At 36.9% G+C, this 72,089-nt stretch overlaps 1 protein-coding gene across 2 annotated transcripts; it reads left to right on the plus strand.

The window, feature by feature from the left end:
- Positions 1-31,916: 31,916 nt before the first annotated feature.
- Positions 31,917-56,565, plus strand: C1D (C1D nuclear receptor corepressor). 2 transcript variants are annotated; one of them, XM_027865300.1, is made up of 6 exons: positions 31,934-31,985; positions 46,129-46,290; positions 50,988-51,133; positions 51,845-51,911; positions 52,288-52,343; positions 54,924-56,565. In XM_027865300.1, exons 3-6 carry the CDS (start codon positions 50,993-50,995, stop codon positions 55,086-55,088), a joined length of 429 nt encoding a protein of 142 aa, XP_027721101.1. In that variant the 5' UTR covers positions 31,934-31,985; positions 46,129-46,290; positions 50,988-50,992; the 3' UTR covers positions 55,089-56,565. The 2 variants fall into 2 exon arrangements, with proteins under 2 accessions (XP_027721100.1, XP_027721101.1); XM_027865299.1 differs by lacking the exon at positions 46,129-46,290 and having other exon boundaries at positions 31,917-31,985.
- The last annotated feature ends 15,524 nt before the right edge of the window (positions 56,566-72,089 follow it).

The following is a 72,089-nucleotide window of genomic DNA, read 5'->3' on the forward strand; positions in this document are numbered from 1 at the left end:
GTATCCAAGATCTACAAGAACTGATTGAGGTTCATAAGACTAAGGACCACATCCAAATAGATAAATGGTCAGGCACAAACACGCAGTTTTCAAAGGAAGAAAGCCAAGTCATCGACAATCATATTTTTAGAATGCTCTAAATAACTAATATCTTAGAAAAATACAATTAGAGTAACTTTTAGGTTCTACCTTACACCTATCAGACAAAATGAGGAAGATGACAAGTGTTGGAGGATAACAGCAGGAATACAGACACTGAAATGCCCTGTTGGTGGAGCTGTGAATTGGTTGAGCCATTTTGGAAAGCCATTTGGAACTTAGTCCCAAGAAGTTACCAAACTGTGTATACCTTTTGACCCAGCTGTACCACTACCAGGCCTATAGCCACAATGAAATCAAGAAAAAGGAAAAAGATCAATATTTACAAAAATATTTAGAGTAGCTCTTTTCATGGTAGCCAAAAAGTGTAAACTAAGGGCATGTCCAATTGAGGAATGGTGAAAAAACTGAGGTATATGAATGTAATGGAATATCATTATGCCAGAGCACAAGAAATTATGAAATTAACTGTTTTTAGAGGAAATTCAGAAGACTTTATGACCTGAGAGAAGTGAGCAGAATAAGAAGGACAATTTGCTTAATAATATGGCATGAATAGAATTCAACAAAGGTAGACTGAGGCACGTTCTCTCTGAACAATTTAACAGTTCATTAAAAGTGTGTGAACCTATTAATAAAGGGGTCAATGGCTTGCCTCAATTTATGCTGAAGACCTTTAGATGAGGATAATTCATTTTTATAAGGTTAGAACAAAGAATTGAACAGGCTAGGTGACATCATGGGGTCAAGGACAACATGATTGGTTACATAGTTGAAGTGTGGGAGACAATATGATTGGTTAGAAGCTAGCAATGAGGGCTAGCAACAGTCTGCATCCTTTCCTCCTCTTCATAGCTTGAGTATAACTGCAAAGTTAAAAGATCATGGGCCAAACTCCTTTGGCTAGCAAACCAAATATCCTAGAAGGATAGCTTAGTGTTATAAAGATTCTAGAATAGGCTCCCCAATAATAGCATTCCCCCATAATAGCAGACTTCTTGAGGCAAGAATAGAGCAGTGATTAATAAGAGAACTGGATTTAACTAAATTAATCTAAATGTAACTCACTGCAGGCCAGCTGAATTTCTGAACTAAGTTCAGACATAAAGAACCAAGACTTAGGCAGTTACAAGAAAAAATCAAGTTAATAGTAAATGGGATCAATAAAAATGATACAGAATCAATTTTATCTTCTCAGATAACATCATAGAGAAAAAAGACTTCTAGTTTTTCTTTCCCTATATAGGAAAAAATTTTTCTGTGTAAGAAAGAATTTAGAACTCTGATCAATATTTTGAACAATAGTTCAAAAGAATGAAAATGAAACATACCACTCACTACCTTAGAAAGAGGTGATCAACTTAAAATGCACAAGGTGGCATACGTGTTCAGACTTGGCTAACAGGGAGATCTATTTTCCCAGATTATGCATCTATTCGTTGAAGATTTTACTTGGAGGAGGGTGGTGGTTTTTATTTGTTCGTGGTAGGGGGGTCATGGGAGGGACAGATTAATTTTTAAAATGCTTATTAATGAAAAAGTAGCATATGCTTTTAAAAAATTGTAAGATATTTTGTGGATGGTGAAAAGTTACCTTTGTAGGTAACTTTGATTAAGAGAGGCAGCATAATCTAGGGGAAAGAGTGTTGAGTGAGGGGATAGAGACTTGTTTTATACATCTGCTTTGTTAGGAAAGGAGTGGAATGAGTAAACTCTAGGTCAGTGAGGCTTGATTTAAATTCCTGTCAAGAGAGAAGTGGGGAGGCGAGAGAAGGGAGGGCAGATTAGGGGAAGGGAGAATGCATGCCATCTTGGGGTAGGAAGAGGGGTGAGATGGGGAGAAATTTAGAACTCAAAATCTTGTGGAAGTGAATGTTGAAAACTAAAAAGAAATTAATTAACTTATTTTAAATAAATAAATAAAGGTTATAATTAAATTTTAAAAAAAAGATTCCTGCCAACATTCTAAATGTATTGTTAAAGGGACAATTATGGGGTACCTAGGTGGTGCAGTGAATATAAGCACCAGCCCTGGAGTCAGGAGGACCTGAGTTCAAATCTGACCTCAGACACTCACCAGCTATGTGACCCGGGGCAAGTCACTTAACCCCAATTGCCAAAAAAAAAAGACAATTAGTATACTTCTCAAAAAGGAAGTAGTGATCACAGCCAACATTTCACCAAGAACAGATCACATCAAACTAACTTTAATTTTTTTTTATAAGATTATTAGACTAATGTCAGTGGAGATATACACACACATACATAAAATTTATCTACATTTCAGCAAAGTATTTAACAAATTCATTCTACTCTTGTAGACAAAATAAAGATATGGGGACCAGATGATTGTATAGTTAGATTCAGAATTGGATGAATGACTAAACCAAAGAGTAGTCATTAGTAATTGGACTACCAGCTTGGAAGAAGGTCTCTAGGCAGAGATGTTATGAGGCTCAAATGGGATGATGGATGTAACGCACTTTGCAAACCTTAAAGCACTATACAAATGTCAATTATTGTTATTATTATTATTAGCCTGCAGTCAACAGGCCTCCAGTCTAGTGATGACTTCATTTTCTGAGCCTTCTGTTGCTCTCCTGCTGAGCTCAAGCAATGTTGCTAAAGCAATACAGAGGTGTGCTGGGATTTGTTTAACAACTACGCTCTCTGGGGGCAAAAATGTATGAACACACATTAAAGTTTAATCTGTTTTACTAACATTTTCTTAAGTCTAGAAAATCAACAAAACACTAAATTAAACCAGAATTTATAGTAGATTTCTGAGGTATAAATGCTCACACTGTAAACTTAACAATTGACTCCTACAAACTGGTTAGACCTTGCTCTATCACACACCTGTCTCTAAATGAATGCAGGCCCCAGGGATTTGTCCTTTTTACTGTTCTGTTTAACATGTTTTTCAGTGACTTAGACGAAGGCATAGATAATACCTTTATTAAATTTGTAGATGGCCGTGTGGAATAATATAAAACATGGTGGATGTGTCACAATCTAAATCCAAAAATGTCTCAGCAGGTTAAAATGTTGTGCTATATTTAATAACGTGAAATTTAATAGGGATAAATGTGAGGTCTTATGCAGAGGTTCAAAACTCAGCTTCACAAGTATAAAATGAGGAAGATGTGGATTTTTGTCTGAAAAAGATCTGGGGGTTTGAGTGTACTGCAAGTTTATGAAGAGTCAACAATATGATTACAGCAATCAAGAAAGTTAATGTAACCTTAGGCTATATTGAGAAGACTAGGAAATCGAGAGTAATTTTGTACTCTGCCCTTGTCAGACCATATCTATAGTATTGTATTCATCACATTATAGGAAGGAAATGGAGGCACTAGAGAGCTTCCTACAAAGAAGGCAGCTAGGATACCCAAGAGCCTTGGGAGCCTTGCTTGAATGACCTAGGGTGTTTAGTAGGAAGGAGAGAAGATTTCATGGGAACGTAATCACTGTCTGCAAGTATTGGTAGGGAGGTCTTGTTGGAAAAGGGATTAGATTTGTCCTGCTTGGCCCCAGAAACTAGATTTGGGAACAATGGGGAAAAGCTGAAAAGCACCAGACTTAGGCTCAATGCACGAATTTTTTTTTTCTAACAAATAGAAATAGACAAAAGTGGAATGGAGCTACAGCCAGCTAGATGACTCAGTGGATAAAGCATTGGGTCTGGAGTCAGGAAGACTTGAGTTCAAATCTGACCTCAGACACTTATTAGCTGTGTGATCTTGGGCAAGTCACTTAATCTGTGTTTGCCTTAATTCACTAGAGAAGAAAATGGAAAACCACCCCTGTTTCTTTGCCAAGAAAACCCCATGGACATTATGGTTCATGGGGTCACAAACAGTCAGACATGACTGAACAACAACAAAAAGTGGAATGGGCTGGTTCAGAAGGTAATGGATCCCTCTTCCCTCTTCTCATTCCCCATTACAGTAAGGTGAATGATCATTTGTTTCAGATGCTATAGAAGGAATTCTTGGTTAGAATAGGCTCAGGCTAGAATAGATGACTTCTGTGTTCATTTCCCCTTCTCAGATTGTGTTATTCTCTGAAAATAAAACCCAGCCACAAATAAGAGAGGAAGAGGGAAGAGAATAAGTATTTATCAAATGCCTACTATGTGCTAGGCACTCTGCTAAGTGCTTTACAACTTCTCTGACTGAAGAAACTCAAAGCACCCTGAGACCAAGCCCAGACAGGATTTGAGAGGGGAAAGGAGGATACTAGTTAAAAATAACGGCCAAAAAGGGCAACTCTTGTAACAACAATAATAATAATAGTAACTCACATTTGTATAGCACCTTAAGGGCTATGTAGCAACCCTGGTTGTTAGTGTAATTATGCTTATCCCCTTTTTACAGATAAGCTATTCCAGGATCAGGAAAACTAAATGATTTGCCAATAGTCACATAGCTAGTTTCTGAGTTGGGATTTGACTTCTGACTCCAAGTCTAGCACCCTTCTCACGATGCTATGCTGCCTCAAAGTGCACCACAAAAAAAGCCCACGAGATCCCAGAAAAACCTTCTCTGAAGAGAATGAGTACATTAGCCAAAGGCCACGATGTGCTATGAATCTACCTGAACCTGGCTTGATTCCTAAATGCCTACGCTTTTACCTCCCGCTCACCTCCCTATGGGATGGCCTCAGCCTTAGTGAATTCACTTTGATGGTAATAAAATTCTAATTCTCACTAGGTGGAAATTCTCCTCTCCTAGTTTCTTATAACATGGAATTAGTATTTTTCCCATGTCTTGCCTCTATTTCAGTGACCTCACTGTTCCCATTCAATATGACTGTGTACATAAAACATAATTTCATGGTATAGACACAATTAGATAAGGGCAGAAGGGATATTATCACAAGTGGCAACAATAACAGCAACAAAATAGAAAAACCCACCGCCGCATTCCCACTGAGCATCCTAGTCACTTCAGCTGGCAAAACTACCCAGAGCCACACAGAGAACCTACTGTGCTTAACTCTGAGTTCGCTCGGTCTTGCTGTTTATAACAAATTACCTTAAGCATTCTATCATATTTCTAACATTTGATCTACAGTATTTAGCAAGTCCTACAAAAGAAAAATATTTGGAAGCATTTGAACAAGGAGAGTGGGTGTAGGGATAGTAAAAGCAAAAAAAGAAAAAAAAAGGAATGGGGAAAATGAAAGAAAAACACGAAGAGGGAAAAAGAATTGGGGAATAGAGAACATAATTTTCTACATCTTAGGCCTCAATAATTCTACTTATTTCAAAAACTCTTTTTGCTCATACAACTAAGTAGCTCAGGAGCACTTCATTCAGACAAAGGACAGACTGGTGGTTAGGACAACATTCTAGATCACAGAGGTCTTATTTCTATAGAGCCACCAGTTGTACTGACCCAAGTCTGTCTCAGTAGTACACTGATTTTCAAGCCTTTCAGGGCTTCAAAAATACCAACAGACAGAAAAGTGCTTCTCCTTAGATTTATCTCAGATCTTTCTATATTTTGAGAAGTAGCGAGTGGTAGATAGAATGAATGAATGGATGAATGAATGAATGAATGAATGGATGGATGGATGAATGAATGAATGAATGAATGGATGGATGAATGAATGAATGAATGGAAAAAAGCATTTATTAAACATTTCATATATGCAAAGCACTGTGCTAGCCTTTATACAACAAGGAAAACAAAACAATCAAGAGATAGAAAGAAAAACTCCTTTTAAAATAACTGTAGACAATGTAAAATACTTGGGAGCCGACCTGCCAAGACAAACCTAGGAACTATATGAACACAAATATAAAATACTTTTCACACAAATAAAGTCAGATCTAAACAACTGGAAAAATATCAATTGCTCATGAGTAGGTCAAGTTAATATAATAAAAATGGCAATTCTACTTAAATTAGCTTACTTATTCAGTGCCATGCCAATCAAACTAACAAAAAATCATTTTATAAAAGCTGTAAAAAATAATTATAAAATTCATCTGGAAGAATAGAAGTTCAAGAATATGAAGGGATTTAATGAAAAAAAAAAAGCAAAGGAAGATGACCTAATCATACCAGATCTAAACTATACTATAAAGTGGGAATCATCAAAATTACTTGGTACTGGCTAAGAAATAGAGTGGTAGTTGGTGGAATAGATTAGGTACATAAGACACAGCAGTAAATGACTATATTAATCTGTTTGATAAACCCAAAGACTCCACCTTCTGGCATAAGAACTCACTATTTGACAAAAACTGCTGGGAAAACTGGAAAGCAGTTTGGCAGAAACTAGGTATAGACTAACATCTCACACCGTATACTAAGATAAGGTCAAAATGAGTACATGATTTAGACATAAAGGGTGATACCATAAGCAAATTAGGAGAGCAAGGAATAGTTTACCTGTCAGATCTATGGAGGAGAGATAGAGAGCATTATGAGATGCAAAATGTATAATTTTGATTATATTAAATTTAAAAGTTTTTGCACAAATAAAACCAATGCAACCAAGATTAGAAGGAGAGCAGAAAGATGGGGAACCATTTTTACAGCAAATGTCTCTGATAAAGACTTTATTTCTCAAATATGCAAAGAACTAAGTCATATTTATAAGAATACAAGTCATTCCTCAACTGATAAATGGTCAAAGGATATGAATAGGCATTTTTCAGAAGAATAAATCAAAGCTACCTATAGTCAAATGAAAAAATGCTTTAAATCATATTGATTAGAGAAATGTGAATTAAAATAACTGTGAGGTACCACCTCCTATCTATCAGATTGGTTAATATGACAGAAAAGGACAATGATAAATGTTGGAGGGGATGTGGGAAAATTGGGACACTAATACACTTCTGGTAGAGTTGCTAACTGATCTAACAATTCTGGAGAACAATTTGGAACTATGCCTAAAGGGCAGTCAAACTGTACATACCCTTTGATCCAGCAATACCATTACTAGGTCTGTATCCCAAAGAGATCATTAAAAAAAGGGAAAAGGACCTACATATTACAAAAATATTTATAGCAACTCTATGAGACATTCTTCCAGCCCAACACAACAGAAGATGTTGGAAAGAGAAATCTGTGACATGGGGAAGGATGCTGTCCTCTTCAGTAAATGGTGGTAAGAACAGTACCTGTCTCAAGAGGGCTATCATGTGCATCAAATGAGTTAATTTATAGAAAGTACTTTGAAAACCTTAAAGAATGATATAAAATGTGAGTTATCATTACTACTTAAGAATATCCAGAAGAGATTGGATGTACATACTGAGACCAAATAGGAGTGAGAATAAACAAACTTTAGAACTGTTAAAATATGATTAGACAAGTTAAAAATCATTTTAATTTATTTCATTAAATATATCCCAATTACATGCAAAAATAATTAATAATAATTTTTTTAAACTTTTGAATTCCAAATTCACCCTCTCCCTCCCACTCCTCCCCCCTTTTTGAGAAGGCAAGGATTTTGATTTTAATTGCACATGTGAAGTCATGCAAGACACATTTCCATAGTAGCCATGTTGTAAAAGAAAACATGAATGAAATAAAATGATAAAAATAAAGTAAAAAAAAAGTATGCTTCAATTTGCATTCTGAGTTCATCAGTCTTTGGAGATGGATAATATTTTTCATCAATCCTTTAGAATTGTCTTGGATCACTGTCTTGATTAGAATAGCTAAGTCTTTCAAAGTTGATCATCCTTATAATATTGCTGTTACTGTGTACAATGTTCTCGTAGTTGTGCTCACTTCACTTTGCACAAGTTCATATAATTCTTCCCAGGTTTTTCTGAAACCATTTTGCTTTATATTTCATATACCACAATAATATTTCATCATAATCATATACCAGAATTTCTTCAGACATTCCTCAATTGATGGGCACACCCATAATTTTCAATTCTTTGCCACCACAAAAAAAGAGCTGCTATAAATATTTTTGTACAAATAGGTATTTCCCTTTTTTCTTTGATTTCTTTGGCATACAGACCTAGTAGTGGTATTGCTCAGTCAAAGAGTATGAAAAGTTAGCTTTTTGGGCATACTTTCAAATTGTTCTCAGATTGGTTGGACTAGTTCACAACTCCATCAACAATGCATTATTGTCCCAATTTTTCCACACCCTCTCCAGCATTTGCCATTTTTCCTTTTCTGTCATGTTAACCAATCTGACAAGTATAAGATAGTATCTCAGAATTGTTTTAATTTGTATTTCTCTAATCAGTAGTGATTTAGAGTAATTTTCACATGACCATTGATAGCTTTTATTTTTTCATCTGAAACCTGCCTGTTTATAACCTTTGACAATTTATCAATTAGAGAATGACTCATATTTTTATAAATTTGGCTCAGTTCCATATATATTTGAAAAATGAGGTTTTTATCAGAGAAACTTGTTGCAAAATTTTCCCAGTTTCCTATTTTTCTTCTAAATTTGACTTAGATTTATTTGTGTAAAACTTCTAAATTTCATGTAATTAAAATTATCTGTTTTATTTCCCATAATCTTCTCTCTCTTGTTTGGTCATAAACTCTTGTATTAACCACAGATCTGATAGGTACATTTTTACATGCTTCCCTAATTCAGTTATAATATCATCCTGTTTGTCTAAATAATTTATCCATTTTGACTTTATCTTGGTATATGGTGTGAGATGTTGATTTGTGCCTAGTTTCTGCCAAACTGCTTTTCAGTTTTCTCAGCAATTTTTGTCAAATGTTGAGTTCTTACCCCCCCAAAGTTTGGATCTTTGGGTTTATCAAAGCCTGGATTACTATGGACACTTACTACTGTATATTGTGTACCTAATCTATTCCACTGATTCACCAAACTATTTCTTAGCCAGTATCAGATTGTTTTGATTGTAATATAGTTTGAAATCTGTAACTTCTCTCTTTCTTTTTATCCTGTACTTCTTCTAAAGTCTGTTTTGCTTCTGATCACTGCCTTCTTTTATCTGCCCTTCCTTTTATCAGCTCCCCTTTCTCTTATCCCCTAACCCTTCTACTTCCATGTTGGGTAAGACAGATTTCTCTTACCAATTGATTATACACACACATACACACATTTATTTCCTTTTTGAATCAATTTAGACGTGAGTGACATTCAAGTGTTGCCCACCAATACCCTACCATTTCCCCCTCCACTATAAAAACTTTTGCTTACATGCTTCTTTAATATGAGATAATTTTTCCCATTCTTCTTCTCCATTCCCCTTCTCCCAGGACATTCCTCTTTCTGTCCTATTCATTTTTTTACATTATCCCAATCTAATCAACTCACTCCCATACTTTCTATGTAGAATCATTCTAACTGCCATAATAATGATAAAGTTCTTAGGAGATACACATATCATCTTTCTGATAGAAAGGTACACAACTTAACCTTATTGAGTCGCTTATGATTTCTTTTTCATGCTTACCTTTTTATGCTTCTCTTGAGTCTTGTATTTGAAAGTCAAATTTTCTATTCAGTTCTCTTCATCAGGAAAACTTGAAAATCCCCTATTTCATTAAATATACTTTTTTTTCCTCTTGATTTCTGTTTTGCTGGGTAGGTTACTCTTGGTTGTAATCCCAGTTCTTTTGCCTTCTGTAATATCATATGCTATACCCTCTAGTCCTTTAACATGGTAGCTGCTAACTCTTGCATGATTTCAACTATGGCTCCATGGTATTTAAATGATTTCTTTCTTGCTGCTTAAAATATTTTCTCTTTGTCCTGAGAATTTGCCTATAATATTCCTGGGAGTTTTCATTTTGGGATCTCTTTCAGGTGGTGATCAGTGGATTTTTCAATTTCTATTTTCCCTTCTGGTTCTAGGATATCGGAGCAGCATTCCATTATAATTTCTTGAAATTTGGTGTCTAGGCTCTTTCTTTGATCATGACTTTCAGATAATCCAATAATTCTTAAATTATGTATTCTTGATCTATTTTCCAGGTCAGTTACTGAGATATAATGAGATATTTCACATTTTCTTCTATTTTTTCAGTCTTTTGACTTTATTTTTATTGTTTCTTGATGTCTCATGGAATCATTAGCTTTCACTTACCCAATTCTAATTTTTAAGGAATTATTTTATTCAGTCAGTTTTTGTACCTCTCTTTCCATTTGGCCAATTGTTTTTTAAAGTGTTATTTTCTTCAGCATTTTTTGTGCCTCTTTTACCAACCCGTTAATTGTCTTTTCATAATTTTCCCCTTTGTTTTCATTTCTTTATCTAATTTTTCCTCTACAACTCTTATTTGGTTTTGGAAATCATTTTTTAGTTCTTCCAGAAATTCTTATTGGGCTTGTGTGCAATTCACATTTTTCTTTGAGGCTTTGCTTGTAGCTGTTTTTACTTCACTGTCTTCTTCTGAGTTTGTGTCTTGATCTTTCCTGTTACCATAGTAGCTTTTCATGGTCAAGTTCTTTTTTTGGTATTTGCTCATTTTCCCACCCTATTTCTTGATTTAGAAATTTATGTTAATGTTGGGCTTTGTTACCAGTGTGTGGGTAGGGAGAGAGGCACTCTCTAACTTTAGGTTTTTTCACACTACTATTTTCAGAGCTAGTTAGTTCCAGGTGTTTGGAAGGTTTTGGTGCTTCCAAGGTAGTATGATCTAAGGAGAGATGTGGGCACAGCTTTCTTAGTCTACATTCTGGTCCTTACCTAGGAAGGACTCTGGTCTCTTGGGATTGCAATTGATATTGCTTCTTAGGACCCTGCTCCCTTGGGATCAGAAACAATACTGTTCCTCAAGGCCTCTGATCCCTTGGGTCCAGAAATGATACTCCCCTCAGGACTTCCACTGCCTCTTCACTGCAAGTGCTCCTCTCAGCCCTCGAACTATGACCCAGAAGTGGGTATAGGCAACGGAGTTGCCAAACAGTGGCTGGTCCTGAATCCAGTGCTGGCACAGGAGTACTCTGTAATCTCTTTCTGTCCATTTGCCAGGTCCCCTTACTGTCTCTGGCTTAAGAGTTCCTGAAATTGCTGTTGTTTCTGCCTACCACCTAGTTTCACCATTGGTGGATTCCAGGACAGCATCCTTCCCCATGTCACAGATTTCTCTTTCCAACATCTTCTGTTGTGTTGGGCTGGAAGAATGTCTCATTCTGACCTTTTGTTGGCTCTGCTACTCCAGAATTCGAAGTGAGGTGTTATTTTAAAGTTGTTCGGAGGGGAATGTTGGGAGATCTCAGCTGAGTGCTTCTCTACTCCACCATCTTGGCTCCTCCCCCCTAAATTCCTCTCTCAAGGAAATTTACACTTGAAGTAAATAGCTAAGATGGGGCTAGGTGGCCTTAAGAGATGAAGACAGGGAGTCTCCACACAATTCAATCCCCTTACCCCTAAAGAGAATGTAATTCCTTATGCCATAATTCCCTGAAGGTTTTGGCTAAAGTCTGCAAAATGGGCCCAATTTAATGAGTTTATTTGACAAAGTAAAAACAAATATTCTTATTGTTTACATGTATTGTCTATTCATTGATTTATTTACATTAAAAATTTAAAGTGAAATCTATACACCTATTTAGGCTGAATCATTTAATACAGGTGGTCACTACTGTTTCTGGAAAGTATATTTTAACACCCTCCCCTTCTTACTTCCTCTCCAGCCAGTTATGATGATAACCAGGACCTGTACCAATAAGCTAACTGTAACATTTTGACTTTTATCTTCATTGGCTTCTTTCTATTTCTCTTTTTTTTTAAGGTAATTAGGGTTAAGTGATTTGCCCAGGGTCACACAGCTAGTGAGTATCATGTGTCTGAGGCCTGATCTGAATTCAGTTCCTCCTGACTCCAGCACTGGTGCTCTATCTACTGCACCACCTAGCTGCCCTCAACTTCTCTTTTAGAAGTTTTAGACGTCTAAAAATCAATTAAGAAATTGATTAGTTAAATAAAAAAGTTTTTTGTCTTTTCAAAATCCAATTAAATTTGCATGTTCTCCTGGTAGGATCTCTGTAAAACCATCTAATTTGCAGCCTATTTTTTTTCAAAGGCAAAGAGAACAAAGCTATGGCAAAGAATTGGAGACTAAGCAGGTACCTATCAATTGGAAGTGGATGAGTAAATTATGGTATATGAATGTAGTGGAACAACATGCCATGTGAAATGATGAAGGGGCCATTTCAGAAAAATTTGGGAAGACCTATATGAGCTAATGCAGAGTAAAATGAGCAGAACCAGGAGGACAACGTATACAATAACAACAATGTAAAGCCAAATAACTTTGAAAGATGTAAGAACTCTGATGAACGCAATAAACACTCACTATCCCAGAGAACTGATGATGGGATATACTACCCACCTTCTGACAGAGAAGTGATGGATTTAGAATGTACAATGAGACATACATGTTTGAATATGACCAACTCAGGAATTTGTTTTGCTTGACTATTCATGTAACATGGATGTTCTGACCCAGAAAGGTTTTGGAGATATCTCTTCTGCCATTATCTTGAGTCTCAATCAGCTATGCCTCCCTCATTTTTAAGGGATGAGTTACTAGCATCTCAGTTCCATTTAACCACTTTACACCAACTGTCTTTGACAAAAGGATTTTTATTTCAAAGATAGAGGAAGAATATTTTCCCTAATACGTTTGGGGCACAGTCGTCCCTATAATATCTCAGCTTCTGAGGAAGGTAGGTTGAAAACCTAGCTCAATTCCAACAAAGTATTTGTTTCACCAGTACATGAACAAATTTGGCATGACTGCCTGGTGAGTCTTTTCCCTAGATTGAGGACCCAAGTTCACTCCCAAAGATTGTTCCTTGCCTTTTGCTCCTTGGTGAATTGATGCTACGCTGGCTGCAACACCTGGAGAATTCCTATTCTCAGATTCCTCTGGCTCGCTCTCCTTTGTTCAGAGACTTCATTCTCTGATCCTAGAATGGAAAAGAATGAATGAAAAGGCCCAGGATCTAGACCATTATCTCAGGGGCCATATGGCCTGAGAAGTCCTGAAAAATCCCCTAATGGTCCTGTTAGCTTGAAGGAGTCATCATGCTCCCTAGGATGAGGATGGAGGAAAGAGAGAAAAGGCTGAAATTGGAGGTGTGCTGGAGCTGCCTCCTAAACCAATTGTTAAATTTTCAGTATGAGCATTTACATCTCAGAAATCAGCAAACTACAGATTAGGGCTTGGATTTATTGTCTTGTTGATTGTGTTGTCTTAAGATGATGATGGAGAAAATGCTAATAATGAAAATTAAACTTCAAAATATATTGTGTGTATTTTTCTTCCCTTGGAGAGCCTGTCATTAAACATTTCCCAGCACGCCTCTTGCTGAAGCTGATTTTGATGCTTTTTGAAAATACTGATCTTTCGGGAAATGTAGCCAATAGAAAAAGACTCCTCCTAAATATGTGGTCAGCCAACAGGAACCAGTTACAAAATGTCCATACCTAGCCCTCAGTCTCTCCAAGCCACTTCCTTCACCTATCATAATGATTCTTCCCAGTATCCTCCATGTAGAGAGAGCTGATAGGGGTCTGTGCATGTACCAGACCAGACCCCTGTTACATTCATATATTAGGAGGGTTTTATTTTTATTTTTTCCATTTTTTCCCAATGGGGGAGGGTGTAGGTATATGGGAAAGAAAAAGAAATAGAAATGTTAATTTGTTTAAAATTAAATTAAAAAAAAAAAACACCACAAGAAAGCTGTCAAGATTCTTTTCCCCAGACAGCAACAAGGTAAACATTTCCCAATCATTTGTCCCTATGCTTACTGAAAAGAATCAAAAAATCCACCACTAGGCCTTTACTTAACCCTGATACCTTATGTCACTGAGGGTGATTCGATGGAAGTACAGGGCAGGTCACAGTTCTTAAGGATCCCAAGATAATCTAGCTGTAGAGCTTACAAAAGAACAGCCAGATCTGAACAGAGATCGAATTTCTCCACTGACTTCATCCCAGTTTTGCCAACCACACAAAGCATATTATACTTTGATCCTCTTACCTCTTATTTGCTAATTAAACAACTGCAGCTAGAACTGAGAAAACTGATGAAAGAGAAGCTGAAGGAAAGCAATAGAGATTGTGTCAGCCAGGAGAAATTCCCCTGGGGCCTGGGGCCTGGCATGCATTAACAGTTACATGGGACTGGCAGAGCAGATCCATGTGCCTCTGAGAATAGTGACTGGGGGAGTGTTGTGAAAAAAAAACACAAAAACGTGTGTGTATATATAGATATAGATAAAGATATACATATATGTATGCATGTATATATATGTGTGTGTATGTATGTACATTAGGGAGAAAGGCACTTATTAGCTAATAGGAAGGGAATAGAGGATTCTATACTGCAAGCAGGAAATGTATATGTCCCACAGTTGGGTCTAAATAAATATTCACTACTTCTTCTAGTGATAATGGGCAGAAAAAAATTCTTCCTTGTGGTAAATACCTCATTCAGTGCTTGGAGAGTAGTTACTGTGGTGGAGCAGAATGTAGAAGGCCAAATTGGATAATTAAAGCTTTTATATCCAATATCCTCCATAATCAATTCCATTCAAATGCATTCAATCAGTTCAACTCAATTAAATAAAAAAAATTGAAAGCACATATGAGACATGCAGGTTTGAATACTATCTCAAGAAGATTTTTATTTTTCAGAGGGGAAACCAAAGCGAAGGGTCTCTCCCTGGTGAAATGGGCAAGCTATTTATTTTGTAATTAACTGTGAGAGGTAACTTGGGGTTAATTTTGCTGTTAACCACAAGTGTGGTGTATAGGGTGTTGAAGGAGGATTAGCACCTATGGTGTGAGCCTTTTTAGGGCTGCTCATGCACCTTTGGTGTTCCCCTTTTGCTCAACTCTCACTTGTGGCATATGCAGCGGCCACACCCAGATAACACTTCTACAGATGGGCTAAATCAGATTGAGGGGAACCGATAGGCCATAACCCTGTCAGTGAATTAGGGGGATGTCTGCCCCAAGCATGTGAAGCCTTCCTCTGGTGGAAATAGTGGATGAGAACAATTTATTTCAATGGTCATGAAGACAGCTAATGCAGGCACTGTGGAGCACTTAGAGATTGGTCAGATATCAAAGACACCAAGGTCATCCACTGCATCCAGAGCCATTGCTAGTTATCTCGATTTTTGTCCTGCCACTGGACTTAGATGACTCTGCAAGAGAGAGTGAGGCTGATGACTCTGTGCAACTCTGCCTCACTTAAATCCAATTTACCCACAGGTTTAGACATCACCCCATGGATCCTTTTCCAAAATGAAGGACAAACAACAACCACAAGTGAGAGATAGAGAGGGTTTCTGACTTGCCCTAAAGGTAAAGATTTCTGCCCTAGGGTTTTCTGCTTGTTTCTGGACATAAAGAGTCTAAAGAGGGGAAAGGAGAGGTCACTACACCTCAGCTCCAGAACCCCAACCTTGAGCAAAACATTTAATCTCACTAGGCCTCAGTTTTTTCATCTGTAAAGTGAAAGGGTTGAATTAGATGATCTCAAAGGAAACTCCAGCTCTAAATCTTATCATTCTCTTGTTTTTACAAATTAAAAAACAAACAAATAAACAAAAAAAAAAACCAGAGACCAAAGTGACTTGCTCTTCTTTTGTCTGCAGGAACCTATCCTTGGTTTGGGAGGGTGCTGAAAATCCCAAGTGATCTATTCAAATACCCATTCATGATTTATGGCACTATAAATCAATTTGCCTAATAAGGGATATCAAGCTTAAGTTCCCAGCCTTGCCCCGTGGGAGTTCCTATTATTCTGGGGACACAAGTGTTGACTTACAGTCCTCAAACTGATTAGTCCCCAGGATTGTGTTATAAAGTATCTCAAGTTTGCTTCCCTTGAGGCTCTCTTTTGAATTCATCACTTTTGTGAAAACTGTCAGAAAGCCCAAAACTCTCATCTTAATTAGTCCACTTATGGAGCCAGGATCATAATTAGCTGGATATCCATTGTTCCTTTTACTTAGGGAACTCAGAGTACTTTCTAACCATGAGTTAATTAATTAGGCAAGGTCATGCTCAGTCACATTTATCTCTTCGATAATCACCCAAGTCAACAAAGGACAGAGAGTTTCAGAATGTCCTTGTTTGGTATGATCAGGTCTCAGAAAACTGAACAGTTCTATGCTTTGTTTTTTGTTTTTTTTTTAAACTGGAATTCAGTTTTTATTTTTCAACAGAAGGATAAAATGTTCTATCTGTACAAGAAACCCCTATTACACAATGATTCAAATATCTCCTGGCCCATTTTCAAGGAAATTCTCCCTTTATGAACATTTTAAAAAGAAGGCTTCCAGCTCCCTCTGAAAGAGAATAAGCAGTCTGCCAGGCAGACTGAAATGTGACAGGTTTTCCTGTTGAAGTGATTCTTTGATTCAGCCATTGCTTTAAAACTTGACATATATCTGGACTGTTTTCTAGCTCATATGCGGGGGAAAGTTCAAGTAATTATTTACCACCTTTTACAAGCAAGGTTGAGGACTGTGGAACCTAAAGCTAAAAAGTACCAGACACTTTTTTTGAAATATTAATCAGATTGGACCACGTTGCTAGAAAATAACACAGGATTATGGAACTTTTGTGCTGGAAAAGACTCTAAAAATCATTCATCTAATTCAATTATCTCATTTTATAGATGAAGAAATTGAGGCTGAGGGTGAGGAAGCAATGTGCGCATAGCCACACAGCCAGTTCATGGAGGAGTTGGGACTGGAACTCACATCTGGTTCCCAATGCAAGTTGGCCCCTTAATTGCACCTTGTCATCTTAAAGAGTAGTCTAAAGCATAAGTGATAAAATGACTTTTGCCCTAAGTCACACAGCCAGTAAGCCTTGAGAGACAAGGCTTGAACATAGGTCTTTCTGGCTTTCCTCTCTAGTCATGGCCACCTCTTATTCAGGATCAGTGCCAAAAGTGATCTTTAACCAGAATGGATGTCCATCAAGGCAATGAAATGGGTGGATGAGAGGGAAAAAGAAAACAAATTTGGAAAAAATCTTTTAAGGTGCTCAAAGGCTAAAAGACCTCCAGAGGAGCAACAAATAAAGAATTTTTAAAACCCTTCCAAAAATTTATAATGGAGAAAGAGGCAATTCTCCTTTCAAGGTCTGTTTAATTCGATCATTTATACACATGGTGAGCAGGTGAAAGCACTTGCTTTTCAACTTTATTGCTTATACAGTATCCTGAGCATGTCATGAGTGCCCCATAAAACACATTCAATTGTCTCTTACTATTTAATTAACCTCTTATCACATTGACAATAGGACCATGATTGAATTGAACCAAAAACAAATGACTTATCATGACTTTTCTATATGTATTCACCCATCCTCTAAGTATCTTGACAGTCTGTGTAGTTAGGGTAAGGGAGGGGGAGAGATGTCTGTTGGGTTCATGAAGAAGAATGAAATGGTAATTGCGGAGTATCTTTAAACTGTTTAAGAAGAAATGAGTAGTTGGAGCCAAGACTGCAAAATTAAGTGAGCATTTTTGCTGAGCTCTCCCAACCCAAGCTTCTAGATAACTTTTAATAAGCCCATCAAGCTGAATTTTCAGTGGGATAGCCCCCAAAAAGGCCATAGTGAGTCATTTTCCCCACCGAGAACAACTGAAAAAGACAGAAGGAGAACTCTGTGGGTACTGGGGTGGAGGCTGGGTAGGACAGTGCAGAAGAAGTGGCACCAGCAGTGAGATTTGGAGGCATAGATGGCAGCAATAATGGTGTTGGCAATAGCAGTGGCAGAGTACCCGGTGCCCCAAGAGGGGAAGGGGACTGAACAGTTGGTCAGGATAAGAATATAGGGGTGCTAGTACTGGGTGCAGGACAAGGCACCATCTGGCAGTTCCTTTGCCCATTAACTTTGTTCCAGGTCACAGTTCCAGAGTGGAGAAGAGTGCAGGCGTGAGGGAGCAGAGTCCCTGTTTGGTTAAGGACCAGAGTTCACAGTAAGAGGATGGTGAACAGAACTCTTCCTGGATCACGCCACCTTGGAAGCACTGAAAATTTACAGGCCCCCAGAAAGAGCTACAGAAGAAACTCAGACTAGCCACTCTACCCCCACTCCACTGAGGTGAGCAGAACCTGACTCTAACATCAAATCTAAAGTCAAGAAATATGCTGGAGGGGCAGCTAGATGGTGCAGTGGACAGAGCACTGGCCCTGAATTCAGGAAGACCTGAGTTCAAATCTGGCCTCAGACACTTGACACTTACCAGCTGTGTGACCCTGGGCACTTCACCCCAATTGCCTCACCAAAAAAAAAAAAAAAAAAAAAAAAGTCACATTAAGAAACATGCTGTAAAAGTGAGCAAACAACAAAAACAACACACAAAAAAACTTAACTATAAAAACCTATTATGATGTCAGGGAAGACTAATACACAGCTTCAGAAGAAAATAATGACTTGAAGACATCTATAAGCAAAGCCTCAAAGAAAAATGCAGATTGGGGATAAATCCAATAAGAATTCCTAAAAAAGCTTTAAAAAAAAGAGCAAAAATTAAAAAAAATAAAATAAAGGTGAAAAATTAGGAAAAGAAATGAGAGAAATGCAAAAACATGAAAAGAGAACTAATGCTTGGTAAAAGAGGCACAAAAAATACTGAATAATGCTTTTAAAAATCGGAATTGGTCGAGTGAAAGCTAATGACTCTTTGAGAACTCAAGAAACAATAAAATAAAGTCCAAAAACTGAAAATAAAATAAAATAAAATGTGAAATATTTCATAGAAAAAACAACTGACCTGGAAAATAGATCAAGGAGAGATAATTTAAGAACTATTATACTATCTGAAAACTATGACCAAAAAAAGAGCCTAGAGACCATATTTCAGTATTCTATTTCAGCTGTTAATGTGTTCACATTTTCCTTGGAGTCCTTCACCAATGTAACCTTCCCTCCAGAGAAGTCCATTGTATACAATTCTTCCCCTCATTTCTTTCCCTTTTTCTTTTTGATTATCTTTTTTAAAACTCAAAGTCACCAGTTCTTTGGACACAATCAAAACACCGCCATCCCAGCTACAGAGAACAGCATATAGGTTGGGGCTGACAGGGCTTCCCTAGATATCATATTTCACGAAATTATAATGGAAAACTGCCCAGATAGTTTAGACCCAGAGGGCAAAGTAGAAATTGAAAGAATCCATCAAAAACTTCCTGAAAATGATCCCAAAATGAAAACTCCCAAGAATATTATAGCCAAATTCCAAAGCTCCCAGGTCAAGGAAAAAATACTGAAAGCAGCCAGAAAGAAATAATTCAAATACTGTGGTGCCACATTCAGGCTCACACAAGATTTAGCAGCTACCTATAAAGGAGTGGAAAGCTGGGAATGTGATAGTCTGGAAGGTGAAGGAGCTAGGAACACAATCAAGAATAACCTACCAAACAAAACTGAGCATAATCCCATAGGGGGGTATTTAATGAAATAGAAGACTTTGAAGTATTCTTGATGGAAAGATCAGAGCTGACAAGCACAAGACTCAAGGGAAGCACAGAAAGTGTAAACATGAATGAGAAATCCTAAGAACTTAATAAGGCTAAACTATTTACACTTCTACATGGCAATACGATACATGTAACTCCTAATAACTGTCATCATTAGGGCAATTAGAAGAAGTCTACTTAGACGGGGGCACGGGGGTGAATCTATTATGTTGGAATGATCTCAAAAAAAGAGAATGGAAGGGTGAGAAAGATGTTGTTCACAAGAGATATACTTGGAACAGAAAGACACATGTGTGAGGGACTGTCTGATATTGGCTACTGCCAAGTGCAGTTGTGGCAAGATGGGGTAGGAACAAGATATTAGGAAGTAATTGGAGCTCACGCTCCTGAGGCAGTGGGCAGTGCTATGTGGATAAGCTGGGGAAGGAACAGAATACAAGGAAGTAGCCGGAGCACGTGCTCCTGAGGCAGGGGGCTGTGCCACGTGGGAGTGGGACGGCAGAGGACGAGTTCCCTTTGCTTAATCCCCTCCCTAAGTGCAACGTCAACCGCAGACGCCTCCTTCCTGTGTCCTTCCTGACTTCCTGGGTCATGTACTTTCCCTTTGTTGTAGCACTGACCCCAGACGCCTCCTCCCGGTATCCGGTCCTAGCCTCCTGCGTCACTTCCTCTCCCTTGGTGCGCTAAACCCAGACATCCCCTTCCGATATCTGATCCTACAATCAATGACTAGTAAGCGGGCTGAGGAGGAGGGGCTAAGTAGGTACTTAAGGAACGGGTCGTGGTCGGAGCTCACGCTCTCTTTGCTCCTGCTGTCTTGCTATGGCCTCTGAATAAAGCTCGGGTGTTGGCACCTCCTGGTCGGCTTGTCTCTCTGTGTTTATCCGGGTAGGCTCCGAAGACTGGTAAGTATGACTCTGGCAGCCTGCTCCTTATAGGAGGAGAGTGCACGGCGCGGCCGGCACACACATACACAGAGTTAAAATAAGGGACTAGAATAGAATCTATTATGATTCAACTGAGGTAAAAAAGGCAAGGGGTAGCAATCATGATCTTAGACAAGACAAAAGTAAAAGTAGAACTAATTAAAAGAGATAATTGAGGAAACTACAGGGGGATAAGCAATGGGGTTAAGTGACTTACCCAGGATCACACAGCTGGTAAGTGTTATATGTCTGAGGCCAGATTTGAACCCAGGTCCTCCTGACTCCAGGGCCAATGCTCTATCAATTGTGCCACCTAGCTGCCCCAAGGAAATGGCATTTGGCCAAAAGGTGCCTTAGACAATGAAGTAATATCTATACTGAACATATATGCATCAAATGGCATAGCATCTAAATTCTTGAAGGAAAAGTTAAATGAATTACAGGAGGAAACACAGAATAAAACTATACTAGTGGGGGACCCTCAATTTACCATTCTTAGACCCAGATAAATTGAACCATAAAGTTAAGAAGAAAGGAGTTAAGGAAATAAATAGGATTTTGGGAAGGTTAGATATGACAGACCTCTGGAGAATATTGAATGGGAATAGAAAGAAATGTACATATTTCTTAGCTGTAATTGCACCTTCACATAAAAAATGACCACATAATAGGGGGGAAAAAAAACCCACCAAAAATACCTCACAAACAAATGTAGAAAAGTAGAAATATTAGATGCATGCTTTTTAGACCATAATGCAATATAAATTAAATTTAATAAATGATTGTGAGCATATATTAAAAACTAATTGGAAACAAAATAATATAATTCTAAAGAATAAGTGAGTCAAAGAAAAAATCATAGAAACAATCAATAATGTCATTAAAGATAGTGACAACAATAAGACAACATGAAAAATTTGTGGCATGAAGCCAAAACAGTACTTAAGGGAAAAGTTATATCTCTAAATTCTTACATCAATAAAGAGAAAGATCAGGTCAATGAATTGGATATGCAATTTAAAAAACTAGAAAAAGAACAAATTTAAAATCCCCTATTAAACACCAAAGTAGAAATTCTGAAAATCAAAGGAGGGAGTAATAAAATTGAAAGTTAAAAAAAAATTGAACTAATAAATAAAACTGTAACTGGTTTTATGATTAAAAATAAACCAATAAAACAGATAAAACATTACCAGTATCAAATTACCAGTATCAAAAATACAAAGTGTTCTCTATATGAAGATACATAGATACATCAAGCTTGATTGTAGAACTACTTGGCACTTTTTTAAGAGCTCAATACTTTTTTGTCTCCTTACCTGCCCCTGTCCTTCTATGATTTCATAACTCTGATAGAGGTGGAAATCAGTTAATCAGAGAAGTTCAGATCAACTCCCTTCCCCACCAAACAAAATAATACAAAGCAATTTCAAGAGGGAGAAAGTGTTAATGAATGTAGTTGGGTGACAGAGGATCAAGAAAGGCCTCTTGTAGGAGATGGCAGCAGATTTGGGTGTGCTTTGAAGGAAGCTGGGGATTCTTTAAGGCAAAAGTGGGGAGGTAGTGCATTCTAGGCATGAAGGAACAGAGGAGAGGCAGAAAATACAATATCATGTGTGTGGAATGGCTAACAGCTCAGTTTGACTGGAACTGAGAGAATGTTCATGAAAGAGAGTAATGTGAAATAAGAATGGAAAGATAGGTGAGAATCAGATTGTAGAGGACCTTTAAATGTCAGTCTGAAGATTTTTTATCCTAGAGACAATAGAGATCCATTGGAGATTTTTGAGGGTGCAGATGACATGATCTGATCTCTGTTTTAGGAATATGAATTTAGCATCTGTATGGAGGATGGACTGGAATGGGGAGAAACTGGAAGCAGGGACACCATTTAGGATATTATTATAATAAACTGAGGGAGAGGTGATAAAGGTTTGAACTATTGTTTATGTTTATTCTAACCTCCTACTCCATTTGTCTTATTCCCTAACATTTGTGGTTGCTTCACTTTTTCCTCTTCTCCCCAACTGGTACCTTGTAGGCCAGTGGATTTCTTTGTGTAAATAAGATAAAAGTACTTGTTTGGAGTCCATATAATCAGTGGAACTCTGTGTAATCTGCATGTGTGCTCTGTGGTCTAAGTCAAATAAATGAATACAAGCAAAGTAATTCTAAAACCCTCCCCAAACCCTGGTAGCTTTGACAGTAGCCCATTGTCCAATGACAGTCACATCCTGTGGTATGGGAGGAACCGTACCTGTGAATAAGGAGGAAGCCTCATAGTAAGAAAAACAAAAAGAGTCTATTCACTGGTTTAGTGAATGGTATCAGAAATGGCTCTGATTTCCTTAGTCAAACAAACTCAATGAATTTTATCCAAATGAAATGATCCAAGAGTTGATGTTAGTAAAATTTGGCAGGTACATTTACAAAGAGCCATTGTAGCTGCTTTTACCATATTAAAAAATGAGAGACAATAGTGCTTTTAACCTGAAGAACAAGTTTATTATTAAAGTTTGTGACAGTGGTAGGATTTTCCCTAATTTAAGGCACCTTTGATAGTTTAATAAGAGCACAGACTTACAGTCTTTTTGATAAAGGAAACCTAAGCCTAAAATTGTTCAGTTCCCTTAGCAGAGGGTTTTCCTCTTTTTTTTTTTTTTTAATAATTTTGGTTTTTCCTTCTCAATATGGAGTTATTTGCTGAATCAAAGAAAAAAAAACACTTTCATGTAGGATTTGTAGAGAACTGTTTAACATTAATGCAAATGTTTATTCTTCCTGAAACTTCAACAAAGTAAAAGAAATTCACTCTTTAGTAGAGAATTCATTACATAAATAGAACAGAATTGATTTGAAAATCTCAGACCCAATATCATTCTTCGGATGTGACCGAAGGAATCTTGTCTCTCAAGGAATTCTTTCTACAACTATGTCCATTTAAGTCTTTTAGTACAGTTAACTAAATGATCTCCTGTTTTCCTGTCAAAGGAAGCTACTTCCAATAATGCTCTAGTGGAATACCTTTATCTCCCTCCTACCCCACCTTAACTGATCCACCATTCTTTAAGATTAAGGATTCTTAACCTGAATGAAGGGGATAGAGTGATGGGCCTGGAGTCAGGAAGAGCTGAGTTCAAATTCTGCCTTAGACACTTGTTAGCTGTGTGATCCTGGGCAAGTCATTTAACCTCTACCTCAGGTTCTTCTACTGTAAAATGGGGAAAATAATAGTACCTATCACTCATGGTTGTTATAAGTATCAAGATAAAATTTGCAAAGTACTTAGCATAGTGTCTGGTACATAGTAGGTGCTTAATGAATCCTTTCTTCCATCTTTCCTTCTTCCCTTCTTTTCTTCCTTTCTTCTTTACTTCCTTCCTCTCTTCCTCCCTCTCTCTTCCTTGGACTTTTTTAATAATTGTATTTCACTGTAATTGGTTTCCTTTTAATTCCATGTATTTTATTTTATGTACTTAAAAACATTTTCTGACGCCAGATTGCCAAAGGAGTCCACGACATAATAATAAAGATTAAGAACATCTGCTTTAGATAGCTATTGGAATGTTCTCATTTATAAAATCATAGAATGTTAGGATGGGAAGGTGACCTTAGATCAGGCCAAATTTACAACTATACTTTTTCAGAAGGGAAAACTGGTCCAAAGAGATAAAAAAGTGTCTTGTTTGAGGTTACATACAAAAATGTATTTATCTGGCTTTAAAAAATACTAATAAAAGCTTTAAATAATACTAATAAAAATACTAATAATAGCACATTGCATATATTACCACATTTGATCTTCACAATATTATGGTGCAATTATACTACAGATGGGGAAATTGAGGCTCAGAGAGGTTATGTGACTTGCTTTGTCATAGAGCTGGTAAGTATTTGCTGCAGCAGAAATTTGAACCCATTTTGTTTCTGATTCTCAGTCCAGCACTCTCAAAGCCTCCCTTCATTGTAAATATATGTGTACACAAACATGTATATTTCAGTCATTTTTTTAGTTGTATCTGACTCTTTGTGGCCACATTTGGGGTTTTCTTGGCTAAGATACTGGAGTGGTTTGCCATTTCCTTCTCCAGCTTATTTTTACAGATGAGGAAACTGGGGCAAATAGGGTTAAGAGACTTTCCCAGGGTCACACAGCTAGTGTCTTAGGTCAAATTTGAACTCAGGTCCACTTGAGACCAGGGCTGGCACTCTATCCATTGTGCCACCTACAAATTTTTCCCCCAAGCAAATAACTTTAGTTCTTCAATAGATATGTTATTTCATGAATGTAAGTACCTACTCCAGAGATCACAACACATCTACACGTCATCCTGTGTAAATAATATATAGTGTTTTACAGTTTGCAAAACACGTTACATCTATTAGCTCATTTGATCCTCACAGGTATTATTATCCTCTGTCTCCAGATGAGGAAAGTGAGGCTGAGAAGTTGAAGTCATTTGCTCAGGATGGAGCAGCTGTTAAGTGTCAGGGGCAGGATTTGAACTCAGTTCTCCCTGACTCCAAGTCCAGTCTTCTATCCTCTATTCTTCATTTGATGTTGTTCTTGTCTGTCCTTCCTTCTTGAAGAGGACCCTGACATCAGGAAGGTGATGCCATGACAAGCAAGTGAATTTGATTTAAGTGAGGGAGGGCTGAGCAAAGTCACCAGCCTCACTCTCTCCTCCAAAGCCATCTGGGTTCAGCGGCAAGATACAGATCAGGACAACTGGAGATGGCCTCAGATGTAGTGGGAGACCTTGACCTTTTTGAGTTCTTTCCCAGGTCTCAGTTTGACTGAGGCAACACCCATTTTTTTTTTTTTGACTAGGTAAAGGAAGCCATTCTTTGTCATTTCTTACTTAGCTTTAATTGCAACAAAAAGCATTACTTTAAAGGAGATTACAGAGATCCAGAAAGAGTAAAGAAAGTGTTGAAGAGCTTTCCTATAATTCCAAAACAGAGTGTGAGGCAATTGCTTAATCAACTTGATGGGATTTTAGAGCTTTGGCTATTGGATAAAAGCAACTGACATCATACAGTAAACCTATTGTGGTTGGCTGACAGAATAAGCCTCACCACCTTGGGTGAAGAGTCATAGAGAAAGCCATGCACAGCATTGGAAAAGTTAGGATTTGCAGAGTTGGAGACAGTGTTGGAGGTGGACCCCAGTGGCATTATCAAAAAGCAACAAGAGAGGATTTTCTCTACCACTAACTCTGTGCCACCAGCCCCACACCAGTCATGTAACTTTGAAGGGAAGCTACTGGACATTCAATGCACCATAGATGGACGCTTACTCCGTACAGATGGACAGATACAGATACATAGACACTCATCCATGAGAAGAAGCAGCTTCAAGGAGCATGACCCTTACAGTCAGAGGCACAGGTTGGGAAACACCACCGGACCCAGACTGGGCAGCCTAGCTGTGGGTGAGGAGCACGCTCTGGGAGCCCCGCTGAGTGCCTGCCGATAGAGATCCAGTCCCAGGGGAGATAGATAAGAGAGCTGGGTCAAGCACGCCAGGAAAAGAGAGGGGCCCTTTAGATAACACTAACTCTTGGGGCATTTTTCCTTCCATCAAACTAAAATCAGCACCTTTGCTCCTAGTTCTGCCCTTTGGGGCCTAGGTAAACTCATTTAATCTCCCTTCTGCGACAGTCTTTCAAATATTTGCAGATACCTATCATCAGATTGATGAACTGCCAACTTCTTACAATAGGTCTTGTGCATTCTTCCCTCACATCAAAATAACTTTGTATTTACAGCCCCCACCCTACACTAAAACTAATTTACATTTATGTTTACTTTGTATATATTTTGTGATTACTTTCCCCATCCCCAAGCTGCAAGTAATCCCCTTGAGGACAGGTAGTATTTCATTATTTTGTCATTGCATCCCCAGTGCCTAACATAGTGTTTATACTTGGCATTTTGAGGAGGTCGAGTAGGGATGGGGAGTGGGGGGGGTGGTGGAGGGTATGGACTTTTGATTTCTTTGGTGGGTGTTAGCAACTCCCAGTGAGAAAATTCACGCTACAGCTTCTCTGTATCCAGTAGGCAATGAGTAGAAGGTTAGTGAAAATGCCATTCTGGGGCAGCTAGTTGGTACAGTGGATAGAGCACCAGCCCTGGAGTCAGGAGGACCTGAGTTCAAATCTAGTATCAGACACGTACCACTTAATAGCTGTGTGACATTGGACAAGTCACTTAACCCCAATTACCTCACCAAAAAAAAAAAAAAAAAGAGGTTCTTCAAAATGTGTAGAATTGCCTCAGGGCATGCTGTTTCCTTTGCATTGGTGGTTCAGTCCCTAGAATACAGTCCCCTCAACTCCTGGCTGCTAGAAGTCATTTTTTCTCCTTTGTGTGTGTGTGGGGGGGGGGGGGGCGTTCAAGAAATTTGCCTGAGGCATTTTATAGCATTTTTGCTGGGCAGCTTGTGGAGCCTTGAATCTGCTTTTTGACAGCAAGGCTGAGTCTATCGTTGTTCCTGATGCAGATGCTACCATTAGCTATTGTTCTGTGGAATGCTATTGGGAAGACAGAAAGTTCAAAACTCTCCGCACCTTTCAAAGCTCACAAGGCTCTCTTCCACCCAAAGGATGGTGCGAGGAGCCCCAAGCTGCCACTCTCCTACTCTTCCCTCCCTCTTCCTCACCTAAGTGGATAGAATGCTGCGCTGGGAGTTGGGAAGACCTGAATTTAAATCTTGTCTCAGGCTCTCTTACTCACTGTGTGACCCTAGGCAAGTCACTTAATTTCTATTTGCCTTAGACTCCTCAACTGTAAAATGGGGATAATAATAGCACCTACTTTGCAGGTTGTTGTGAGGGTCAGATGAGATATTTGTAAAAGAATTTGGTATATAGTAGGTGCTATATAAATGCCTATTCCCCTCTCCTTCCTTGCTGAAACACTCTGTCCTGGTTCTTTCTTGATGTAATCTCTTTGGACTGAATTCGTTGGATATTTTGTAGGTGACTCTTAGAACATAACCAAGTTTCACCAGCCAATCAGAACAGTTTCCTGTGCAACTCTGGTTGATCACAAGGTCTCTTTGCACCTAGTCTAAAGTTTTTGAAAGATGGATTGACTGAAACATATTTTCACCTCCTTAAGGTGTCATTTAAATGAGGAGATGAAGTGATTTGAATGATTTAATCATCTTAGCTCCATCCTGATACATGCAAGAAGGAAACACTAGAAGCTTACCCAGTAAAAATAGGACTAAAGCAAAGATGCCCCATTCCTTCATTATTTGACATAGGTCTAGAAATGCTGGGAATTCCAATAAAGTAAAAAAAGAAAATTAAAAGCATAAAGATAGGCAAAAGAGCTAAAGTTATCCCTTTGGCTGATGTACTGATCATTTACTTCTAAGGAACTGGCAAGTAAAGTAATTGTGACAATTAATAGTTTCAGTCTAATTTCAGGTTGCAAAATAAATCACCAGCATGTCTATATAATTCTAACAAAGTCTAGGAGGCCATAACTGAAGGGAAGTCCCATTCAAAACAACTACAAAATGTGTGGAATGTCCAGGATCCAGTCTATTGACTATATGAAATGGAAATGTTTTTTCATGAACAAAATAAACACAACTACAAGGGAAAATAGTTGCTTGAGAAAAGATATATTTGCACCAAATATCTCTGAGAAGGGTTCGATATCCAAAATATATTTCAGCTAAGAAATTTTTAAGAATAAAAGCCACTCCTCAATAAATGAGTGGTTAAAGGATATGAATAAAGTCTTTAAAGGAAATATTGCAAACTAACTGCATAAAAGTGTTCTAAAACACTAATAATAAGAGAAATACCCATCAATCCCCCCCCCCAAAAGACAACAACAACAACAAACCCTTAGCTTTTACCTCACTCAGCAAATGAGCAGAGGTGACAAAAGATGGGAATAGGAAATGTTGTTGGCCAGCAGTGCTCAAACTCAAATAGAAATGGATCCTTGTAGGGTAATTATTGATTTAGAAATCTACAAATTAACATAATCTACATTACTCTGCATTTTCATTTATTTTGTTGAACATTTTCAAGTTACATTTTAATCTCAGCCAGGCTGCCCTCAGGAGTTTTGTTGGCTCTTCAAGTTTGACACCCCTTTAAGAGTGGACATATTGCTATTTGTCCTTCCTTCTCAAAGAGGACCGTGATGTCACAGTGGTGATGCCACGACATGCAAGTGAATTGGATTTAAGTGAGGGAGGGCTGTGCAAAGTCACCAGCCTCACTTTCTACTCCAGAGCCATCTGGGTTCAGTGGGCAGATATGAACCAGGATGACTGGAGATGGCCTGGGATGTAGTGGGGGACCTTGGTCTTTTCAAGCTAAAGTCTTTAACAGGTCTCAGTGATTAAGGCTTAATAAGAAATGAGGCAAAAAATTACTTCTTCAAAAAAAAAAAAGATATGGGAAAGGAAGACCCTTAGAGTTTCTGGCCAAAACAGAAACAATTGTTATTTACATTCATTCTGAGTCAATCAGAGCCTAAACAATGACCAAGTAGGGTTTGGCCTGGGACCTATTGTTGGCCAATCACCAAAGTGATGTCTTTGTCTTCTTCGAGAAGGACAAACAGCAACCTCTATCAGTAGAAAAAGAGCTTCCCACTGGGGACCAAACTTCCAGTTGGGCAACATGGGCATATTAAAGATTTGTTGGTGGAGTTGTGAAGTGGCTAACCATTCTAGATAGCAATTTGTAATTATGTTAAGTTAATAAAATACCTATTTCCTTTGATCTAAAGATTTCACTGCTACTCATATAACCCAGGGAGGTCAATGACAAAAATAAAGGCCTCATATACCATATTACATGTACATATATTCATATATACATACACACACACACATACATACATACATACATACATACATACATACATATATATCCAGATAGACATACAGACAGAGAAAGAGAGAGAGGTGTAGAAACAAAGAGACAGAGAGAGACAGAGAGAGAAAAACACTTTTTGGAAAAGCAAATAACTGGAAATAAAGTAGGTTTCTATTGATTAGGGAAAGGGTAGCAAAAATGCGATACATGAATGTGATGGAACATTATGACATGCTAAAGAACAATGACCATTTTGAATATGGAGTGTCAAAGAAGGGAAATATAAATTATAGAGAAAAGCAAAAGACTTCAACCAAAAATTATATTAAAAAAATAAGAAAATGTCCTTTCCTTCTATCACCCAATCTTCACCTTATTCACCTCATATAGCATGAACTTGAGGACTTTCACGATCCTGGTTGTTTTCCTTTATGCTCTCTAGCTTATCAATATGGTCCGTAAAATATGATGCCCAGAACAAATATGACATGTTAGATGTGGTGGTCATACATGAAATAGCTAAAAAAATTTTTGGTCTCTATGTACATGAAGACATACATTTACATGAAATGCTACTGATTTCAGAGGGTTTTACAATACATTGTCTGATTTGATCCTTGCTAAACCCAGTGATTGTAGCCAGGCAGCTGTTACTAACCTTATCCCGTCAATACAGAGGGCCACTAGGTGGCGCCATGGTGCACAGAGTACCAGGCCTGGAGTCTGGAAGACTAATCTTTCTGAATTCCAATCTGGCCTCCAAGGCTTACTAGCTGTGTGATCCTGGGCAAGTCACTTCACCCTATTTGCCTCAGTTTCCTCATCTGTAAAATGAGCTGGAGAAGGAAATGGCAAATCACTTTGGTATCTTTGCCAAGAAAACTCCAAGTGGGGTCATGAAGAGTCTGACACAACTGAAAAAAATCTGTCAATAAAGAAAAAAGGCTCGGAGATTAAGTGACTTGTTCAAAGTCATAGTTCTGATAAGGTGAACAGGACCCCATATTCATCATTCTCTGCTCTAAGAATTTATGGAGGAATGAGCTATCCTTTGATGATACGATGATTGTATATATGTATGTATGTATGCAGAGCTCTATGCATCTCTAAATCATCTGGAATCTATTGCTGCTTGGAGAGTGGATTTATAGAAGCCTGACCCCACACAATGCAATTCATAGAAAGTGTTGTCTCTGAGTAATAAAAATGTATTTATTTACACTATGCCTGTAAGCATTGATTTTTTTTTTGAAAGATGTTTTTGTATAGTAAGTTTTCAAAGGATTCTGGAAGAACTAGTGACATGAATCGATTTCTTAGATAAACTTCATCATCTTATCAGAAATAAGAAAAAAATGGTTCAGACTGGGAAAGTTTTCAAATTCTGTCTTGGTGCTTTCTTCCTTTTGAATGACATTAAATAAAAAAGCAAAGGGAATCGAGCGTAGGGTTGAGGGAATCATTTAATTTAAGAAACCAAAAGTAAGAAGCAGATGTAGATCTCAAACTATCTCTACCTGAAAGAATATATATATCTCTCAAGCCTGAGATCATTTTGAAGCTTAATTTTGTACTTGAGAGTTTGAATAATAAGGTTTAAGGAACTTTATAAAGTCTCTCATACATTTTGATGTATATGGGATCTTTATTTTTGTCATTGATTTCCTTGGTTTATGTGACTAGCAGTGGAATCTTTAGATCAAAGGATATACACATTTTAGTCACTTTACATAATTATGAATTCCTCTCCAGAATGGCTGGCCAGTTTACAACTCCAGTGGTCACTTATGTGCTATTATTATCATTCCCATTTTACAGATGAGTATAATGAGGGTTGAGAGAAGGTAAGTGACTAACCCAGGGTCACACAATACAGGAGGTATCTTGAAACTAGATTTGAATTTAGGTATTTCTTAGTGAAATTCATCACCCTAGTCACTGGACTGCCTAGATACTTATTATTGATATTATAACTAATGATGATGACCTTGATGATGATAAATGTTGCAGAACCATGCCTAATCTGATTAATGTCTTGTATATTAAGGCCTTATTAGGCCCTGCTTGGGGTCTCTCTGTATCATAAGATGGGAAATCTTGCAAAGAAAATGTTATTGGCTGATCCATCTTTTTTTCACTTGATTAGGCATAATAAGCCCCTTTGGTACAGGGTTCTTATCCAATCGATCCCCTCATTTTACAGATGCGTAAACTGAGAATCTGGGAGGTTTAGTGACTTGACTAAGGTCACAGGGCTTTGCAAGTCGCCCTCTCCACTTCCGGAGTGCCTCTGGACACATCCCTGAACCTCCTTGTGCCTCAGTTTCTTTATCTGCAAGAGGTTAAATTCGAAGGTCTTTTCCAGCTTTCAATTCTACGGGTGCTGAGGTGAGATCTTAGAGGGGCTGCGGGTGGGGGGGCATGGCCTGGGATGAGATGGACTGGGAGGGCCTGGGGGGGCGGGGCCTCGCTTCCAAGGACCTGGATCTGCTCCTAGGCTCCAGGAGCAAAGCGGACACCGGCAATCGAGAGCTCGGCGCTCGGCTGATCACGCCTGCGCGCCAGCCCCGTCGCCGTCACTGGACCTGCGCGAGGTGGAGTGACGTCATCGCGTGGTCGCCGTGGCCGGCTTCTCCCGGAGGAGTGAGAGCCAGACAGGTGAGCTTTAGGCCGAGTGCTAGCCTGTCTTCGCCCCGGATGCGCGCAGCCCCGACGGGCACGTTCTTCCCGCCTTCCCCCGCCCCCCCCAGGCATAGCCCTAGGCCGTGGCCCGTTCTCCAGTACCGTATTTTCCCAGCCTCTGCTTGGGGGCGCTTCGGGCCCTCGGCTCGTCGTCGCTTCTTTTTTCCTTGCTTCGCGTTGCCCGGCAGAGCCGACTTCCGAGCGGGAGGGGCAGCTCCGCGGTGCCGGGGCAGCTCCGTCCCACTCCCCCTCCCCCACGTGGGGAGCGAGTGTATCGAGGTGCCAGCCCGGCCACAGGAAGGGAACTCCGCCAATCTTGGGGTTGCCATCGACACATGACCACGTGTGTCTGTGCAGCCCGAACTGGGAGCTTGAGGGCCTCAGTGAGTGCCCAGGGAGCGAGACCTGAGTTCGAGTTGTTCCCCTGGCGCCTACTCCCAGTGGGAACCTGGCCAAGTTCTGTGATCCCAACTCAGTGCCCTGGGCACTAAATAGCAAGGCAGGGATGCTTTAACCTGGAGTCCATGAACTTGGAAAGGGGAAATAACTGCTTTTCTGAAATTTATCATTTATGAATTCAATTAGGATTAAATCAAATTATGAATTAAATATGGCTTGGTGGAAGGAAGGGAATAAGCATGGTTTTTTTTTCTTTCTTTAGGCAATTGGGGTTCAGTGACTTGCCCAGGGTCACACAGCTAGTAAGTGTCAAGTGTTTGGTCAGAGGCTGAATTTGAACTCAGGTCCTCCAGTCTGAAGGGCCGGTGCTCCATCCACTGTGCCACCTAGCTGCCCCTGGAATAAGCATGTATTAAGTGCCTACTCAGTGCCAAGCACTGAGCTAAACAGAGAATCTTATTTGATTTGAGAAGGGATCCATAAGCTTCACCAGACTCCCAAAGGGGTCCATTAGGAACCCTTGCTCTAAGATAGCATAATAAAAATACTAGTGATAATATCTGGTATTTATGTAGCACCAAGCATGTATTTACGTGTATTGGCCCATTTTTCCTTATAACAACCTTGGAAGGTATTGTATTATTGTGATACTCCCCATTTTGCAAATAAGGATACTGAGGGCTGGGAGAGGTTAAGTGACTTTCTTAGGCTTCCACAGCTGAGTAAGTGTCTTGAGGAAGCATTTGAACTCAGGTCTTCCTCGATGAAATCCATCACCCTAACAATTGGACTGCCTCGATGATACTTGTTATTATAAATGTTGCAGAACAATGCCTCAGCTGTTTTAGTAAAGGGAATTTCCTTTCCCTTTATATTTGTCATAGGTACATCCCCAGTCAGATCTGAGATTGCCCTTATTTCTGTCCTACCCTGGATAGATATCCCAATAGGAGCAGTGTTTTGATGGTCTGGGTATCTTAAAAAAAAAAAATTAGAAAAAAGTCTTCCTTTTAAATCCTTCATGTTTGTTGACTTCAGTTCCTTTTGTAATTTTTACTGGCTGAACAATTTCTCCAAGGATGAAACTTGTGCCTGTTTTGAGGTATGCTATGCAAAAATCTGATTCTTCCAATTCAGTATTTTTAAAGTGCAAGCTATGTGCTACTCATTGTGCTCCAAGCAACCATATCAGTCTCCCCAAAATCAGTACCCGAGTATGGGATATTATTGGAGCAGCTCTCTCTATTTTATGTATTTAGGACTTGATATACTTGATTACATACTTAGCACTATACTGAAGCCTGGAAGACCTTTCACTAGATCCAGTTCTCCTGCTGGTAATGGGCAAGTCACTTTTAATTTCTCTGAGCCAGTCTCTCACTTACAGTTAAAAACTCACTCTTATATGGCACTTTTTTTGGGGGGGGGTTAGGCAGTGGGGTTAAGTGACTTGCCCAGGGTCACACAGCTAGTAAGTGTTATGTGTCTGAGGCCAGATTTGAACTCAGGTCCTCCTGAATCCAGGGCCAGTCTCTATCCACTGTACCACCTAGCTGCCCTCTTATATGGCACTTTTGAGGTTTACAAAGTACTTTTTATAAAATGAGAGGTTTGCACTATGTTATCTGTTTAGATTCCTTTCAGATCAAGGATTTATTTAGTTATTTGGTTTACTCAATCACAATTCAGAATTTGATCCTTTAAATTTATAGTTATAGATACCCACAACTTTCCAAAGTATTTTCACTTATTTTCTTGTTTTTCCAATTAACAAGCATTTTCCTCATCCCATTTAAGCAACAACATACTTACAACAGATTTCTAAAAATGAAAGGAACTTGTGATGTCATTGGTATAGGGAATTCCTGGGTGAGCACACTCTCTTTACCCTAGTAGGACAGTAGTTATCCAGTCACATCCAACTCTTTGTGACCCCATCTGGGGTTTTCTTGGCAAAGATACTGGAGTGATTTGCCATCTCCTTCTCCAGCTCATTTTACAGATGAGGAAATTGAGGCAAACAAGATTAAGTGACTTGCCCAGGGTCACACAGTAAGTGTCTGAGGCCAGATTTGAACTCATGAAGATGAGTCTTCCTGACTCAAAGCCTGGTGCTTTATCCACTGCACCTCCTAACCCCTCTTGCAGGATAGTATATTCTCTGCGACTTAGAATCTTAAAGAGCTACTTAAACCAGTAGTGTCACATTCAGGTACATGGGTGGGGATAGGGTACTGATCTCTACATGTTGACTTAGTTTTACATTGTAATATTATATTTTATTGTGTTCTTATTTGTTTTGTTGAATATTTCCCAGTCACATTTTAATCTGATTGGGGCAACACCGGTTAAGCACTAGTGTTTGACACCTCTGACCTGGACCACTGAAAGGTTAAGTGATTTGCCCAGGGTGTCAGAGGTGGAACTTGAATCCAGATCTTTCTGGTTCTGAGGCTAGCTCTCTATCCATGACTTCCCAAGCCTGCGTAGAAATGAAAGTTGGGAGGATTTTATTCACCTGGTGATTTTAGAAACATTTCAAATTAAAAATGGAATGGAGGTTCCTTGTTCCTTGTTTTAGTTTTTTATAACATAAGCTGTGTGACCTTTTGAATTGGACAGTCTGGTTCAGGTTTAGCTTCTGGGGCAATCTGATTTGTGACCTTGGGAAGCTCAGTTCCCTGTGCAACTCTGTGGCTCTCTATTGCAAAACAGTTGGAGGTATTCTTTGGTAGAATGAATTTCCTTTTTGGGAGCTCCTGCCCTGATGAAATTACAGGTCCTTTGAAACAAACAAAACCATCAATCTCAAATAATAGGTATTGTTGAATAATAAACTATGTTTATGCATTTGGGAGTGGAATGACTTGGAGAGGTCTCTTGAGGATATCAGACAGTCCTTGGAGGCTAATATCTCTACTATGGATTACAAAGAGAGGCTCCAATACACTATCACGTCTTAAGAAGTAGTGAGATAGACAATTATTCAGCTAACATGTATTTATTAAGAGTATTGAAAAACAAAACAAAACAAAAAAAAGAATATTGGCAAAATGGAAAGACCACTGACTGATTGGGGTCAGACGACCTGGGTTCAAGTCATAGCTCCATGAGACCTAGCTTCTTCCAAGGGTGTGCTGGAGTCAGTGCCAACTCCTTGAGCCAGTAGTTATTTGTACCTCACAGATCAGTAAAGGCTACACATCAGCAGCCTGATTGTTTTGTTGGTTGTCTAGACTTAACAAAGTGATGGAGAAAGTCATAATGAAGATTAAACTTAAAAGTGTGTCCTGTGACCCACATGTACAAAAATATTTATAGCAGCTCTTTTTATGGTGGCAAAGGATTAGAGATTGAGGGAATGCCTGTCAGTTGGGGAATGGCTCAACACGTGGTATATGAATGAAATGGAATACTATTGTGCCATAAGAAACGATGAGCAGGCAGATTTCAGAAAAACCTGGAAAGACTTATATGAACTGATGCTGAGTGAAGTGAGCAGAACCAGGAGAACGTTGTACACAATAACAGCAACATTGTATGATGACCAACTTTGATAGACTTAGCTCTTCTCAGCAGCACAATGATCCAAGACAATTCCAGAAGACTCATGATGGAAAATACTATCCACATCCAGAGAAGGGATTATGGAGTCTGAATGCAGATCGAAGCATGCTGTTTTCTCTTTTTTTTTTCTTTTTCATGGTTTTTACCTTTTGTTTTGATTCTTCTTTCACAACATGACTAACGTGGAAATATGTCTAATAGGATTGATTGTACATGTACAGCCTATATCAGATTTCATGCCATCTTGGGGAGGGAGAAAAAATTTAGAGCTCAAAATCTTACAGAAGTGAATGTTGAAAACTATCTTTACATGTAATTGGAAAAAATAAAATACTATTAAGTGGGGGACAAAAGTGTGTCCTTTGCACACAGGGGAAGCCGGTGTTAACTTCGCCAGCTAGTGTGCTGCGCCTGGAGTCAGGAAGACGGCAGCTAAAGTTTGGCCTCAAACGTACAATAACAAGATCATGGGCATCACTTAACCTCTGTTTGCCTCAGTTTCTTTAACTGTAAAGTGGGAGTAATAGCTCCTACCACTCAGGGTTGTTGTGAGATAATATTTGTACAGTGCTCAGCACAGTTCCTGGCACGTAGTAGGTACTTAAATGTGTATTTCCTCGTCTCCCCCCCATCCACCTGTCGGACATTTACCATTCCGCTCCAGTCTCTCCATTGTTGAGCAGAGGAGTTGGACCAGGTGATCTCAGAGGGCCTTGTCAGCTCTCGAACTAGGCTCTTACTGTGAGCGTATCATTTCAGAATTTTCTGTAGATGGACTACAAAGCCTTCGCTTTCTACTCTTGGAGAAGCAGGAACAACCCTTACTTTAGAGCTCAGACACTGTCTTTGTGACCTTGTGTGAGGCATTTAGCCTCTGTGGGCCTCAGTTTTCTTATTTATGTAACATGGAGGTATTGAACACAATGATCTTTAAGGACCCTTTCAGCTTTAAATCTTATTATCTGTGGTATCCGTGTAATGCCAAGAAAGATCCATCTAAAAAGTCTGTTTTCTCACTTGTACAGAACTTTGTGGCGGCTGCTGGGGAGAAGGAACTTCCTTCTCTCGCTTCCTTGTTCAAAAGCCCCGTAGGGCTTCTTACTGCTTCCAGGATGAAGTTCAAACTCTTGAAAAAGTCATTCAAGGGTCTGGCCCCTTCTTAGCTTTCCAGTTTTGTTATCTATATAGGAACCTTCCGTCCAGATTCATTTCTCACTGTCTGTCAGATGGATCATTCCATTTTGTCTCTATACCTTGCTTATGCTGTGCTTTGACTGAAGTGTCTTCTCTTATTTCCAAATTTTAATCATCTTTCTGTGCCTAGCAGCCATCCTACTTAGAGTAGTAATAACAGCTCACATTTCTGTAGTGCTTTACAACTTACAAAGCACTTTCCTGTTAGGTAGCTAGTACAAGTGGTATTATTCATATTTTACAGATCAAAAAACCAAGTGTGTCATTGAGGTTAAATGACTTCTCCAAGATTACATGGTGCTTAAATGGGGGCAATCTGGACTTGGACCCAGGTTTTTTAGAGGCAGTATGTTATGGATTTGGGGGTCCAGGTTTGAATCTCACCTCATGGATAGATCGGCCTCTCAGAACCTCAGTTCTCTTAGCTGGACTAATAATATTTGAACTACCTTCCTTGACAGGGTTGCTGTGAGGAAATGTGCTTTGCAAATTTAAAGCATAGTCTAGATATAGTGCTTGTCTTCTGCCTTCAAGCCCAATGCTCATTTCATTATAACATTTTGAATTTCTTATACCAGCCTATATTGTGCTCATTATCTATACCTCACATTTTGGTGTTACCGCATTGTTTAATAGTCTTTAATTTCCCTGAGTCTAATGGCCACTCTGGATGTTCAGATAAAAACTTGTTTGAGTTAATACCAAAGAACAAGGAGGCTTATCACCTACCAATAAAAAATGTTCTTCAGGAAAGCCCCCGCCATGCTTCCCCTCAGTCCTTAGACTCTGGTCATCTCTTCCATAGTCTTGACATCTGCCTTGCTGCCGAGTGCTGGTATGTCGTAGGTGCTTATTAAATGCTTTTTGATTCATTCATTCAACTACGTAAGACAAAATATATGCATAATAGCCAAATAATACACATAAAAGGTACAAATTAATATTGCACAAATTACCTGGGTGCTATGTGATAAACAGTGGTGGTGATGGTAATTGTGGAAGGCTTAAGGACATGAATTTTGTTTTTAAAATTTTATTTTAAAATTATGAATTTTAAACCCTCCAAAAAGAATATTTCCACATACACAGCATAAAATGAAAGAAGTCCATATGCACCAGAATCTTCATTTCATACCACTTGCTTTTTCCTTAAAGGTATATAATAAATAATAAATTCTACACATGACTTTCAACATTATCTTGCTTTTTCTACTTCTGAACTTCAGTTCTCTTAGCATTTTAAAGAATATTCTATCGTCCTCTTTTTTTTAGGGGGGGGGAAGTGCCATATAGCTAAAATCCCTTCCTTGAAACTGACCCATCCCCAATTAACTGAGAGGAAGGAAAAAAAGAACACTCATAACAAATTACCATAGTCAAGTAATGTAAATGAACACCATCTTTGTACCTCCTTGTCAGGAGACTGGTAACATGCTTTGCAGTTGATCCTCTGAACATTTGTTTGGTGATTGCGTAGACTGAGATTAAAAGAAAAAAATGTTTTTCTTTACTGTGTTGTTTAAACTGTTCTACTGATTCTGCTTACTTCACTCTTCATCAGTTCATGCTAACCCAGTATTTTTCAAATCTGCCTCTGCTAATTTCTCATGGCACAATAATATGCTGTAACATTCATATATCACAATTTGTCCATTCACCAGTTTTCTTTTTTTCATTAGTTTATTTTGATTTATCAACATTCACTTCCATAAGTTTTTGAATTTTAAATTTTTCTCCGCCTCCCTCCCCAAGAAGGCTCTCAATCTGATATAGGCTATTCATATGCATCCCTATTAAACATTTTCACATTAGTGATGTTGTAAGGAAGAATTAGAACCAATAGGAGGAACCGCCAGAAAGAGGAAACAAAACAAAACAGGAGAAAAAAAAATAGCAAATAGTATGCTTCAATCTGCATTCAAATTCCATAGTTCTTCAGATGTGGATAGCATTTTCCATCATACTTTTGGGGATGTGTTAGATCCTTACATTGCTGAGAAGAGCTAAGTCTATCAAAGTTAGTCATCTCACAATGTGGCTGTTACTGTGTACAAAGTTCTAAAGTTCTCCTGGTTCTGCTCACTTCACTCAGCATCAGTCCATACTGATTTCCAGGTTTTTCTGAAGTCTGCCTGCTCATGATTTCTTATAGCACAATAGTATTCCATTACATTCCCCAACTGATGGGCATCCTCTCTCAATTTCCAATTCTTTGCCACCACAAAAAGAGCTGCTATAAATATTTTCGTACATGTGGGTCATTCTCCAGTTTTCTGAGAGGCATTCTAAGGTCCCCTTCTTTCCTTGGGTTCTAAAAATTAAAAAAAAAAATCTCCCTTTTAATTATCCCTTCAGAAAAAGAAATTTTGTTTTGATTGTGATAATTTCTTCCCCAGTATCATTCTCCCTCTTACCCCTTCCTATCCCTGCTTGTTTCCCTGTTGACTTTGATGTATATTGACACCAAACTTTGTGTGTGGGGGTGTGTGTGTGTGTGTGGGGGTGTCCTTCAACCTGAGGAGGTGAATTTTGTTCCATGTTAGATTTGTGAAGAGTAGGCATTGTAAAGGGGACTGGAGGTCGTAGGGTGGTATGCAAAGTCATGAAGGAGGAAATCTGCAAGACTTGTGGGAGATAAGAAATAAAATGACTTTTGAGTTGGTCAGGGATTTGTCTTTGTTGTTTTTTTTTTTTAATGAGGCAATTGGGGTTAAGTGACTTGCCCAAGGTCACACAACTAGTACGCGTCAAGTGTTTAGTCTGAGGCCGCATTTGAACTCAGGTCCTCCTGACTTCAGGGCCTGTGCTCTATCCACTGCACCACCTAGCTGCCCCTAGGGATTTGTCTTTGGAACGAAGTTTCTCTTGGAAAGGGAACAGGCTTAATATAGAGATCTAAATAACTAAACTGAGGAATTTCGATTAGGAGGGGCATTAGGGAGCTCTTAAGCAGAGAAGCGAGATGTTGAAATGGTGTTTGCGGAATATATTTTTCTGGCTACTGTGTATGGAACATATTGGAATAAGGAAATAGTATATAAATAGTACACAAATTATACATAAAACCTTATGAAGCATAATCAAGCAGTGGTGTGTTCCAGATAAGTTGATGTGCTACAAAGCACTTTAATATGTGAGAAATTGTGGAAGGCCTCTGATATACATACATATACATACATACATACATAGACACATAGACACATACATACACGCACAAACCCACCAGTGGAGGTAGTGTCTGAAATGAAAATCCACCTGAGGACTCTGATTATAAATAATCTAAAATGTATTCCTTCAAATACTAACGCTTACAATTTGGAGCATTTTGGATGGTAAGTTCTAAAATATATTTTCCTACTGCCTTAAGACACAGTGTACAAAATATAATTTAACCTTTTATTTGATAACTTAGGCTCATCATTATGAGCATTAATTACTGTGCTTATTGGGTAACATGGTTACTGAGGTGAGAGATTCTTATCCTGATCTTTTCTGACTGTAGGTCCAGTGGTCTTTCCACTAAAGTGCCCTGTCTCCCTGACAACTGATATGTGAAGATTGCTTTTGTCTAATGTTGAAAGGGAGGTTTAAATAGGCTGAATTTAGGTGACTGCCGTGTATTTAGTATGGACCAAACATCTTGAAAATAGCAAAGACCTAAAGTACTCACCAGCAGTGTATAACTATTAAAAGTATTTCTTGTTTAAAAGGCACTTCATATTCCCCATCTAGGACCAAAAGAAGCCAATGCTGTTATTCAGGGGGTGTCTCTGTTAGACCATGTTTATAAAAAATGACTTGTGAATGTAAACTGAACTTTTGAGCTAGTGGAGAAAAGTGGTGAGGGCATATGTTTCCCACATTTGTTGATTTATAGGCCATACCACATTCAGCTCTAGGTATTGAAAGAGAAGTCCTGGGCAAGGTTAAATAGGATGGCGATGTCATTGTGTTGCAGGTGCCCTGTATTCTGAGATCATTAGAGGCAGAACTTGCCTTGAGGGTTAAGCATGCAAATCCATCTTGAGAATATTCTCAAGTAAATGCTGCTTTTAGTGACACTGCACATTTTAGCAGTAACAGCCTTCTGTGTTGAAGGCACTGTGTAGGGAAGTAACTTTCTGGGTGCTTTTTAATCTACTGAAAAATATGTACAAGAATTTTTAGTGTCAATCCCTGTTACTTTGGTGGAACTTTGTAGAAAATTAGGAGATCCTGTAGAAGACCAGGAAATCTATAATATTCTTGGATTTCACTGACATTGGGAGTTAACACAACTAGTTCCCTACTCCTGAAAATGTCCTGGGGATATAACTTTAAACCAGTTGGCCAGTATTTGAGTACCTTTTCCAGAATAACTACCTCGGAATCATGGAGTGGCTACAGGCAGTTTATAAGGGACCTCTAACTGCGTGTTGGTTCCTTGACTTTCTTTTAAGGAGCTATCTTTTTGAACCTAACATCTTTTAAAATGGAATGATCAAAAAACCTTGTTTTAATGGAGGATTAGGAAATTGATAACTGGAAGATTTTTGGAGGATTTTTAAATGTCACAAACTAACCAATAGAGAGGCCGTGGTGTTGGATCCAGAGCTGGGAGGGAGTTCAGAAGCCCTTTGGTCCAACCCCCTTATTTACAGATGAAGTACTAAGGAAGTTTAGTGACTGGTCCGTGATCACCTCAGTTTTGTTACCCAGTGTTCTTTCCATCGCTTCCCAGAGCAGGTAGAGAGCCAGGAAACGGTGGGTTCATTCGACCTCTGATGCATACTAGTTGTGTGATCTGGGCATCACTTAATCTCTCAGTGCTCTAAGCAACTCAGAGAAGTTGAGGAAATAAATTTTGGTGTGAATATGATGACTTGGATCTTGTCAACTATGTGGATTGAAGCCTTGGTTATGTGGGACCAGTATAAGGTTATAAATGGGCAGAGAAAGCTCTTTTATTTGTTAAAAATTGAGAAATGTGTCAAGAAATAGTTTCTAGGGTAGGCAGACTACTGTGTTGGAGCAATGGAGAGAGCACTGAGCCAGGAGTCAGGAAGGCCTGAGTTCAAATTTGATCTCAAACGCTTGTGTCACCCTGGACAAATCACTTAACCTCACCTCGCCTCATCTGTAAAATGGGGATAATAATAGCACCTAGATGCCAATGTTGTTGTTAGGATCAGAGAAGGTACTTGTAAAGCACTTACCACAGTGCCTGATTCTATATAAGGCTCTATTTAAAGGTTAGCTATTATTATTATAATAGAACTCCAAAACTCCAAAACCTAATGGATACCTCAGCTAATTTGCATAAATGTAGTTTATCACTGAAGAGGGTAAAACCAGCCTTCAGCGCCACCTAGGGTTGGAGAAAGGTACAGCTCTGCCTGAGGGTTTTGCTTTGCTGTCTGCCATCACTAATGGCTTGAGAAGGAAGAGCTGGGGGGACTTTGCAGGCAACTCAGACTAGAAGTTGGCAGGGGAAGTACAGACCTGCATTGGTGGTGGTAATAATAATAAAAATAATGATGAGCTAGCATTTATATAACATCTTAAGGTTTGCATATTGCTGTACAGATACCTCATTTTATCCTCATAGCAACTCTGGAAGGTAGATATTTTGATTATCCCCATTTTTCAGATGCAGAAACTGAGGCTGACAGAGATTAAGTGACTAGCTTAGGTTCCCACAGATACTCAGTGCCTAAGGCAGGATTTGAATTTAGGTCATCTTGACTCCTGGCTGGTCCATTATGCTACCTACTCTGCCACCTAACTGTAGAGGAAATTTTCTCAGATGGCACTTCCATATATCAGTGAAATCCCAGGTCTATTCCCCATCCTTATCCCTTGCTGTATGCTTTTTTCATGATGTCCTCACTTCCTTTTACCTTTCTGGAGATTGCCTTTTTTTCTCAGCTGATTCATATCAGTGTGACCCTAAATAATGACAGCTGGCATTTATTTTATGTAGCATGTTAAGCTGACATGAACGTTTTAAAAAATATTTTGATAACTATATTTCAATGTAATTGGTTTCTTTTGTAATTGATTGTATTTTGTTCTATGCATTTAAAAAAATTCTGAGAAGAGATCCATGGGCTTTGTGAAACTTCCAAAGGAGTCTGTGACGCAGAAAGGTTAAGAAGCTCTAGTCAAGGCATGAGATGATGTTGAGCTTGGATCTCCTGATCTTGCCAGGGCTCTTTCTGCTATATCACACTGCCTTTCATTGGACTGTTCTAACATTCAGGCTCAAAAGGTTCCTCTTCTTTTTTATGTTTGTGGAAACAATTTTAACAGCTCAATAGTTGCATCAGACATGTGTAGTTCCAGTTGCATCCTGAATCTGTTTAAACAAATTCTTAATAAAATTGAGAAAAAAAGTTCTGACTGAGGAATAACCAAATCAGAAGTGACTAAAGTGCATTTAGATTATGGCACAATAAAATCCTGTTGCTTCTACAGCAAGTTTTAAAAATAGTTAAATGAGGCAATTATGGTTTGGGGTTGATGGCTGTTTTATGAACAAATTGAAAGGAAGATTGCCTAAAGACTAGAGTTGGGTATTATCTGTAAGCTACTTTACACTTGTAATTTTGACAGTTGCTGTACATAGGCACTCTGTGTACATTTGCACTCTGTGTGTTCACTCTGGCAAACAGGCTCATGAGATTGCTGCTGTCTGCCGTCAGCACCTTGCAGTCTGTTACTGCTGTTCTGGCATTATTGAACTTAGAGGGTTACCGTGTTGGCACATTGAAGTGCTGTGGTTGTCTCATTAGGGAGAAATCTTGAAAGTAAGAATTGAAAATCACCAGATAAGTGATATTTGGGATGAGGATATTTTCAATCAAAAACTTGTACCTAGTTCAGTATACTCTTGGTCTATTCACATCTTTTCTCTCATGAATTTCAGTGAATGTTTCTTTTACATACAACTCCAAAATATCCCCCAAAGAATCCTCTGTGATTTTAATGTGCAGAACTCCTTGCCAAGAACTTTCTTTAAGCTTTTAAAATAAGGTCTTTCAATAGCAGAAATACTTAGTAATTTGTGATGAAATACTTTATATGATATATAATTGCTTTGGTAATTGAGTGATAATTAGAATAACTGACATTTTAGGTAGTGTTTAATGGTTACAAAACACTTTATATAATTAACCCTGTGGTAGCTGGTACAAGTCAAATGAGTATCCCCATTTTACAGATTAGAAGAGTAAGGCTTGGGGGTTAGCAGTTTGCCTAAGGTTACAATCTGATAACTGGCACTTGAGGACTCGAAGAGGGTTTTGGGGCCTTCACTCCGCCACGCTGCCACGCTATCTCTTGCTACGCAGGCTTAGAAAGCATTCTTTCTCTGTATTAGAAATTTATTTTAAGAGGTTCTGTTTAATGATATTTCATTTGTAATTAGACTTGCTTATCTATCTCAGCAGGAATTTTAGAGCTAAAGTAATTTTTATATAAATTGTCTATTTCTTGGTTTATCCACAGCAGATTTTTAGTTTTAGCTGGGTTTCCTTCTATCACCTTATATGCATTTAATTTACCTTCCTTTGCTATTGGTTGGTATGTGTTTGAGAATGTGAACTAGTTTTTAACATTTTGTTAAAAACCAAAAAATAGGAAGATGCATTTATAGGAGGACAGATCTATTTAGGCCAACCATAAAAAATAGAAAGATAAAGTTATTGGGGGAGAGTTCTATTTAGGCCAACCAAAACCGAATGAAAATTATTTTTGGATTGTGTATGCCAGGGATTGACATACTATAGTTTGAGGGTCAAATCGGTTCTTAGCTCTCAGGCCTTACAAATACAGGTGGTGAGTTGGGCTATAGTTTACTGTTGTAGACCATCATGCTTTTCTATTAGTGTAGGTAATTGAGAATTAACTATATAGTTAAAGAATTTTAGGAGAAGATGAGGTTTTAGTGGTCATCTAGACCAGGAGTTCTTAATATTTTTCATGTTATGGACCCTTTTTTACAATCTGGTGAAGTCTATGGACCCCTTCTCAGAATAGTATTTTTAAATGCATAAAATAAAATACATCGGATTACAAAACAACCTGTTATGTTGATGTTATTTTAAAACAAACAACTTCACAAGACTTAAGAACCCCTGGTCTAAAGAGATTAATATGGTTATATAGGAAGTGCATCAACCAACTTAGATTTTTAAAAATCATTGTAAACTTAGTAAGTGTCAACAAAGGTAAATAATCCACTAAATGTACAATAAAGAATAAAACTTTGCATAAATTCTTTAGTATTTAATACAGTAGAACCATATATATGTGTATACATATGTGCATATTTTTTTTTTACTGAATCTGTGATTTCATTGATATTGAGCAGAAGTGTCACTCCTGAAACTATATTAAAATATAATTGAGAAGTGTTTAACAGAATAAATAAGAGTACAGTATAATGTAGATAATGTTAATTTGTGGTTTTCCAGCTCAGTATGCCGTCAGCAATTTGCCACCACTGATGTAGGGAACTTCTGCCCAAAGAGGAGATTGTTAGAAGGAATCTCCTCTGTACCTACTCTGCAACCTATCTTTTTGAGATAACCTTGTTCATTATTATTATACATTGTTTCAGTTCTGTTTTTTGTTCTTTCTGTTTAACATTATTTTAATCAGTGTGTTATGCTGATATTTTGATTCTCTTTACTTTGCATTAATTCATGTCTTCTCATCCTTACCTCTTTTTTATATTTATCATTTCTTAAGGTACAGTAATATTACATGCATGTACCACATGTACTGACAATGTCTGGTATCTCCCACTCATCATGTCCAGAATTGAACTTAATAACTTTCCATCCCAACCACTTTTCCAAACTTCCCTGTTACTGACAAGGGCACCACCCTTCTGCCAGTCACTCTTGTTCACCAGGACTCTTTATTCTCACTCACTACAGTCATTTGTCAGATCTTGTTGTTTCTATCTCCACAGCATCTTTCCCATGTGTCTCCTCCTCTCCAGTCACACAATCACCATTCGTCTAGGTCCTCATCCCCTCTACGTTGGACAATTGGAGTAACACACTGTTTAGTCTCCTTGCTTCAAGCCTTTCTCCAGTGTAATTCATCCTTCACACAGTGATTTTCCTAAAGGGTAGGTCTGATCATGTTGCCCCCTCTACTCAACAAACTTCAGTAGCTCTTCCATTGTCTATTCTGTTTGACATTTAATGCTTTTCATAGCCTGTTGTCCTCTTCCTACCTTCCTAGACCTTTTTTACATTACTCTGCCCCTTGAACTCTTTGATTCGGTCACAGTGACTTGTTATTTTACACATGAGATGCTCTATCTCCAGGGTGCAAGTGTGGAATGTAGTCCCTCCACCCCTCTGCCCTTGGAATCTCTTATTTCCTTTAAGACTCAGCTCAATTGCTACCTTCATGAAACCATTCTTGACTTCAAATTTGGGCTCATACACTTCCTAGCTGGATGAACTCTGGGCAATTCACTTAACCTCTATCTACCTCAATTTCTTTATCTATAAAATGAGGGTGATAATAGCACCTGCTTCCCAGGGTTGTCATGAGGATAAAATTAGATAATTTTTGTAAAGCTCTCTATATATGCTAAGTATTATTATTATTATTAGTGTATCCCCTCTCAAAACTACCTTGTAGTCACTTTGAATGTATTCTGTCTGTACCCGTATGTGTACAATTTCTCTTTCATTAGAAAGTAAGGTCCCTGAGGACAGGGACTTGTTTCGCTTTTGTCTTTGTATCCACAGCACTTAATATAGTGCCTGGCACATAATAAACACTTAATAAAAGCTTGTTGATTGATATAAAAAAAGGTCCCACTAACACCAACACCAATTACACTATACTGAGAGCTTCTTGACATGGGCAAGAGAATGGAACAAGAATACTTTTCTGTCTTTGACATTCTTAGGTTGTATATCCCTACTAGTCCCACCTCTCATTTATAAAGAAAAAGTTTGTTGACATATTGTTTTTACATCACTTTAATTTCTGAGTCTCTCTCTCACCTAGAGAGTTGTCCTTTGTAACAAAGAATAATAAAAAAAAAAGCAGCGCAACCAAATTAACCAGTGTCTCAGTGAAATTTGGCCATATATACAGGGCTCCATTTCCTTAATCTCCTTCTTCTGGAAAAAAGGAGAGAGGTTCTTTTCTTCTTCAAGTTTGGTTATTATAATTACATAGTGTTCAGTTTTGTTTTTTTTAGTCTTTCTATTTCTGCTGTTGGAGTATATCACTTTCCTTTTGTACTCTGCATTAGTTTATGTCTCCCCATGCTTCTCTGAATTCTTCGTGTTATTTTTTACTTAGATTTTCTTTTTTAAAATTATGAACTTAAATATCAACAATCTGGAACATTTCAATATACAAAGAATGGCAAAAGACAAGTATATGTAAAACTATGAAATAAGAGAATTAACCTCCCACCTTGTGGGAGGGAAAATTAACATTCTTGTCAGAACTTAAGGCAGAATTACTGTGGCACAAATAAATAGAAAAAAATCTGTTACTATCTGGTTAAATTTAATATATGCATTTTAATGTGTACATTTTAAAAAACAAATTACATCTTTACTGTTTGATCTTGTTTCATTTTTATACTTAAATTTTTCTGTTTGTTGATGTTCATAATTAAAAAAATATGTCTTTGACCTTATTACAAACAAGATGATCAGGAGAACAGCAGTAACTTATAACCCATGTGCTTACTTAATTGACCTGTTTACTGAGGCTTCTATTTGTTTTTGGCATTCGTTTTTTAAAAATTTTGAATTCCAAATTCTCTCCCATCCTTCCCCTACACATTCCAAGCAATCTGATATCACTTATACATTATCAAGTCATATAAAACATTTCTGTATTACCCATGTTGCAAAAAAACAAAACAAAACAATAAAAAGCAAGGCATATAAAGAAAGTGAAAAAAGTATACTTTAACATGCACTATACTGAGGGATTCTTGATATGGGCAAAATAATGAAACAGGAACACTTTCACACAGTGGTATTCTGTCTCTTTACCATTGAGTGAAAGAATTCTATTTTTTATTATTTAAAAAATTGATTAGATGGAGAAGAACTGTGCTTTAAAGGTATCTCTTGTGCACAAGTCAAAATTATATAAGATTCCGTAGAAAATTGTAACAACAGAGGTAATCTTGTTTGACCCTGTAGACACTAATATCAAGCAAGAGATAAAAAAAGGGAAATAGGTGCTTGCCATACTTGTTTGCTAGTATTTTGGAAATGATTCCGTCCAGAATCCAAGTCAAGCAGGCTTTCGCTATAGATGGAGACATCTTCTAGGTAGGTAGTCTTATTTGTGGAGGAATATTCTGCTAATTGCACACAACCACATAACTGCCACATCTCCTACATGAAATACATAATTGCTTTAAAGAGTTTGCCCCACTTGTCCACAGAAGAAAAACCAAGTAGAATGCCTATTGTCCAGGCTATGATATGGGCTATTTTAGCTGTCCTCTAACTGTGGTATGGTGACTACTGTGGTCCCTGAGATACTTTCAGGGTGTCTACAAGGTCAAAATTATTTTCGTAATAATGCAAAGATGTTTTAATTTTGAACACAGTAAATATTGATCAATATAACCTGCATGAACAAAAGCTCTTTGGGAGAGTCCTCAATAATTTTTAAGAGCACAAAGAGGTCCTGAGGCCAAAAATTTGAGAACCCTTGGTCTATAAAATCCTTTTTTTTTTTTTTTTTTTTTACTTAAAGACTTTTATAACTTGGCCCCTTTCTTTCCCATCTTCTTACACCTTATTCCTACGACGAACTCTGTGATTCAGCGATACTAGTTCCTTTCTATTCCTTACATACTCCATTTCTGAATTTTATATTTTCACTGGAATTTTCTCTCATCTGTTTTCTGGCTTTCCTGGCTTCTTCCAAGTCCCAGCTAAAATCCCACCTACAAGAAGCCTTTCTGGATCCTCTTAATGCCTTCCCTCTGTTGATTATCTCCAGTTTATCTCATATATAGCTTGTTTGTATGTAGTTGTTTGCATATTGTCTGAGTTTTTTGAGAGTATAGGAACATTTGGGGGAGGGGGTGGGTGTGGGGGCGAGAATGCTTTCTTTGTATCCACAGCCCACTGCCTGGCATGTTTTAGGTGCTTATAGTAAATGCTCTTTGACTTGCAGCAGGATCGACAGACCACGTACAGGATTGGTTTGTGAATGTGTGTGTACATACCTGTACTTGGGTCTTGATTGGTTTGAATGACGAATTCCTCAAAAGTGATTGAATTATTTTATTTTGCGCTGCATATTTCCATTAGTTTGGAACTAGTTATCATATTTTACATAATAGCAACTTTGAATAGTGCAGTAGACACAGAAGATCAGGAGGAAGAGGGGACTGGATTGCCTTTGGGAAATTGCTGTTTCTTTTAATGTTCTCAAGCTATTCCCTGAAACGGAAGCCTGTCTTTTTAATACTAATATTGCAGGGATGTGGGATTCCAAGTCATGGGACAGCCTCCCAAGATCTTAAGTGCGGTAGAGAGGTGCTTGGTGGGTATGGACTGGCTTCATAAAGAATTATGAAGGAGAAATGTTATAAAAGTGTCATTAAAGAAAAGTATGATTGAAAAAGATGGGCTACTCTTGTGGTGAGAATGAGGGAGAACTGATGTGTGTTCTCTTGATTTCTTTGTCATGAATAGAGATGTCAGGAGAACTTAAGGAAGTCCAGCATGTGGAAAACTTAGGGGAGGATATGAACTAAGAGTTGCATTGGATAGGCTGACATAAAAGGACTGTGATCTGCATTGTTGAAGAAAATACTCATCTCAGTGAGTTCGCAAATGCACTGGAGGGAGTACTGGATTATTAAAATGCAAAGGAGAAGAACAAATAGGTAGACAAAATTGTGCCTTGGCTTGACAGACAGCTCTGCACTCTGCACTGCATTTCAGCTAAACTCCCTGCTTTTAATGTGCTCTATGTGGCAGTTAGGTGGAGCAGTGGATAGAGTGCCAGGCCTGGATTCAGGAAGACTCATCTTCCAGAGTTCAAGTCTGGCCTCATTGTGACCTAGGCAAGTTACTTCAACCGTGTTTGCCTTAGTTTTGTCATCTGTACAATGAGCTGGAGAAGGAAATGGCAAACCACTACGGTATCTTTGCCAAGAAAACCCCAAAAAGGGTCATGAAGAGTTGGATGTGACTGAACAACTACAATGTGATTTATGGCGATTCTAAATTTTTTAGATAAATTTTAAGATAGACTTAAAGTGCTTATGTAATTGGATTCGAACAACAATTCATACTGTATTTGGAGCTTTTCAGATATCAGATTTCTGATTTCTCTTATCAGTTTAATCCAAGATTTTTATGGATTTTCACCTACAGACATTAAAGCTTATGTTTTTGTTATGTCTGCATTTGAATGACATGTGATCCAATTACTAATTCAGATATCATCTCCTGCTATGAGACTGTGATTGACTTAGTCTTTTATTCCTGTACAGTTTTAAGAGTTCCAGAATTTTTATTATTGTTGTTCCATTCTTGCTAGTAACATCTTTAGTGCTTCAGCAATATGTTAGTGGAATGTACATTGGACAATTGAACTTTAACCTTTATTTTTAAAGCACTATCTTCTTTTCTCTAGAATTATGTTGTAAAAAGACATTTCTGGTAGTTTGATTAATTGCTTTTCAACTGGTTTTGATTCTCTTAACATGTCTACAATTCTTGGTGTAAGATAATTGTTAGACAGGAGATCAGATATCTAAGATCTCATTAAGTAATATATGCAAATAATTTTTATGTATCTTTCCAGCTAGCATGGCAGAAGAAGACATTAGTGGAGAAGATTATCCAACAGAAATTCATGACTATCTGTCAACATTTGAGAATTCCCTTCGTTCTGTGGATGAAATGCTGAAGACCATGATGTCAGTTTCTAGAAATGAGTTATTACAAAAGGTAAAAAATAAAATAAACATCTCTCCCTAATTGATGTGTTTATTAGTAGATGTTAAAACCTTAATGCTTCATCTTCTGAACAAGTTACAGGATGAGAAAAAATAGCTCGGTGATATACTCTCCTGTCCAAATTGTGAGTAGTTTATAGGAGAGAAAATTCCTAAAGTTTAATAAATACATATCTTAGCTGTAAACATTTTTTTGTTGTGGTTGGGTTATGAGAAGGAGTGCTCACAACATTCTTTTTGACAGAATCCATCTTTGAGCTTTTAAGTAGTGGAATGATGTTATCAGAGTTTCTGGAAATCCTATAGGACAAAAACAATAAATTGATTTTGACAGCCCCAAACAAATTTCATTATGTTTCTCTGTCTTTGGTACAGCCTAAGTATTTCAGCCTGCTCCTCATACATAAATACATCATGTACAGTGTTTATATTGATGAATTACTTTTGACATACAAAGCCCAGATCATAACTTTAAAAATTAAAATAATTTAAAATATTTTTCTTGCATTGTACACATTTTCTTTGTTTAAATAAAAATGGTACTTCGAAGTGAAAATTTGTTGTTAAAATAGATGAACAAAATATCTCCTTTTCTTCAGTAGTTTCCAGGTCATTTAATTATTGGACTTTAGAACATATTTTATTGATACTTGGTAATATTTTAAATGCTGTCTGATTGACCTAAAACTTTATTTTTTAATAGTTGGATCCACTTGAACAGGCCAAGTTGGATTTAGTTTCTGCTTATACGTTGAATTCAATGTTTTGGGGTAAGTAAACTAATATATTTGAGTCAGAGGGGAAACTGTCAAGTTCATTTTGACAAAGCGTTTCAATTCAGTCAAGCTTTAGGATTTTTTAAAAATAAATAACTACTTTTGTCTTTTTAAAAGTCAGGATAAGCAAAAATTAATTTATTATTGCATGTATGTTAAGTAATTTAAGATATAAATTTCTGCAATTTTTATTTTGTCTAATTTACTTGATTGCAGTGCTTTCATTTTACATACATATTATTTTCACAGAGCACAGAATTTGAGAGTTAGAAGGGAGTCACCACTATAAAATATCCAATCAGTGGTTATCTAGTTTTTAAATTACACTTTTAAAAAATTATTATTAAACCTCTCTCATTTTCTCTGACAGTTTACTTGGCCACTCAAGGAGTTAATCCCAAGGAACATCCAGTAAAGCAGGAAATAGTAAGCTTTTGCTTCCCATGTTTTTTTTTGCTCTATTTACTACCTTGTAGAGTTGTGCATAGGATGATTGTGTGGATATAATTTGATTCTTTTAAATTTTAAAAAGTCACAGTACCTTTGTATCACAGTATCATTTATGAAAAGCAGAATTGTCTAAGTCTTCTGAAATTATGTAAGCAAATGAGGTAATTGTAATTTCACCTTTCGTTTTCCTTATTTTAACCTTTTAACTAAAAAAACTAGATTGAGAACAATTGTGATTTCCAGATTTAAATGGGCTGGGAAAATGTTTCAATTATATTATATTAAATAATTATATGCATAATGTATATAGTATTTTTCCCACATCATTTTGAAATCCTTACCATCTCTAAAGCAGTTTTTTAAAAAACCCTCAAACTCTTACACAATTCTAAAAAGTATATTCCAGTTGATTTACTAGCCAAGCCGGGAAAGTTCCTCCCCCACCCACCTTTTCAATTCCTCCATTAATTCATTTTCTCAGCAGTAAAGAATCCAGTTCAGCAACAAAGCTAAAAGCTTTTTTGGCACCAGTTGTATGTGTACTGTCCAGTAATTCTGCATTAGTGACATATTTACAACCTATAATAAATCTTTTAGGTTTGTCTTTGTATTCCATTTAGATGCATAAGTACAGTATATAAGGTCTAGTATCTTAGAGTTTCTGCTGACTTCAAAAATCAAATCAAATCATTCAGTTTGAAGAAAAAATTAGAAATCAAACTTTGTTTGCCTTTTTGACTTCCCTTTATAAATAAGAATGTCAGTATAATCAATATATATTAATCTATTATTTCTTTATGGTTATATATGTGTCTGTATATACATACACATACACACACACATATATGCACACACAGACACACATATAAAACTAAAGTATATAAGACAAACCGACTTTAACTTCAAGAAATATGTGGTCACCTGTATTAATTTCAGCCAAATAGCACATTTTTGTCATTAGTTTTTAAAAACTGAGTAAACCAGATTGCTTTTTCTCTCTCTTAATGGGTGAAGCAGAACATTTTTCCAGTCTCGTGATTCTTGGTGCAGAATTTTTTTGATTTTAAATTTAACAATTATGAGAAATCATAAAACTGAAGAGTACAGAGGAGCATGACGTTCAAACTGAAGATCAGGAGTCTGACCCGTTTAGTTCTGTAAGAAAAAGATCACATCTCTTTGTACTCTGTCCTTTACAAGTATCCAAGTAAATGACTGAGTCTCCTTCTTCCTTCTTTGTTTTTTGGGTCATTTAATGTTCTGTACCTTTAATGAAGAAAGGGCAGTCAAAAAAGTCAGTCTTTCAGTTTTACAGCCTTGTATTTCCTAGGCATGCTGTGGTTACTTTGATAAGTTTGATGAAATGTACATTTAGGCCTCATCCTTCATTTGCTGTCACCTTGGGGGTTTCTGCTTATCAGTGCCGTTCTTTTCAGATCGATATATAACGTAACCCTTTATTCTGATTAGCAGTCATACCTGTATGAATATATAGCAACATAGTATGTTTCTCACCTTATAAAATCTACCTGCTTGGAGTATATATTTCATCGGAGAATTTTATTCTTCATTTATTTAACAAATCTAACAAAGCACTTTGCTAGGCACTGAGGAGATAAAAGTTGAATGAAATGGTCTCAGGCCCCAAGATGCTTATAGTACAGTAGGAAAGATAAATGTGCAGACAGATGTGGTACAGAGTATAGTGTGCTAAATATATGAAGTATAAGACAAGTGCTGTGAGGATTTGTTAATCACATTTCATATGTTAATCATTTATAAAACAACATTGAAAGTCAAACATTTGCATATGTTTGGGAATTGGGGAGTGGGAAGGAACATGTGTTCATTTTCTGTAAGTAGTCTACCATTACACCCAAAATATTTTATTTGCATATTATCCACTTTAATTGTGATTATAAGGAGGAAATATATACAGAGATAATTGAGGGTTCTAGCAGAAGCAATGTATTATAATGGAAAGGATAGGAAGCCTTCGGGTCTTGGCTTGGCTGCTGACTGGGAGGTTACTTCTTGTTTATTTGGGGGTTTATATTTCTGTCTATAAAATAGAGAGATGTCAGGAGGTAGTCTAGATGATCTTTAAGATTTTTTTCTAACTCTAAGATTCCGTAATTATTTGGAGTGAGACATTGATGTTTAGTGGAAAGAGTCTGTATTTAGAGTAAGGAGAACTGGGTTCATAGCTGTAAGAACTAAATAAATCAATTTTCAGTCTCTCTTACCTAAGTCTGAAAAGTGGGGATGATGATATTTGCAGTAGCTCCTTCACAGAATTATTTTGAGGAAAGCATTTTATAAACCTTAAAGTGCTTTGTAAAACGTTAGTTATTTGGGGAAAGTCTAGACAGGAATAATTTCATAGCTTATGGATGCACCAGAACTCTGATTTGAGGGTATTGAGGCAGTTTTCAGAGACATTCTATACTTGCGCCTTCACTTAATACAATTTTGGAGTGTGTTCTGATAGAGGATATTGCAATAAAACTAGTGATGATGAGTATTTTAGTGATATCAGTTGTTATTATTTTATAGGATAGAATAAGAATATACATGAACAGAGTCAAAGAAATTACAGACAAGAAAATGGCTGCCAAACTGGATAAAGGAGCTGCTTCAAGATTTGTAAGAAATGCTCTCTGGGAAGCCAAACCAGAAAAAGGATCAAAGTCCTCAAATAAAGGAAAAAGGAAAAAGTGAATCTTTGGTTTTGTTTGGTGAATATTCAGAAGTATTCCATATTAACTTTTGGCCTATCCCTTCAAAAATAGGTAGAAAATGGAAGAAGATTATATTGAATTTCAACTGGAGAAACTAGGTTTAAATATATGTTGGTATGACATTTTTCCTTGAAATTTGTTATATAATGTGCCCTCCTCCCTAAAATTTTATTTGATTTTTCTAGTTCTTAAAAATTTGAAATTTCATATTCATATTTTGCAAAGTACTAACTTGTAAATTATTATATTTCAGCTCAGTGTCTTTTGTAACATATTTGCTATTATACTGCTCTTCGGAATTACATGAATTCTGCAAGTGCAATTCAGTGTTATTAGTACATCTGTTTTCGTTATATTGTGTTAAAAAAGGAGGAAGTGACTAAATATTCCTTTAAGGTACAATTATTATGGTCATCTCTTTGTTTCTGGAAATTATTGATGTTTTAAAAGTAATTGAAATATGACATTAAAACTTAAAGGGTCATATATAGCTTACAACTATTTGCCTACAACATTCATTTAAAATAAATGGAAATGTTATTTAAATAAGAGCTGAGATTTCATACTAGATTTTGAGTAAAGAATCACAAATTCTTTGACCTGGAAAGAATCTTAACTGTTATCTATTTTCACAGTCTTCATTTTACCAGTGAAGAAACTGCAACCCAGAAGTGACTTGCTCCCATTCCTTTATTCTAAAAGCTGGGGTTATTATCTTTATTGTTTTAATTACTCTTTTCAGTAACTTTTTTCAGATGATTCACTTAAGATAGTTCTGTTCATAGGAATTGTGTTGCAGAGGTTCCTATGAATAGTTAACCATAATTACTTGTTCTTGATTCAAAATACTTAGACAGCTATTCAAGCTGTCTCTCTCTCTCTTTCTTTTTGTGCTTAGTCTATTACTCCAGTTATGTTTTCTTAGGTTACATAATGGTAATAGTTGCAAGTGTCTGTGTCAGGCAGAATCCAAACAGGAAGATTACAATATCCTTATACTTTGTCTCATTTTGATGCAACATTTATTAGTGAGAGTTCTGTATTGAACTTTTCAATATCTCATGAACTTTAAGCCCATGAACTTTGACTGCATATTTCCAATTAATGCAAATGTAAAAAACCCGTGCCATCACATACAGGAATGCCAAGAACAGTAAAATACTTTAATTTTTGAGAAAGAGGACGATATGATTTCTGTGTGATTAATTCTCCATATGTAACCTTGAATAAATGGATTTCTTGATTTATAGAAACAGATATTGGAAATGGTCTTAAAATGTAATGGATTTTGTAAAGCATTTTGGGCTCTTTCTGTGACACGTGATGAAGAAAGCATTGATGGAGGCACAAATTCTGTTCTGGCTATAATGTCAGGTAATTTGAAGAGTGAAGGAACATTTATAACTATTGCATACTGCACCTGCAGCCTCTCAAATAAAATTATTTTATTTAAAACATTTTTTGTGATAATTATTATTATAAGATTAAAAGCATTGTGCATGTTTTTGTGTTGTCTTTAGCTATTATATAATGGTTATTTCTGAATATTTACTACTTTTATAAAGGCCAGAAAAATAAAGGAAATTATTTGTCATACATGAAGTTGAAGCAAATATTTATATGAACTCTTGCTTAAAGTTTTACATTAGAATCATTTCCTGATCTATCCCTAACTACATTTGAACCCACTTTATTACAGAGAATTGCACTTAGGCAAAACTGACATAGTAACCACATCTGACGGTATATGATCATTCCATTCTCTTTACTGTGATTTGTCATCCAGAGGAGGAATGTATTTTTTACCTTTTTCTCCAAAACCAAAGTTATTCATTGCAATTAATCAGAATTCAGCTACCTTTTAGTGTCATTTTCATTTACATTATTGTAGTCATCCTATATGGTATCTTTTATGATACAACATTATTCCATTGTATTCATATATTACACATTTCAGACATTCCCCAGTCGCCCACTATTTGCAGTTTTTGCTGCCATAACGAAGGCTGCTGTTAATATTTTCTAATATGTGGGGCCTTTTTTTCCACTAATAGTTGACCTTCTTGGGATGTAGGACTTTGTACTGTAGGGATTGCTGATTCAAAGGGTCACTTTTTTTTTTCCTACATGTTTTCAAATTTTTATGGAAAACAATTGGGTCAATTCACAGTTCCACTAACAGCGTGTTAGTATTCCTGTAATTTCATAGCCCCTCCTACATTGACTTTATGTCTTTATCATCTTTGCCATTTGGATTGTTGTGAAATGAAACCCGAGTTTTAATTTTAGTTTCTCCTAGTGATTTAGAACATTTATTTGTTCATCTCCTCTGACCACTTACCTCTTAGAAAAACTGTTGTTATTTTAAAATGGAAACATTGTATCCCTGGTAGTTTGGAAAACATTAAATAGTTATTAGATGAATTATCAGTATTTTTAATAATGAAAAAGTATTCTACATATTTTCCATTTGTTTTGATGGCTAACTGGATATTTGTTATGTATGTATGTGTATATATCTATTTATATGTATACATATATACATCTATGTGGACATTATATATACACATTTATCTATATATACGTCTCAATACACCAACAATCTGTGATTTATTTGGTAAGAGAACTCTGTTCATCAGCCAGATTATATATAATTTAGTAGGGAAGTTTTAGAGAGGTGTCCGAAATTAAATGACTGACTTGCCTATGGTCACATAGCTAGTTTTAGATGTAGGATGTGAATCTATGTCTTCCTGAATCCAAGTTCAGTATTTCCAGTATGTTGTACCACCTCATGTATTTATTTATAATATATGTATAGGTAAATAAAGTATATATACATTAAAATGATATTTATTACACGTGCAAAATGCTTTAATGCAAATGTTTGCTATATAAATTTCTACATTTACCATCATTTAACTGCCTGTTGGACATTTCCAACTGGGTGTCCCAAAGACATCTCAAATCCAGTATGTCCAAAATGGAATCTCTTATGTTTTCCCCTAAATACACACCACTTCTGAATTTTCCTGTTATTGTTGAGTGCTCACTGTGCTCTTAGCATATATTTAATCAGGTGCCAAATCTTGTCATTTTTATTTTGTAAGCTCTGTCACATATATCCCCTGTTCTCTGCTCATATAGCTACTTCCCAAGGAAGGTAGGTGGTGCAATGATGGACTTGAAGTAAGGAAGTTGTTTGGTTTTCAGTGGTGTCTGAATCTTTGAAACCCCTTTTTGGTGTTTTCTTGACAAAGATACTGGAGTGGTTTGCCTTTTCCTTCTCCAGCTCATTTTACGAATGAGGAACTGAGGCAGACAGGGGTAAGTGACTTGCCCGGAGTCACACAGCTAGTCTGAGGCTGATTCAAATTCATGAAGATGAGTCTTCCTGATTCCAAGCCCAGTGCTCTAACCACTGTACCACCTAGCTGAATCTGAGTTTATATCTAGCCTCAGACACTTCTTTAGCTGTGTGACCCTGGGCAAGTCTCAATCTCTCATAGCTCCAATTTCCTGATCTGTAAAATGGGGATAATCATAGTACCTACCCAGCTGGGTTGTTGTGAGGATCAAATGAAATAACGTGTAACAACTTCGCAAACCTTGAAGTGCTACCAAAGTGCTATTACAATTTTTAAACTTAAGGTAATTGTCCCTTCTTACCTGAATTTTTGCAATAGCCTGTTTTTTCTTTCTGTTTCATATTTCTTTGTACTACAATGTATCATCCCCCACAAAACCACCAAAGTGGTCTGACTTCTCACCATGCCCCTCACTACCAAACTATACTACTTTCCTATTATTACCTTTAGATAATAACCTCCAGTATTACTCAGTATCTGTTTCATATCTACCTATATGCATTTATTTTATACACACACATACATACCTACATATGTTTATGTTGTCTTCTTTAGAATGTAAGCTCTTTGAGGGCAGAGACTTCCATTTTTCCTTGTATTTTCACTCCCTAAGCAGTGTTTGGTAGTTAATAGCTGTTTAATAGTGTTTGTTGCTTGATAATGGGGAGAATACGTTTTAAAAATGGAGATTTTATGAAATATTTTTTCGTGAGGCTTTTTTTTTTTTGTATAAGTCACTTTATTTTTCTGTGGAAACTTGAGAACAAATTACGTTCATCAACTTTAGTTAGATCAGTTAAGGGTAATGGTTCATCTATTTTGACTATAGGGCAGTTACTTTTAACATAATTTGTCTTAAATGGAGGTCTACTTTAATAAGTTTAGATGTTAATTCATTGTTGCATTAGTCTCTCTGGGAATTAGGAAATTAGGAAGATTGCAGATATATTATCTGTGACATAATGAGTTCTTAGTCTTTAATGTTATTTTAAATTCCCCTTTATTCTTGTTCCTGCCTGCAAGGAGATTCATTTTGGTAAAATAGAACATTAGGGACAGAATTGGAAATGAATTTACGATTTTGAAGATTTTAAGGTCAAATCAAGATTTTTAAAAATTTAAATACTTGAAATGATAATACAAGTCTGATCAAACTTATTATGGGTTTTTTTGTAAAGGACATTTAGAAGCTTGTCTTCAAGGTAGGTCATTGGAGAAAGCCATACTTTGTCAGCCCTGCAATTTGTGATATGATAAAGTCCTAATTATGTGTAATATTTTAGGAGAAATACTTGCATTGTAAAATGAATGCAGTTGGTAAAGTTACGTTTTTAAAACTTTCTCCTAAAATTTTTTTGTATTTAGTCACTAGTAAAAGAAATACAGGTGATAAAATGTCATTCATAGGGTAAATTATCAGTCGCCACTTTCCTAGAAAAATGTATTTCTGTATGGGATTTTCCCATATCCTTTTCTGTGTTGGTGGAATTTATGTAAATTGGTCCACATGGAATCACAGGTCCACATCCCTGTCCTTGTCTGCTGCTTGGCAGTTTTGGAAACTCAAACAAGTTTACTTCAGGTTTTATCATTTGAAAGTTAATTAGTTATTTAAAAAAAAGAAATTTACATGATAACTTTGTCATATATTTAAAAGGAACAGCAAGTTATGTATAGTAGATTTTCAGTTTCATGTCAATTATCTTTATTATACTATGTTATGGAAATGCTTGTTTTATTTTATCAATTAAAAATAAAATGGAGGAGAAAACCATCTTCACAAAAAGATTGAAAAAAGTTATTAGTAATAACTACATTAGATTAAAAAGACAAAGATGGTTGCAATGGGATGTCAGTGATTGAATATTTTTTTAGTTTACTTTGTGTGACATTACTTACAGTGTTAACTACAAGAATTTTAGTAAAAGTATTTAAACTCCTTTATTTCAAGCCTTTTTTTTTTTCAAGCCAGAGTAAGCTAATTGTTATCCACTCTTGGATGGAACAGTCTTTTTGATGCTTTACTCCTTTTGAAACTTAATGCAATAGTATAGTTTTAGAGGTAACCAGGAAACTTGCACAGTTAAAGTCTATCCAGCAGGGATAGCTGTGACAATTCATAATGATTACAGTTAAATTCTCATTGAAAAAAAAATAGAAATAGCTACTCTTTTAATCAGCTTGCCTAAGAGCATCTGATGACAAAAAAAAAATACATTTATTTTAAACAATGCACTTGAGTTACCTATGTAATAGAGAAGTAGCTACACATGATAGTAGAAAGATATCAGTTCTGTGAAATGATATATTTTGGAGGAGATAGTAAATTTGATGGCGGAAAAAATAAGCTTTATAAATGGAACATTTAAGAGACTACCTTTTTATGGTTGCTTTTCAGCTTAGGGTTGCCTTTACATGCACCATTTCAGTTTGGCAGCAACGATAAATGGCTGAAGGAAATTGAAGATGGTAATTCAACATTTCAAGATGCTTCTGCTAAAACTAATGTCGTCCCATCCAGAGTTTGAATTTAAAGCTTACACTAAACAGTATTCATAGTATTTTGGAGCCATAGACCTCATAAAATTGTGGTTACGTGATTTGAATAATGTTATTAAAATGAATAGGGAATAATATGTTCATTTCCAAAAGAGTTACATGTGTATAATAGGAAAATTGTGTAATAATGATGTAAAAAGGTGTACATGAGCTTTTTTTAATACATGATCTGTTGTATTTTACAGTTCTGGAGCTTTAATTATAGCAATACTAGAAAGACCTTGATAGGAAGTTTTTACAGATCCCATAGGTCATATTAAGATGCAACTTGCGTATTTTAAATTTTATGTATTTAGGAACTTTCACTATGGTTTTATTCTAAAAATCACAACTCTGATTTTACTTTAAGAATGAAACTCAGTTGCCTGGAGCATTGCCTAGAACATTCAGAGGTTGTAACTTGCCCAGCTTGTATAGTAAGTCATTTACAGCATTTCTTTTTGTAGTAGTTAAGAATTGGAAACTAAGGAAATGTCTGTCAATTGAAGAATGGACTGAACACATTATGATCTATGAATGTAGTGGAATAGAATTATGTTGTAAGAAATAATGAAAAGAATAGTTTCAGAGAAACCTGAGAAGACAAATGAACTGATGCATATTAAAACGAGCAGAGTCAGTAGAACAATTTATTGTCAACATTGTGAAAGTAAGCAACTTTAGAAGACCTAAGCACTCTTATGAGTGCAATGACCAGCTGCTGTTATGGAGGCATGATGATGATAAAGTGTGTTATCTACTTCCAGAAAAAAGCTATAGACTCAAGGTGCAAAATAAGACACATTTTTGGCCATGGCCAATGCAGGAATTTGTTTTGCTTCACTATGCATGTTTGTTAAAAGGGTTTCTTTTTCTTGTTTTTCCCAGTGGGTGAGAAAGTGGGAGAGAAATAAAACATTCTTTGGTAATTAAAAAACATAGCAAATTGAATTTTATAAATGAATAAGTCATTTCTTGAATCTGCATGGTACTGTAAGTCAAAAGTTATTAAACACCTCTACATGAACACTTTCGACAATTTATACCATATTTTAAATTTTGTTACTGAAATAGGCTAATGAGACCTATTTCACTAAAAGGAGAGCCATGTGATATTTTCACAGAATTTTCACCAAGTATTTTCATGTTAGAACATTCAAAATAGTCTTTCATTGTATGATGTTACTTCTGACTCCTCTAAATGATTTAAACTAATTTACTTAATACAGTCCATCAATAAACATTGAGCTCCTACTATGTGCCTCAAACTGTGCTAAACCCTGGAATAAAAAAGACTAAAGAGTCCCTGCCCTCAAGGAGCTACCCATCTAATGAGGGAGACAATCAGGGAGTATATACAAACAAGGATAGATAGAAAATAATGAAGAGAGGGAAGTGCTTAGAATTAAGAACGTCTGGGAAAGTCATTTTAATTGGGTCTTGAAGGAAGCCAGTAGGCAGAGGTGAGGAGGAAGAACATTTTTGGGAGGAACAAGAGCTGGAAAAAATGCCTGGAGCAGAGAGATAGAGTGTTTTGTTAATGGAATAGCCAGGAGGTCTATCACTGGATCAAACAGTGTGAGTTGGGGAGTAAGGTGTAAGAATACTAGAAGGGTAGGAGGGGGATTTGATTATAAAGGGTTTTGAAAGCAAAACAGGATTTAGTTTTTGATTCTGGATGCAATAGGGAGCCATCGAAATTTACTGCACCTTAGGAAAATCACTTTAGTGGCTGATCGGAGGATGAGATAAGGTGGGCAGACTCACCCAGAAGGCTATTACAAATAGGTGTGAGGTGGTGAGCCTGCACCAGGTTGGTGGCAGTGTCAAAGGACAAAAAGGGAAATATATTCGAGAGATGTTGCAAAGGGGAAATTGATAGGCCTTGATAACAGATTGGATATGAGAGGAGTGAGAGTGAAGGATTAAGGATGACTCCTAGGTTTAGATCCTGAGGGATGGGGGGGATAGCGATGCTGTCTGCTATAATAGAGAAGGTAGGAGCCAGAGAAGGGTTTAGGAGGGGAAAAGAAAATGAGTTTGGTTATGGATGTGCCGAGTTGAAGATGTCTACTGGACATGATTGATACTGATGTTAAGGATACACAAAAGTACATAAATAGACATTTAATATGAAGGTATGAACACATACTCTGACATTCAGAGTTTTACGTTTTATTCTAGCACAGGGTTTCTTTTACCTGAAGTGTGTGAACTCTGATCACATTACTACCAAAGACTTTAAAAAATCTAATTTCGATGATGATGGGATGTGGATGAAGTCCTCTGATGGGAGATATATTTGTGAGATGTATGAAGTAATAAAATTATTTGGATGTTTGGACATTGGAGTGCAATAAAAAGAATGTTTCTTATGCCAAATATAAGTATCTGTGAATTAAGGCTTAAAGAATTTTAACTGTTAGATTTTTATCTGTCATTTTTGAAGGTTGTAGACAGTAGTAATAACGGATCTTTGGCAGTGTATTAAGAAATGTGAAACTAGATTTCATTGTAATGTTAATTGTTCGTTGATGTTATGTGGTTACATAACTTTTACCTAAACAGGTAAAATTGGAACTATCCCTAAAATTGGAAATAATCCCTTATGTGTTCTCTTACATAAGCTTAAATAAATGTAATATTTCTTAACCTAGTTAATACTTTGTAGTTTGAAGTAATTTAATTTATATGTCTTGAGGACTGTAAATTTCAGTAGAAGTCTTTATAAAAAAAATGTCAATGGGGGTTTTGCTTTTAAGGAATCTTTTCTGAATACATATCAGCTTAACAATGCATATCTTATAACGTGCTTTGATAATTTGTCCGTATAATTCTTATATAAATATCACACTTGGATTTTTTTTTTACATTGCTTGTGAAACTCAAACATTTAATCTATAATCACTTAACACTCACAAATGATAGAAGAGGTATGTCCTTATTACCTCCTTCCTTCAAACTCAAAATTCTTTTGGCCTTCCGCATTTTTTTGGCAGGGTAAAGGGAGAGCCTTCCGCAATTCTCTTAAAGTTTAGAAACAAGAATATGTTTAAGGGAGACATTATTTAAGAAGGAAATCTTTGATTTTCTCAAAGATCAAGTTAGGAATTGAGTTAGTTTCTGTAAAATACAGGGCTGTCAGAGCCAGAAAATTTTACTGAGTTACTTTTACTTGGACTTCTGTAAAAACAGCTTTCTAATCCTGCTTTATGATAAAATATGTTTTTTTCAAATACTTCAAGGCAAACTAAGAAACAGAATGTTGTAGGAATGGAAAGTGTACTTGGTATGGAATCAGACCTTGCATAAACCACAACCTCTCTGATCTTCAATTTCTTCATCTGTGAAATGGGAATTATTACGAGGAATGGATATAATATAGGATATAATTATGAAGCACCATATAAATGTGAAGTATTGTTACAATAAAATCATAGTAAGTTTTAATTTTGTAATGTAACTTATTATACAGAATCTAGAAGTTGGAAGGATTGTTTTTGTTTGTGAAGCCCATAGTTATTTTCCCAAGAAAACCCTTAAAAATGTATTATACCATTGATAAAAGAGAAATTTTATACATGTTACAGATAAAGAACAAATGAAAGCAAGAACAATTAGCTAATTGGCAACTGGTATACAATTCTGATGTTAAATTTAATCACTTGTTTATTTTAAGTGAGGAGTTGTTTGTTAAAGTCATTATTGCCCATGAGTAAATGATGTTTGAATTTCTACAAAGGATATTTGAGTCTTACCCTGTTTAGCATTTCACAGCACCACCACAGCTCAATCAATCTTTTTGTATGTGTGTTGACATCAGTAATTATGGCATAGACTCTTAGAAAATTTATGAATCAGTGTTCTGTCTATATTTTTCTTGTGAATCATTCCTTCATTTAACTAATTGTCCACAGTAGGGAAAAACATCTTTATATGTGTTTTTTTTTTCATAGACATAATAGATACAATCATATAGATAGTCATATTCAGTCATATCTATCAAAACAGTCATACATGTCTGTGTCTACACACCTATATACAATTTCATGTGTATATCATACATACATACATACATACATACATACATACATAATCTCTACTCCTGACCTCCAGTGTACCCCTACGCCAAACTGCCCTCTTTTTGTTAAAGAAGATCTCATCTTCCAGGCACCTGGTTCAAAACTTTGAAATTATCCTTGACTTTTCTTTTTTCCTCTGCTCTGACAAGAGCCTCCTATTTGGTCTACCTGTTTCCAGTCTCTTCTTTCTCTTGTTCATCTACATAGTTGCCAAAATAGTCTTTCTTGGACACACATCTGACCATAGCATTGCTTGGCTCAAATAGCTTTGATGGCTCATTATTGCTTCTAGAATAGAGTACAAATTTTCTAGGTTGGCATTTTTTGGAGGGCATTTAAGACTCTGCAGTCTGGTTTCATACTCCCTCCCTAGACATTTCACATTATACTTTAATATACCCCTAATTCACATTATTTACATTTGCTCTTTAGGACAACCAAACTGGCTTACTGGTTCCCCGTCACCATATTCCATGTCTATCTCCAGACCTTTGTCCAGGTTCTTCCCCCATATCTGGAATGTACTTTTTCCTCCTTGCCACCTCTTGGAATCTTTACCTTTATTTTAGCTCTCAGCTCTGGTTCAACTTCCTACAAGAAACTTCTCCTGGTTCCCCTATTTAGTGTACTCTCCCTCTTGAAGTTAATTTATATTTACTTATCTATGTACGTGTTGTATTCCTCAGTGGAATATTCTCCAGGGGAATATAAAATTGAGAGCAAGGATGTTTCTATTTTGTGTTTGTATCCCAAATGCTTAGCGTGATACATTGCATTTAAGGGATAGGAATAGGGAATTACCTTTGACTTCCTTATTATAGGAAGCACCTAAATGTGGAAATTTCATTAATTGAGGCAGGCCAGTACCTTTACTTACCTCCTTAGAGAACTGTCTGAGCAGTGAGCGGTAAATTACTTACCCAGGGTCACACAGCCTGTATATGTCAGAATCAAGTCTTGAATTTAGATTTTCCTGGCTCCAGGGTCAACTATCTATCTACTTTGACATAATGTCTTCCTTACCTGCATTTATATAGTTTTTGAAAATCTAGTAGCCTGTATTGCAGCTAAATGGCTCAGTAGATAAAGCATTGGGCCTGAAATCAGGGAGACCCTGGGGAAGTCACTTAACCTTTATTTACCTTAATCCACTGGCAAAGAAAATGGCAAACCATTCCAGCATCTTTGCCAAGAAAACCTCATGAACAGTATGGTCCATGGGGTCACGTAGAGTCAGACACGACTAAATAACAGTATCTTATATTACATGTTTATGATCTATATGCCCAGATATAAAATAGAAAACTGTCCTGCCAATTTTGTTATTTTTAACTTAGTCCTTCCCATCAGCAATAGCACCTATGACAGATTGTGGAACAATGTTACACTGTTCATACTAAAGTATGACTTAGTAGACCAGTGGTCCATCAAAGAAGCTATTGGGCATAACCTAGATTTAGCCTTAAGTCTGCAGCTTGTGCAAATGACCATGTCATGAAAAAACAAACTCAAAAAAATCTGAGAAGCACTTCCAGTTAATTTTCTTTGCGTCATAAGATTTTGCCCTATGATATTCTAGGTGTCTCTTCTTAAAGCATCTTACAACATTCCATACTTTTCTTTACCCATCTCATTCTGCTAAAACCATACTTTAAAAAAAGAAGGACCCAGGGCAGCTAGGTGGCACAGTGGATAGAGCACTGGCCCTGAAGTCAGGAGGACGTGAGTTCAAATCTGGCCTCAGACCAAACACTTGACACTTATTAGCTGTGTGACCCTGGGCAAGTCACTTAACCCCAGTTGCTTAAAAAACAAAACAAAAATAAAATAAAAAAGGACCTGTTAAACAATGCTCACAAAGTTGGTTAGTATAACTCATGAAAATTCCTTGTCCTAATAATTTAAGTGATCATTTTTTTTTCAGCTGTGTTAAAGAGAAGTGACTACCAGCCCCACCCCCCCATCCCTAACCCCTTTCTCTTTCCCAAGTTTCTTATCAGTTTTTGCTCATCACATACATTCAGATGTTCTGCTTCTTCCGGGGAAACTTTCAATATATTGTATATGATGATTAGATTTTATCACCGTTATAATAAAGAAGAAAATAAACTGTACCTTTGCTTTGAGGTTTGTTTCTAGGCAGATCAGGCTATTCAGATAATCCCTTGCTGGAGAAGACAGAATGACTGGGTCCAAAGCCTGCTAATTTGTTTAATTGGCCATGCTTATACTGATTTTTCAATCATTGTAACTGGATGCAGTGGTGATCTAGCTGGTATCAATATTTAATTTACATACCAGGTTTCAAGAGTGATCAGAGACTATACCTCAACACTGCCAACCACATTCGATTGCTGCTGTTTGTAGTGAAAACTTAATCTTGGACTACAATTTTCAAGCATGGTTATGAATAAAAGTGTTTGTCTTCCAGCTTGGTCAGGGATTAGCATTATTTAAGAAGCATAATATGGCTCTTTTTACTTTGTGCAACAAAAGAGGGGACAGGACCCGTGATTTCATTAATATAGGGAACTCTAAGGTAGGGAATTCCCTCTACCAGTACAGTTTGGCACTCTCTGTGATCTATGATTTTAGAGTGTTGTCTACAGTCCTAGAGAGGTTAAATGACTTTGTGACATAGTCCCAAAGCCAGTATGTGTCAGACATAGGATTTTGACCAAGGTTTTCTGACTTTAAGGCCAGTTCTCTTGCCAAATTGCCTCTCTAGTACGATAGGTATGTTAAAAAATCATATATTAATTTTATAAGTGTAACAGATTCTTAAAATTCTCATTTAAATAACTCTACAGTAAATCTTTTTAAAAAATGAAAAAATTACAATGCAGAATTTTCTCCACCTAAGTTTTATATTATAAATTCATCTCTTGTAGTTGAATACATCCTACTACTCCAATTTAGCAAATTTCTTGACATCTATTTATTTTGTTTGGACTTACTACATTTATAGATCATTACCACTGGGTGGCAGTAAAAGTACATGAAAAATTCTTAAGTCTGCTCATTTTCAATTTCTTAACATAAGTAAAAATTACCCGTAAGGTAGTTTCATAAATGAGGGAAGAAAGAAATCTGGTATTTTAAACAAATAAACTTGGCGTATGGCTGTAGTACGTGAGATATTAACTTATCTGAAGCATTAAACTTGTAGGCATAGCCAAGGTCACAACAGAAATTTCAGTTGAGTTGCCAATACTTGCTCTTATAAATATAATTTATTTCAGTGCTTTTAGTCTATAAACAAATATATCTTGATAATATTTCTGAGCAACTATTTTCCTCATATATATTTCTGGATTAAAAAAATAAGATAGTAAATGAAGTTAAGTGTTTTTTCATTTCTTTTGTACACTGTGAACACATTTTAAATGTTTGAAAGACAATGACAAGAATCATTCTTTTTTGTGACAGCCTACTTTTAAGGTCCTCTCCCCACTTTTTTTTTTAACAAAACAAAATAAAAACTTTTATTTTAAATTTTGGAGACCTTAATTTCAGACAAAATTAGTAGGTCAAATTTAACATTTAAAAAAAAAATCTCTTTGCAAATGCTCATTAATGGGACTCTCAATCCTGAGGTAACATTCATATCAAGTTACAATGGCATAGTTCCAAGCTAAGTACTTTATTTATATTGCTTATCCTGGACTAAAAATAAGAAATATCCAATTCTCAAGGCAACTTAGTGGGGAAACAAATACTTGCTTTCATTGTTTCTTATAAGAATTTTAAACATATTTAGAAATAAAAGCCTGCTTTATCCTAACATTTTCTCAACCTTTCTATTTTCTAATTTAGAAAACAGAATCTTCTACTTTAATCAACTGTATTTCAGTTATTGTGGGAAGAGGGTGGGGATGGGGAGTGTAAGGAGTCTCTTGTCTACCTGAGAACCTAAAAATAAATTATGAAAAGAAATTGGCTGCAGACTGGGTAGGGCTGCTTTTGTCCACAACCTTTGTTATTGTGAGGCTCCTTGCAAAGGATTTCTTCTTGCTGAGGTTGGTACCTTCTCATTAGATTCAGAATCTAAGCTTTAAATTTTGACTTTATGTTTCTGGTTGACCATTTTTCTTCTGCCTTTGCTGTATTTTGGGTATTAAAGCTATTAGGGTATTTGCAGAAATAAAATTTAGGGAAATTGTTTTTTCCATAAATGTCACCAGGGCACAACATTTCTTTTTCCCTTGAGTATTCAAAAGCAAGACATACCAATATTATCTATTGGAACTGAGACCTGAAACTTCCTCCTTTTATTCCCCTGCCCCCCCCCCAAAAAATCACTCAAAATAACCAAAAACCATAACAAACAGCCCTCCTGGGCTTGGATTCTAGCCATTGGCATCTGCCACAAAGAAAACACTAAGAGAGGAAAAATTAACTCCTATTTGCACTGTGTTCTCCTTTTGGAATAATTTTATTTCTTTCTTCTTTTCTTTCACTATTTGAATTTTACTTTATATAAGATGAATTTATTTGAGGAATGTTTGTTTTAAATGCATTTTTTCTTTTTTAACTCACTAAAACTCAGACTGAATTCTATTTCCAAGCAGACCTATACCCTAGACATCCTAGAGATATGGGTATATTTCCCACTCTTGCAAATTTCCAGGAAAGAAAATGTTAATGTTTTCCTCATAAATCCTAACTTAAATCACAGACTCTCAAAGCTGGAATAATAATGAAAATGGAAATTTCCACAATGCTTTACGAAGATTCTCTCAGGTAATCCAAATAGGATCCCCATGTTACAGATGAGAAAAACTGAGGCACAGTCTGAGAGATTTGAGGGCAGAGTCAGGATCTGAACATAGGTCTTCTAACTCTAAATCCTTCCACTGTATTGCAGCTGTCAGAAAAGGCCCTTAGACACCATCTTGTCCAACTTGCTGTCCCACTGACAATGTTCTTTCTTATATCTAGTAATTCTGTTAACTGCATGGCAGTAATCATTTGGTCACACAATTTTCATTTAGGATTTGTGCTATATTGATGATGAATGCATTTAAGGGAAATTATAAATATAACTTAATGATGCAAGGTTCATTTGTTGGTTGAAACTAAATATAATTTTCTAGCTGTCTTTACTGATTATGCAGAGAAGTCCTTCATGCTTCAGTATTTAATTTTTTGTCCCAGATGTATCATTTCTATGTCTATTTTAGGGGTTGTAGAATTAATTTGACAGTCCTTAGGTTTTTTTTAAACAACTCTATTAATACTGGAAATATCCAACTTTTCCAGTAAAATGTTCTGTTGATTGAAAATGTCATGGTGTCATATGCATAGATTATAGCAGTCTACTGAAAACAGCTTTGGGGACAACTAGCTTCAATTTCCAGTTTTGTCAATTTTTTTTATTTTGAGTAAATGACAGGAACTTTGTGCATCAATTTCTCAGCAGCATGGGTATAAAAAACATCTGTTACCACTTATCTTAAAGGTAGATAAGAGATCAGATAAAATTCATGTATTTGTTTATTTTGATTAGGAAAAATTTAATACTAGCTATCTGTAAAATGAGCTGAAGAAGGAAATGGCAAACCCCTCCAGTATCTTTGCCAAGAACACCCCAAACAGGGTCATGGAGAGTCAGGCATGCCCGAAACAACTCAACAAAAACAAAAAACAAAATTAAAAGGACTTGAGCTCTTTGGAAGAAAAGAACTATATATATGCTAGATGGTGATGACCCAGACATATTATTTCATCAATGTAGGTAACTCTTGGTGGAAACTCTTTCTCCCTATGCAAATCAGCTACCACACCATCCATGTGTGGAACCATCGGTTACAGCAAATGGAGAAGTTTTGAATGCTGTGGATAAGTTCATTTACCTTGGTAGTGTACTTTCCAGGGAAGTACACTTTGATAATGAGGTTGACACACACATTGCCACAGCTAACTCGGTTTTTGGGAGGCTCTGAGGAAAAGTGTGAGAGAGAAGAAGTATTAGACTGACTACCAAACTGAAGGTCTATAGAGCCGTTGTGCTGACCTCTTTGTTGTATGCCTGTGAAACCTGGACAGTATAGCAGTGCCATGCCAGAAAACTGAATTGCTTCCATTCGAATTGTCTTAGGAAGATTCTGAAGATCACTTGGCAGGATAAGATACCAAACAGTGAGGTCCTTTCTTGAACTAAACTGACAAGCATTCAAACTCTACTTTGGAGAGCTCAACTGTTTAGCCACGTTGTTTGAATGCAAAATGTATGCTTGCCAAAAAGACTATTTTATGGAGAACTCACACAGGACAGGCATTCACATGGGGGTCAGAAGAAGCAATACAAGGACACTCTCAAGTTCTCTCTTAAGAACTTTGGAATCGATTGTGTGACATGGGAGACACTGGCACAGGACCACTCAGCATGGCATGCCCACATCAGAGAAGGTGCTGTGCTCTATAAGCAAAGCAGAATTGAAATAGCTCAAAAGAAATTCGAGATGCACAAATTTAAAGAATCCACCCCAAATGTTCATATAGACTGTTTGTGCCTGATCTGTGGTAGAACATTCCGAGCTCTTATTGGTCTGTTAGCCATAGTTGGACACACTGAAACTTGACTCTAGCATAGTGATGTCATTTTGGTCTTGGAGGACAAAGGACAATAGCCAATCATTCCTCTGCAGTTTTCAGTCTTAAGACAGTAAATGAGTTTCCTAGGGTCACACGGTATATACTACAGGCAGGACTTGAATCTAAGTCTTTCTGACTTTGAGGTCAACTTTAGATCCACAATGCCAGGTTGACTCTCTTGTTTTTGGTGTTGTATCATTTTTCGGTCATGTCTGACTCTTCAAGGAAGGAAAGGTGTGTGTGTGTGTGTGTGTGTGTGTGTGTGTGTGTGTGTGTGTTAATGAAGTACCTGAATTGAATGGCATTTGCTTTGTCTTCTCTCTCTCTCTCTCTCTCTCTCTCTCTCTCTCTCTCTCTTTTTCTGGAACAGAACCTATAAATTAAAAAAAAAAAAGC

Source organism: Vombatus ursinus, unplaced genomic scaffold (assembly GCF_900497805.2).
Source record: "Vombatus ursinus unplaced genomic scaffold, bare-nosed wombat genome assembly UNPS02014778.1, whole genome shotgun sequence".
Lineage (NCBI taxonomy): Eukaryota > Metazoa > Chordata > Mammalia > Diprotodontia > Vombatidae > Vombatus > Vombatus ursinus.

Excerpts from the sequence above, each read along its gene's own strand:
- C1D (XM_027865299.1), top strand. The coding sequence starts at position 50,993 with ATGGCAGAAGAAGACATTAGTGGAGAAGATTATCCAACAGAAATTCAT. Across the intron at positions 51,134-51,844 it reads GAAATGAGTTATTACAAAAG|TTGGATCCACTTGAACAGGC; the intron begins GTAAAAAATAAA and ends ATTTTTTAATAG. Across the intron at positions 52,344-54,923 it reads ATCCAGTAAAGCAGGAAATA|GATAGAATAAGAATATACAT; the intron begins GTAAGCTTTTGC and ends ATTATTTTATAG.